This window comes from Melopsittacus undulatus, chromosome 11 (assembly GCF_012275295.1).
Source record: "Melopsittacus undulatus isolate bMelUnd1 chromosome 11, bMelUnd1.mat.Z, whole genome shotgun sequence".
Taxonomy (NCBI): Eukaryota; Metazoa; Chordata; class Aves; order Psittaciformes; family Psittaculidae; genus Melopsittacus; species Melopsittacus undulatus.
In genome coordinates, this window is record NC_047537.1 from 16,509,978 (window position 1) to 16,581,379 (window position 71,402).

Genomic DNA, 71,402 nt, shown 5'->3' on the forward strand with positions numbered 1-71,402 from the left:
CTTACCATCCTGAGGCAGGACAGCCACCTGCATAGTCGCAGTGGGCTCTACCCAATAACTGCCACCTGGAATAATCTTCATCTTGAGCATGAATCCAGCCTTGAAGCCTTTCAGATGCACGAGGATCCCAGCAGAGCTGAAAGCACCAAGACATCCAACATCGCCAATGCAAAGTCTGAGCTGCCCTTGCTGGGGCTGTACAGAGCTGCTTGGAAGTCAGAACCACAGCCTTTAACCCAAAGGGCTCTGCAGACCCCAATGCTTTAAAAACTTCTTTACACATTGATTTTCCTGGGAGAACCCCAGGGCTTGGAGAGTTAATAAGAGCTGAATGTGGAGGGAGATGGATGGTGTGGAAGGGCTTCAGTTATACACTTCCCTCCTGGAATTTCCAAGGCGTTTTTGCCAGCTTACATCGACAGCTTAAGTCTTTCATCCACTGCTGCGTCAGTCAAGCAGCAGCTCGGAATGCCCAGCCTGTCTGGAAAGAGAACAGACAGCTTCCAAAAATCACAGCCCTGAGTCTCCACACCAGCTCTAGGGCTGGAGGGAGCTGAGCAGGCCTGGAGAAGAGGAGGGGATGAAGGGAAAGAGCTGACAGGGAGGAGGATAACTTTGGACAAACAGAAAAGAGAAGATTAGTGGAGATTTTGGTACCTTTTTAAATGGGAGCTCCCTGTGAAGCATTTTTCAAGGACCTCTCCCAGTGGTGCCATATCACTGGAAACGATCTACCATTAAAATTACCATTACTGGTGGATGAAACCCCCCTTAAGCCTGGCTGATGCACCACCTTCCCTTGGTGACAGTGATGGAAAACCAGAATGCTGCCACCAAACCCTTTAAACAGGAGGTTCAGAAGGGTTGACCCAAGGGTGAGGATCAGCTCCACAGCACCATCCAGAAACAAAAATCATCCAATGTATCTCCAGAGCAATTAGATCCCAAAGAGGGTGATTTGTTAAGGCCATGGGTCCGTCCCTTCTGTGTGGAGCCCAGACATCTGGCAGAAGCACGAGGGGCCGGTGGTGGCTGTCTCCATCCCCATTGCTGCGCTCATTGAAACACTGACCGTGATTCTCATGCAAATGGCTGGACGGTGAGAACAGATGTGAAACATTTGGTTCTGTTCTTGTTGGCTTGTAAAGAAATAATGCGACTGGAAGGGGGAAAAAGAGGGGCCAAGCAGGGTGCAGGGGGAGAAAGTTTATAACAATGGTTCTCCCTTGGTGGCCCGAAGCGATGGAGTTTATGTCAGGCTGTGCCAAATCCATATCTCTGAGTGAATGGGACCAGCACTGTCAAGCTTTGAGGTAGGGGCAATGCAGAGATATTATAAATAGAGGGAAGTGTAGGAGCTGTGTCATGTCCAGTGTGGAGCCATCAATCATCTCCTTCCCGTCCTGAGTTTATAAAGTGGTTTCTGACGGTACTTAGACGGTTTATGCCGGCTGCATGGACCGGCTGGAAAAGCTGACTGCATGCTCCAAGTATGTCGTGTTAGCTCCCGGGGAGCTCCGGTGATGAGGTGCCCTGGCAGGTTCTGTTGATGTTAGCAGACACAAAGTAAGAAATCCACCAAGTCCACAGGCACAAAGAAACAGGGAAGTTGAAAACACAGCCTGGAAGGAGCATGGGATGTCCCTCACCTCCCTCTGCATGCACTTGTTCAGCACATGGGATGGGGAAACAGGGTTGGTAGGAGAAGAAATCTGACAGTGATACAGATGTATGATGATGCTCTGTCCTCTCTGCTGGTTTGGCTCTGTGACCACAGAGTTAGTGTGTCTGTCAGCATGGGATATCCATCTACACATAGATGTGTCTTCAATAATACGTATGAAGCCCTTCTGTGAATATCCATGCAGAGAAACCTGTGAAGAAACACACCCTGAGTGACAAATATGCATGACATGCAGATGCATAGAGCTTGCACATTGCACATATGCAGATGCCCCCCACAACCACAAGCATGCTCACACCTCCAGCCACTATCCTGTGCATGCATTCAAGGCAAATGCTTGTAGACAGACAAGAGCACTCCTTTGCATGCCCACACACTGGGTCCTGAGCTTGATTTTTCCTTCTTTATCTATCTGGATATCTTAAGCTGGGAAAAAAAAAGAAGGGGAATCTCAAGGCTGAGCTTTTCCCACCTTCAGTAGTGACTGAGCCCTCCCACCATCTTGCTGCAGATGACAGGCCCCAGGAGGGAGGGAAGGGCTCATGGGTGGACATGGAGGCCAGGAAGGGAGTAGAGAAAGTGGGAAGGAGGATCCTGAGATCTGGGGTCTGAGAAATTACATCTTTGGTTAGTGCATGGCAGATATGGAAGCCACGAAGAGCCTTTGCTGGCTATCAACATATGCAGACTAACCTGACCTTGCCTCAGCCTTCTTCCCTATGTAGAAGAGGTGACCATGTTTCCTTGGGCATGGCCAGGTGGGGCTGGTTGGGTGGACCTGACTCCATCCAACCCCTCCACTTCTCTTAGCTGAGCCTCACACGCAGCTGCATTAGGGAAAGGTCTGTGCTTATGTTTTGTGAAGCACTAGAGACCATGTTTTGAAACAGCCGAGCTGACGACTGCCTGCGCAGCTCAGTAATTACACACTCGGCACCGTGCTCTACATGCAAATTAGGCCTAAAATGACACTGGGATGCTGTGCTCCCAACTTGTCAAAAGCTCAGTCCTGGGATTGCTTCCAAACCCCTCCAGTGCCTGGGATGCACTTGCCGGCTGGGGGAAAGCTATCAGGTCATGAGTTACATCCCGCTCCAGTTGTATCCAGACCTTATCCCAGTGGGGCAATGGGCTTATCCATGAGTGGGTGTGAATCCCAGTAAACACCGCAGCAGGTGGGTGTAGATATGCTGCCAAGCACATAACAGGACAGATTTCCCCCATCCCCGGATTTTCCTGGTGGGTTTAGCGCAGCCGCTGCTGCTGCTCAGCCATCATCCAGCCCCATCCCAAAGCCTCAGCCAGTTATCCAGGCGTGACTTCATCCACTGCTGAAGCACAACAGCCTCGGAGCTGGCAGCGGGTCTTAGCATTGCCTAGCAGGAGCGCGGGCTGTCTGAGGATGGGATGCTAAGAACACAGTATTCAGCCCAAACTCCTGGGGTGATGCAAGCAGGCCAAATTTCCCATACAAGGCAGGAATGCTCATCTCCAGATCCCTGTTCCAGCAGGAACCAATGCTGTGTTACTGCTTTGCTTCCTTTTAAAGTGCTCTCTTCAGCCTAGCAAAACCAATCAGCGGAGCTGTCACCAGCTTGGCTCAGCCAGGATGGAGCGGCAGCAGCAGTGCAGGGTATCCTGGGAAGGGGGGCAGAGCCTGTGCCCTTCCCCTTGGCAGCCCCTCAGGATCTGCTGGCTTGCAAGGGTGCATCATTGCCCTTCTCTGTCTGTTGGTTACACCACAAGGCTCAGTGTTCGGCACCATGGGGCTCTGAGCTCAGGTGCTGTCACTGGACCAGTTGTTTCCAGCTGTGATTTCATCCTTCCTGAGTGGAGGTGGGATGTTCCAAAGGGATCTTATGGAAAGAGCAAGCCATGAGGCTCAGACTGGTGCCTCCACTTTCAACACCCACGGGTACCGTTGCTGTACAAAGGACAAGTTATCCCTCGCTATGAAGGGAGGAACTCATGAACTTTACACCCAGCCCTTTGTCAGTGGGTCTCTGGCTCTTCTGTCCAGCACTATTGACCTGTCCCAGCCCTTTGGGAGCCCAGTTCAGTCCATGATGCTCTCCAAGCATTGCTTGATATCCAGTGAAGTCTATTAAAGGACTGTCCTTAACTTCAGAGCTTCTTGGTTAAGCCTTTGCAGAGAGCCAAGGCTTTGTGCACTCTCTCATGAGGAACAAAGTGAACCAGGATGTGAGCATGGGTAGCTCCCATCTCCACTTAGGGCGCACCTTGTGCCCCAGTCTGGTCCTTGGGGTTGTTTTCTCTGGCCGATATGACCATCCTGGACTGAGAAAACCTCACCCAGGATAGATACACTATAGATATATAGATGTAGATAGACAGACAGATCAAAGCGAAACCTTTCTCCACAAAACACACCTATTTCCCCAAAAGCACATTTTTAACAGAAAGAATTTCTATACAGTTCAAACCAGCCTGCCCCGGGTATTTAATATAGAACCATAAATGCAGATTTAGGGTTTAATTTTCCCTGTATTGTTTTCATTGTCTGGCTTGGCACTTCTTTAAAAGTGGAGAATAATATTAACAAGCAGAAAAGGCCCGGAAGGTATTTACTGTTGTTCCACCCTGTAGCCAGTCACAACTGTATCAAACCCAGCACAATGAAGCACACAGCACACAAATAAAACGAGACACAAACAAAGGTAATAAAAGAGACAAGTATCTGTTTCAAAAGCACTGGGAGAGCAGCAGGAGTGTAACTACTTCATGTTCCAGCTAATATAGCTGTCTGGAGTGATCCTCAGAAAGCTATAGCAGGGAGCAGTTTATGGCTTTCCCTTGGAGAGCTCTTGTAAATATTTGCCTGCAGTGGCTGAGGACCATTGGGAATGCTGGGGAGGTGTTCATCATTCCTGTTTGCCAGCCCAGCTAATGAACCTGCTGTTTGGGGTGCCCACACAGCGCACCCAGCACTGTAGGCATGGATGTATAGAGAGGGCATCACGTTATTCTCAGGATGTGCCTGATGCTGGGTTACTCCGAGAGTGATTTTTCCATGGGTGACGATGCACAAACGCTCTTTGAGTGGAACAGCTCATTCCAGGTGTGCCTCTTTCCTGTGTATGGATTTGGGCTGAGCATGATGCATCCCCATCTGTACCACCTGTCCTCTCCAGATGGAAATCCATTGCTTTCCACAGCCTCTTGCTACCTGGGAAGGGGTGGATGTGATTCCAGCCAGTGCAGAATGACCTGATTCCTTTCTCCATCTGATAAAAGCCAAGATGGGAGCTGGCCTCATCATTCAGTTCCCTCAGTGTACCACCCCACAGGGTAGCTCTCAGACCACTCCATGCATTTGCTCTTCAGGCTCTCAGCCCTTCGCAGCCAAGTGACTCTCATTATGCCACCCTGGTACCAGCCTGCCTGGTGTAAATGGGTTCTTTGTCCGCTCTTGGGGTGCACCAGGGGGGCTGCAGCCACTACCATGGTGCAAGCAGCTTCCTTTCTGCACAGGATGGGTTGCTGCTTGCCCCTCGGGTACACAGCTCATGACTGCAACATATCCCATGTGCCTTGTGTGGTTTACATGACCGAGGAGTCCAGCAGATGTGGTGTCAGTGCAGATGCCAAGCTGAGCATCCCAGTGAAGCACCAATGCAGCTGCATTCACCCTGCCTGACTACACTGCCTCCCAGCCTGTCCCACCAGCACAGCACCCTGAAGCAGTGGTAGGTCACCAGAACCACAGCTGGGAGCTGTGAACAGTGTTATCGGTCCCGCTGGCCCTGAAGAGTCCTTAGCCCATTCCAGTCTTTGGGATACACTGATGCAGCTGCATTTATGGGAGGCTGAGCATTAACAAGCTTCAGAGGCCCTCCAGATAAATCATCAGCCCATATATCTCGGGGAAGGACAAACAGGGATCATTGAAAATCAGCCCTTTTGCCCCCAGACGATATTGTGCATGACAAAGCGCTGTGCTCCAGGCTGTGCTCTCCCGTCCTTTATGGTAGAGGCACCATCCTGGATGTGTTGGCCACGCTGGGCAGGGCAGATCCAGAAATCAGGCCCCTGCTTGCAGCAGCCATGGCTGGCAGCTCCATCGGGGCTTTGGATCCCATTCAGTCTCCTCCTCTTACCGCTTCTTATTAATTCATGCTCCCGATCTGAGGCTTCCCAGATGTCCTCACATCTTGTGCCAGCTCTCTAATCAAGTTGGCCCATTCTCCATCCCCGCTGGGCAGGAGGTATCAGGTACAAGGTGGACAGAATGCCATGGCCTGACATCAGGCAGAGGGATACATTGCCTCCTGCCTCAGCCAAAGCAGGACTAAGATTTCATCCTCTTCCTGCTCACAGGTCTGTTTGCATTTGGGGAGCGGGCATTGCGTATTCTGCTGCAGGCCAAGTGATTTTGTGAGGTTGAGTGAGTGCAGGCTGAATATACTGCCGCAAAACTTTTTCTATAGGCTCTATATGACATTTCCTGTGGATATTCTCATTCTTCAAATATCTCTCTATATATTAAAACCAAAAGAAATATCCAGTCCCTGCATTTCTAACGTCTATGGCTCAGTATTTCAGGAGAGCTTTTAACCAAACTTCCAGTACTGGAGATGCTGCTCAGCTCTCCAGCACACCTCCAGCACTCACCTCTATCTGCTCAGCCCCCAGGATGGTGCTCCATGGGGATGCAGCTCCCATTCCCAGAGCTCATATGGCTCCACCACTGCCCCGTGCATCCTCAGCACATGCTGCATCTCATGAGGGCTTTGCAGATCCCATCAGGAAAAGATCACAATCCCTTTATTAATAATATGGGAGTATCTGACTCTGTGCATCCATGTACTCTGCCCCATAAGTGGAGTCAGAACCCATCTGGGAGCCAGAGAGCACCAGGACAAGGGCACCATCCACCCCAGGGCTGCCCAGGTGACAGCAGTGGCTCATCCTTGGCTCCACACTGGAGCACTCCACATCATCCTGCCCCACACCACACCTCACTGTCTGCCCATCCCAATGGCTCTCCAGGACAATGCATGTCCCTACAATCTGAAGGCATAAAGTCCTTGAACTTCCTGTGTGATTTCAAGGGGGGGAAAGCCCAGGAGATTACCAAGATCAATAGAGGATTTGGGAAAAACAGGACCCGTCATTGACTCCTCCTTCTCCTCTGGGCTCTCAGATCCTGGCTGCTGCTGGCCTGTCCCCATTAGCTATTGTTCCTATTCATTTTAGATGAAGGGGCTTTTGTTGTGGGAGCCCATGCGGGGTCACATCGCCCCTCGGTTATCAATCTGTTTCCCTCTCCTCTGTCCCATACTCCATCTCCCCGGTACAATGGGATGTTTTCTTCGGCAGCAGCTTCCTGACAGGCAGCGGTTCCCTTTGCCTTCAGACCTTATAATCACTTGTTAAGCTGTGCTAGCCTCGGGCTCCCTGGTCCCTTTTCCACTATACTCCCAGTTTAACCCCTGATCCCATCTGTGCTACGGGTCACTGGGAAAAGGGAAAAACTACAGCAATCCCAGTGGGACTGGCACAGGCTGAGCATGCAGGAGGCATCTGAACTGGAAGCCTTCCCTTTTCCTAGTTGTACAGGAGCACCTGGGAATATCAGATGGTGGAAGCCAAGTCTTCAGCTCTTGCTTACCAACGGGACAGCATCTGGGTTGCTGATTTTAAGCCTTTGCTCACTTGTGGAAGGGCTCTCCTGCTGTTCAGGTCTGTCTCCTTGGTGTCCTATGCAGGGATCCCAAAATAAGGGAATCCCACAGTAGCCCATTTGGAATAGAAAATCTTGCTTGGCTTCAAACTTAACAAGTGGCTATTTGAGTTAGGTATAAGGAAGAAGTTCTTCACTATGAGGGTGGTGAGGCACTGGTACAGGCTACCCCACCCCTGGCACTGTTCAAGGCCAGGTTGGACAGGGCTTGGAGCAACCTGGTCTAGTGGAAGATGTTCCTGCCTGTGGCAGGGATGATCTTCAAGTCCTTTCCAACCCAAACCATTCTATGATTCTATTCTATGATTCAAATGGGCTGCTGGTGGTGGTGGAAAGGAATTTTGGCACTACTGTGCTAGGAGAAGAGCCCCACTTGCTATTGAAAGTAGCACCAGGAATGACTTGTGCAGTAGAACATTCCTCAGGGGAGGCAGGAGGGGAGCAAGAACTGGAACAATAAATAGATAAAAGGAGAAAGGAACAGCCAAGCAAGGTAAGGAACAAGTGCAAACAGGACCACGGCAGAGAGCCTGCCAGGACCATCCCCATGAGCCCATGCCAGCACTGGGGCTGGTGCCAGGGAACTGGGAGTCATGGGCACAACCAACAGCCCTGAATGTTGGGATGGATGCACTCACCATTGCCCACCAGCCCACTGGCAGGGTCATTGCAAGCCCACAGTGGAGCATCCCTGGAGCCTCAGGATCCCACCACCCCACTGCTGCCAGGGGATGTTGGTGTCTGTGATGGGATGTAGGAAAAGCTTTGGGATAGGTAGATCAACCAACACAGCGGGGAAAGGAAGAGGCTGCACTCAAAATGTGAAGTCAGATGTGTAAGAGGCTGAGTAAAATGGAAAGCATCTTTTGCTCCAAGCCTTTAAGTCATTATACCCTCCCCCCCCCCCATGCTATCCCTGAGAAAAGGCTATTTTTTGCTAAAACAGGTAAAAGGTGTAAATTCCCAGAACTGGATGTCATGACGTCAGCCACACATTTTTTCTGGCTTTATAGTACAGTGCTCACCAAACACTCTTTGTACTGAAACTCACCTAAAAATAAGGACAAAACCAGTCTGCTCATGGAATCTCATGCTCGCAGCTGTACTGACAGAGCCTACAGCAATACGGGGCATAGAGGGCTGAAACTATTCACTGTTTTATTGCCCTTTCTCCCAGGTAAGACACCTTCCTTCTGAAGAGCTGCTCCTGGCTGCTGGAGCCACCGGTGCCTTCAGCCCCAGCAGGCAGAAACGATGAGTCAGGTTCTGAAACAAATCACAGCATTGCCTTAAATATCATGGGGCTGTTTTAAATACAGCTATATTTAGCTTTACTGCTTTCTAGACACCAAAACTTTTTAAATAGACTCTGGTCATATTTTCCCTAGGCAACAAGTGACTTTTTAAAGGAAAACTGTGATTCTCACCAGGATTTCCAGGAAAAGAAGGCAGCAAACGTGAGTGCCGCGATGCGATCGCAGCAGTTCCACACACATCATCCCCCTGCACCCTTTCACACTGATTTCACTTCTCTTTTCTTGTTTTCTCTGCTTGAAATGACCATTTATTCAAACGGAAAATGCAGCATTGTTCTAAGTGTCTAGGAAAAAAAGTATCATAATAAGCAGCATAAAGAAGTCAAAGCACTTTGCATTGATCGTGCTCCTTCTACAGGGCCCACTCCAAAGCCCATTGATGTCAGCAAAGTCTTTTCATTGCCTTCAATGAGCTGCGGATCAGAGCACAGATTTATAAAGGCATTTAGGCTCCTAATGATGTAAGTAGTTGCCTAGAGGTGTTAGGGGCCTAACCTGCTTATAGCCTTTTGTAAACCACACCAGGCATCTACTTACATGTTGAAGCATTGAAATACCTGCAATGCTACAGTATCTTGAAGTCACCAAACACACCGAGCTGGAATTACACTCATCAATGTGAGATAAAGTGATCTGGCAGCATTGCAGCTGGGGTGGGTATGGATTTGGAAATCCATCTATTCCAGATAAGTTGCTATGCTTAGAGAAGAAAAATGTCATAAAGTTGGGAGAAGATCTAATAGAATAATTCACTGCACATAACATTTGTTATTAATTTTGGCCTGTTTACTATTTGGAAACACATTTTTATTAGCCAGCCAGCTCTGCAGATGGCTGATTATTATTCATCGCAATCCCCCCCCCCCTTGCATTGAATAATTTGTGGCTACATCAGCTCTATTCCCAAGTAGTGGAAGTTTAATTCCTCAGCTTGGTCCACACCAAACAGCAGGGAGAAAAAAGAGACCGAAGTCAAGTGTTTCATGTGCAAGTTTGTTTAAAGATTCTATGTTCTATGACAAACATTCCAAATTAAAAGGACATTCCCACAGGCAATGAAATAATGAAGCCCTGAGAATGGGGCAGCCGAGGCATGAAGCTGATAGTGATTTCCACATTTTATGTACTCTCAAAGGAGGAGAGAAAACTGTGAGAGCAATATCCTGTTGTGTTTGTAGATATTTCCTACCAACTGTGGGCCGGATTCTGCAGCCAGCCGTGGGGTAATGTGTTCAAGTGAGTGGGGAAAAGTCGTTTCAGGGCTTTCTGTGCTGTATTCAGTACTGTGCTTGGTGCGACTGTTGGCTGTAACACTGCAAGTGTATTTAACACCCTTGTCAGAGGTTGTGCTGGGTTTTAGGGGGACTGTTCTGTGTGAAGGTGTGGATTTATCATCAGGCAAATCAGGAACTGGTGTTCAGGCACCAGAGGGATGGGGGGTGGGGTGGTTCAAAACTGTGTGGATGGACAGAGGGTGCTCGGATGGACACTGCAGTCTCATCACCCTGCACAGGCTTCATAGAGAAGTCCAGTGAGCCTGGAAAGTCAGGCAGCGTCTAGAGAGAAGATGTAGAGAGCTGAGATCTCCCCTTTGCCCCACGGGACAGCCCCGCACCACTCTAACCCCTGGAACAGTCTCCGGGGCACCCTTCGGACATCCCCACATCCTACCCCCCGGGACAGCCTCAGGGTACCCCTGTGCCCTGCAGGACGGCCTCTGGGACATCCCCTCCTACAGCCCTGCATCCCTCTGATCCCCGGAACAGCCTCAGGGTACCTCCGCACACCCTAGGACAGCTCCGCACCCCTCTCCGCCCCAAAACAGCCCCAGGACATCTCTCTATCCCCACGGACAGCCTATGGGTACCCCTTGATCTCCGGTGCACCCCCCGGTACACACCTACATCCCTCTATCCCCCGGGCACCCCTCAGTTCCCAGGCACAGCCCCCGCATCCCCCTCAACCCCTCGGGGCACCCTCCGCTACATCCTCCACCCCCGGCACAGCCTCCGGGACATCCCCGCTCCCACCGCAGCAGTCGGGCACCGGCTCCCCACGGGGCCGCCTCCCCCGTTCCCCCCCGCCCCCGGCTCTGCCCCCGCCCCGGTCCCGCCCCGCGCCCGGCGATGTCTCCGCCGAAGTTTGCCGCGGACGCCGGCACGTGGGAGCCCCGCACCGAGCCCCGAGCGGCGGCAGCGGCTCCGTCCCGGTCCCGTTCCCCCATCCCTCCAAGGGGGATGCCCCCCTGAAGCGCCGCCGCTTGTCCCCCGCGCTGGGGATGCGGCAGCGCGCAGCCCCCCGCCACCGCGGAGCGCTGCGCGGAGGGGCCGCGCCGGGGGGCGGCCGCGGAGCATGGCCAGGGCGCCCGGCCGCCGCCTCGGGGTAGCATGGCCGTGAGCGCGGCGGCTGCCCCCGGCGCAGAGCCGCTGCCCCGCAGCATCTTCAAGAAGTTCCTGGTGATGCTCTGCTCCCTCCTCATGTCCCTCTACGTCTTCTACTGCTTGGCCGACCGCTGCCAGACCCTGCCCGGACCCATCATCGCCGCCGGTGCCGCCTCGGAGGAAGAGGAGGGCGGCGGCGGAGGGTACCTGGGGGGCTCTGCCGAGCTGCCCCCCTGGCAGGCGGCGGCGGCGCGGCGGAAGCGGCTCCTGCAGCGGCTCAAGCAGCGGCGGCGGCGGCAGGAGGCGGCGCCGGGCGAGGAGGTGCCGGCCGGGGGCGGTGGGAGCCGGGCGGGCGGCTCGGGCGGCGGCGGGGGCAGCGCGGCGGGCACGGCCGGCTCCCTGACGCTGCTGCTGGGCGAGGGCTGCAAGCGGCTGCCGCAGGCCATCATCATCGGCGTGAAGAAGGGGGGGACGCGGGCGCTGCTGGAGTTCCTGCGGGTGCACCCCGACGTCCGCGCCGTCGGAGCCGAGCCCCACTTCTTCGACCGCAACTACGAGCGGGGACTCGCCTGGTACAGGTACGGGACGGGCTGGGGCGGGCGGCGGCTCCGCGGCGGGGCCGGGCTGGGGCTATGGCCGAGCCGGCAGTGCCCCCCGCTGGCCGCGGGTACCCTCCGCTGCCGGACCGCGGCTCCCTGACCCACAGCCTCGCTACTCCAAACCCTCCTCCCCACCCCCGTCCCATCGCTGCTCCCCGAAGCCTCGTCCCTGCTCCCCAGACCCCCCCGACCATCCTTTCCTCACCCCCAGGCTCCCCAGCCTCGCTTATCCCAGTTCCCCTCTCTGCTTCCCAGATCCCCGTTTCCCAAGTGCTCTTCCCTCAGCACCTCTCTCCACTACTTCTCCGGTCCCTGACCTCAAATCCTCCAGCCCCCCTTTCCACCCCACACACCCTGCTCCCCGCCGCCCCATCCTCTAATCCCTCCCCAACCCCGTTCCCCCACAGCCCTCCTGCTTCTGGGGTGCCCCCATCTGCAGCCCTGGGTGCTCCCTGCATGGGGAGGAAACCAGGCAAGGGGAAGAGCAGTGGGTGCCCCATCACCCTGGGGGCTGCATGGAGATGCTGAGGCACAGCTAAACCACCCCGGAGGAGCACAGAACCCCACAAGCATCTTGCTGCTCCCCAGCCTTTCTCAGGGATGGGGCTTTGCAAAGCCTGTGGCTTATCCTGACCCCCCTTGCAGAGCATCTTCTCTTTGCCGCTTGCAGCCCCCAGCCCAGAGGCACAGCCGGTAGCGGCAGCTTTCCCATATTCAATGTGGAGAAAAGCCCTGTTCCCCGTGCAAATGTTCCAGCAGCCCCAGTAATGAGTAACCAAAAACAGTTCCAGGAGCCCAGCCTTGCCTAAGCAATGAGCGAAGAGGTAGATGGGGTGGTTCTTTCAATTAATTAGTGTTTCATTAACCCAAATGAAAGGTATCCCCTTTAATACAAGATGGTAAACGTTAAAGCCGAGGGGCAGGATTCTCATTCGTATTGTTTAGACGTTTTTCTTGTGTGCATTAAAGTTAATAGAGGAGCAGATTCCGATGGAAAGGATTGGTTAGGGTGGGAGCAAAACTGCCTTTTCCAGAGTGTCTGTTTGTGGCTTTCTTGAATGAACAAGCAAAAAAGGAAGAGGATTTAGGTACTCCTGGAGCTTGTTTTACTCTTGTGTTAAGCCCAGCTCTTAGGGATGATTTTGGCTCAGTATTAGAATGTGGAGTAGGATAGTACTGACGGTCCGAGTGTTTGTGTAAAAGGCTTAACACGTGGAAGCGATGAGCTTCCTTGTGTATCCGGCAGTGTCAGGAACACGCCGGGATTCTGCAGGCATCAGTGTGGGCTCTTTGAGAGGGAAAGATTTCCTTTCGTGTGGGCTGGAGCTGTCTACAGAGCGGTATTTTTAGTGCGCGCCTCTCCCGTTTCCACGCGCTGACCCTGCATCGGGGAGGAAACGTTTCCAACCGGAGCTGAGAAACCTCAGGGACTTTAATCAAGCCTTGGCTTTGGAAAATAAACGCGCGGCTTTGGGGTGGCATCGGCTGAGATGGATGGTGGGGATGAGGGAGAGCTCATTTATCAAAGATGCTCTGCAAGCCTTGAGCAGATGGCAGCGGGATAGAGCCGCTTCTGGGAACTGCCTGAGCAAGGAGCGCAGACCCAGACAGAGGAGGAGCCACAGGCGTTTAGGGCATAGTACATGGGGTAGGGGATTCAGGTTTTCCAGGGGTTTGGTCTGGATCATGCTGTTCTTACTCCTTCGAGGTGCTGCCCTGCACACTGTGTAATCATTATGCCTTGGCGTGCGGTACATGAGCTCTCCCATTAATTGCCGCAGTTTGTTTGCTCTGGTATTTGATGTACTGAATTTCATCGCTTTATTTTAGCTTTATTAGCCCTGTGGAGCCTGAGGTACAGTGAATTCTTTGTATGGGCTTATTCCTTTGAGACCTCATCTTGCTGGCTTTGCTTGTGTGAGTAATCTTTACTAACACACAGAGTCCCAGTGCGATGGCAGCGCTGTGGTGTCAGCCTGCTGGTAACCAGTTACCAGCCTGTTAGAAATACTCATTTCTGTGTCTCTCCATGGGTTTACTGCAATCTCTGCTGAGGGTTCAGTGGCAGGGAAATGGCCAGATGTTTACCAGGGGTCCTGATTTCTTATCTTTGACATCAGAGGGTTAGGTTTCATGTGCAGTTCTGTTTCCCAGCAGTCAGACTAAACAGCATCATTACCAGGTATAAACACTTGGGTTTGCTTTCAGCGCCCGCAGGAAGCCGGTGCAGGCGGTGAGTGCCCTGTCCCAGGGAACAAAAAGCTCCTGGCTGTTTGCAGTGATGTGGGATGCAGATGGAGAAGAGCCAGTCAGCCTTCACAGGCAATGGTCAATGCCATCGTCACCATGGGCTGTCAGAGGGATGCCACATCAGGACTATAGCAGGGTGGCATGAGGGTTACCCCAATTCCTCATGGAAACAAAGAGCAGCTCTAGTAACAACTATTTGTCATATGGTGTGAGGGTGGATAAATGGGGCTGAGCTGTAGCTGCAGCAGCAGGATGATGCTACTGGAGCAGCTGGTTTGATGTGGTACCTATAGGGCAGTGGCTCAAGGGCACCCATGTGGAGGTCCTGTCACCTACTGCTGTGCCACACAAGGCACGAAACCACTCTGTTAAATCAAGTAGCCTAAGTGCTCAGCCCTTACAGCCTGAGCTATGCCTGGGTGAGGAGGCAGCTGTCCTGCACAGCCTGAGTGTATGAAAACCCGGGCTGAGTGATTGAATTCGGTAAGTGCGACACCTCCGGGCATGGGTTTGAGTATCAAGGGAAGTTGTGTGCCAAAAGCTGCTTTCCCAGTCTCAGGCTTGCAAGTCCTCTCTTCATACAGGGATGAAAAGAGGGAGGGAGCAGCCCACAATGCTAGCATTGACTTCCCAGCACAGAAACCTCCGCTCCAGCCCTGAACAAGGCTATTGAGCTAGCAGGGTTCAATAGCAGGTGAGCATGGGTTTTAATGGAGTTCAACTGCCATCCCCCACCCCAATACGGCTATATACAGCCTGAGGAAAACTCCCAAGAATAGGGGCTAAGCCAATCAAGTAGAAGAAATGTCTGGATTAAAACCAGAATCTGTATTTGCAAGCAATATTGCGAGCCTGGCTGGTTCCCTCTGATCCTTTGTTAGTCTCGCACTGATTGAGCTGCCTGTTGGAATGTCATTATCCTGTCAGTCACCCCAGGAACATTTATTTCATATGGTTTAATCTCCCTGGCTCTGTAGCACCGATGCCAATTTCACTAGAGCGAAGCCAAGCTAATGTCATTAGATTACACCCCATCCAGAGGAAGATGAAAGATGAGTCAAAGTTACTCTGTCAGGTTGGGAGTTTAAGTATCGCTTCTCCCTGATGCTTCCAGAGCTGGGGAGTTCTGTCTCCTAATTACTGTCCTCCTGGGATTTTACTCCAAGGCTTTTTCTTTCTAATCCAGGCAGCCACTGATGTTTCTGAGTCAAAGGGAACAGAGAACACCTCGGTTGCTGAAGGGACGGGATGGAAGAGAAGGGGGTTTGTTTAGGGGTGTGCTTACAGCAGCTGTTACCAGCTGTATCCCATCCTCCGTGCCTCAAATCATGGTGAAACCAGAGCCCTGGGGATGGAGGAGTTGGGCTGCTCCAGTCCCAGGGTTTTGTGGTCACTAATTCAGCAGCACAGTCTGCGAGTGCTTTGTAAGCATAGAAGTGAGGATGGGAGCATAGATGTATGGATGATGCCAAAATAGACTTCAGGAGAGCGAGTACCATTCCTGAAAGGTGGAGCAGGACTGGATGGCCAGATGACTGAAAGACCTTGTTGCAAACCCCTCTATGTGAGGGAGATGCTGTAGCAGTAGTTGCCTTGAGTTGATCTTCTCCTCTACCTTTCTTCAGCCATCCTTGCAGCCACTGCAAGAAACACCAGGGCTTTGGTTGCATGTGCCCAACCCAGAACATGGATTGTGCCGTTGGACATGGAGTTGAGCTGGTCTGGGTTTTCTGCTCCCTGCTGTGTGCACATCTGCTTGTAGGAAGGTCTGGTTTAGCAGCGCCTGCTCCTCATCTCCTAAACACATCTGAATTACAAACAGCATCAAGCATAACCTGCAATAGTTTCTTGGGAAATTGCAGCCTTGGACAACCACATGCTGAAGAGGATCAAGGTCCTTGCTTATTTATTAGCTGTGTAATCAGATACCTCCCATAGTGAGCTCATGGTGCCAGGTGCTGTATAAAAAGGGAACAAAAGATGGTCTTGGCCCCAAAGCACGGGTAATTCACTGTAAACAGGAGGTGGAGATAGGCACAAAGACAGGGGAGTGTGTGTCAATTGGCTGGGGAGCATGGGTCTTCTGGCCAAGGAGTTACTGGGGATGGAGGATGAGGTGCGTTTATGGGTGGTTGAATGGATCTTTCCTTGCTGAGGAAGAGCAAGGGTGAGGAGGAGGTAACTGAAAATGCTGATGCAATCAGAGCTGGGGTCATCGAGTCTGTTATAAAAAGAGTGACAGATTCTGGTGCTCATGTGCTTTGCTGCTGCCTTTGTGTGTGATCTGGACTCTGATACTCCAAGATGTTATGACAAAGATGTCTTAGTGTGCCTGTTCACCCATCAGTGAAGTGGGAGAGGAGTCACTGCCCCGTGCTGCAGGGATGTAACAGCAGGGATGTGACTGGCACCTCTCTCCAACCCAAGCATGAGGAGCTGTATGGAGTCTGAGCTTGCCAGGCTATGCTGTGGGTTAAATAACACCCATAGCAGGTGAACCCCATCAGAGCTGCTGGCAGAGGTCCTGCAGCCTTGGCATAGGCTTGGCACAGCCTTGGCTTGCTGTCCCCTTGTGGAGTGCCATCCAGTGTGCACATCTAATGGATGGCACTGTCCAGGCATGTCCAGCAATATCTAACTGCAAAGAGCTTGGTCTAGGCTCTTTCCTCTCCTTAAATAAACCCCAAAAGGTTATTACTTTTGGTGGTTCTTTTAAGCATTTTACATCTATATCTATCACTTCTGTTTTCTGTTAATGCAGGAGTTCATATCCAGAGTTCATGTTCATTCCTTATGATGGGGTAAGATCCTGAGCTGGTGTATAAGCAGATGTCAACCCCACTTCTAATAGAAAGCATCAAAACTTAGATGTCTATTGGACTCTTAACAGATCCTCTGGTCTGCACAGGGATATACCAGGGTGGTTCAGAAATCAACAGGCCACATCCTCCTCTTCAATACTGCCTCATGCCCTGGTCCTTGCGGCCCAGGAGGCTGGAGAGGATCAGCACCTTCCTCATCCACCCCATGGCTCTGCCTGGCTCTGGGGTGCTGGGAAACGGGGCTCTGCCTGCTGGTGCTGAGCAATGTTGAAAATATGGCCTCGACTGTCCAAGATTTTGTCAGTTGGATTCAGAGCCAGGTCCCATGAAAAGCAGCACAAAGCTCCAGCTGCTGAGAGCCCATTTATGGCAAAGATTATGATACTCTTTAGAGCAGCAGCAGATTCACCCTGCTTAAAACACTGGTCTCTCTTTGAGGTTGGACCTTGCAGATCCCCACCTATGCATGCAGCCTGTCCTGCCATCGGCCCTGCTGCCTTCAGGGAGCAATTCCATCGGGTCTGGGGGCTGAGGCCATGCTCTGCCCACACCATCACCACCACTGTGTCTGTTCACTGCAGCCGAGCTAGGGTTTCACCCGACCTTTTGAAGTCTATAATAAGAGCAGTTAGGTCTGGGGAGGGGGAAGGGAGCTGGTGCCTTTCCAAAGGGTTCAGAGCAAGTAACAAGTGATCAGACAACCTGAGAACAGCCCCCTGTGAGCCCCCTCCCTGATGCAGGCATGAAAGCTCCTGAGCTGCTAATTATGCTTTTCCCCTGGAGAATATGGAGGTAACCCAAACTGCTTTCACAGGCAAACAGCAGAGACGGGCAAGGGGGAGCAGGGAGGTTGTTGTGGCCATAAATCCTGGCAAATTCTCATTACTTGGGGGTATTATGGAAGGGAAGTGGATTAGGTTGCAGTTAAAGTTGTGCTGCTGGAGCTGGGTACCAGGGTCTTACTCCATTAGAAAGCCCTGTGTGGTCAGTGGGGCTGTGCATGCAAAGTCTGTAGGACTGGGACCATCCTGTGGATAGTGACAGTGTTCCAGTTTCTCTGCCTGTCTCCTGTGTAACCAATCTCCTAGAAGATCCAGTTTTCCATGGTTTGGAATTCAATATGTTTACCTCCAGCCTGTGCTCTCCTGAGCCCTTATGACTCCCTGGGTGGGGTGGGGGTATGTGAGTAGAACAGTGCCTTCAGTGGGAATATAAATAGAGTTGCGCAAGGAAGTGAATTATTCCTGGTGTTTCTTTCATCGAATGATGTGACTCTGCAGAAGGGAATCTCTGAGCAGAAGGAATCACTAGTTCCCTTCGTGCATGGCAAGAGCATCCCTCTTGCTTCCTGGAAGTGAGGAGGCTCTTTCTGCTGCAGCACCATCTGTTGCAGAGATGGGAAGAACCCTGCTCAAACTCCCCCAAGCTCCAGCCTGCTGCTGGGTGCATCTCCATTGGGAGACAGAGAAGCTTCCCATCACTGCCCCAGGGGAGCATTGGAAACCTCGTGGGGTTGTTTTCCCCACTGTTGAGCAGCTGTGTTCAACCACCATGTATGAAAATCCCACTCCAAGCTTCCGGACACCTTTCTTGCACAAACCCGTGCAGATTGTGGATGCCAACACAGCAGCTTCAGCAGGATCCTGCTGTGATCTTCAGGCTTTAAGCAGAGCATCCCAATGGGAAGCTGGCTATTTATTTATTTATATCTCTCTGGAGGTTTCCTTTTGTGCTGGAAGTTTCAAGGAGCCAGGCTGATCCATTCTGGCATCGCCCCTTGGAAAAGGGCTCCCTTCTGCAGCCCATGCTCTCCGGGGAAACCTTTTATGGGAAAATATCAAATCCAATTGTTTTGACTTGTGTGTTTATGTGATGGTTTGTGTGTGTGTGCTCACATGTGCACCTCTGGGCTCTTGAGTGTTGTGCTTTGTTGTTAGCATTGCAATTCTGCTTTCATGGTGTTGTATTGCAAGGTTGAGTACCACATCCCAGCATCTTTTGATGTTATTTAAACACTTTGCACTGTCTGAAGTGGTCTGTTTGGGAAGCCTCTTTTGGGGAGAAATTCCTAAGTGTTGGCATGTTCCAGCTCAAAGTAAAACAAGTGAGGAAACATGGATTTCCTACCTGGGGAAAGCTTTGTGTCTTGATCCCATTGGCACAGGGCTAGGAAGTGGAAGGCAAGGAGATGCAATGGCCCAGAATTGGTGTGTGGAGAGCCTGAGGAGGTGGCCTGGCTCAGCTGATACCCCCCAAAAGCACAGTCCAGGATCAGTGATCCCACAGTGTTGGTGTGCTCTGAGTCCCTGTAATGTGCCAGCTGGAGATGGTGCTTTCTCCATTTTGCATTTGGACTTCGTTGGCTCTGGAGTCATTCTTCCATCTGGAAATTTGCTTCTTAAATCCCTTTGGTCTCAAACATTGCTGGACCCCAGGTTGTGCCTTGCCAAGTTTTGCTTTAAGCCTCAATATAAAGGTGTTTGGGAGGACCCTGGCTCTCCCAGTGCAGCTAGGTATGGCTTTTCCCTGCTCCTGCTTGGCCTGTGCCCATGGCAGGGATCCCAACCCTGGATTGGGGGAGCACAGGGTTACTCTGGTTGCAATTAGTATTGAGCCATTAATACTCTATGATTTACACAGGTAAAAGTGGTGATGGCAGGAGGAGGCTGTCTGATGTGCCAAAGCCAAAAGTGGAGGACATCCCTCTCCTTTGGGGCACAAACACTGTGTCAGTGGCCTCAGCTGTGGTGTTTCTCACTTTCCAAAATGATGCTATTAAGAGGTGTTCCAGCCATGGCAGGGGGTTGTAAATGGGTGATGTTAAGGTCCTTTCCAACCCAAACCATTCTATGTATTTATAGCTGTCTGTTTGGGTCTGACAGATGGTCCCTGAGTTAGGGCAGGGCTATTGGTAGAATGGAGGATGCTCCGCCAGCAATAGGGAAACAGGCAGAAAAGCACCTAGAGCCTCTGGCAGAGCAAGGCTTAACACATGGGACCTCTTGGCATCTAGTTCCACACTGTTGTTGATCCTCTCTAACAGTGGTAGGAAGGAGGCTGTCTGCTACAAGCATCAACAGTGGGTGTCTGGTGTGTGCTGAGCTTCCCTTGCCATCAGCTGCATCCCACCTGCTGCTGCTCTGCTCCTCTGAAGGTCATAGAAAGTTCCCCTGACTCCTCTCACAAGGATGGAGGTGCTAATCCCAGTGCCTGGGCTGGCTTCCAGCTCAGGTAATTCTAGTCTCTGCCCCTAAAAATTCACTGCAGTTTCAACTGGCTCCAGTTGCCTTTGTTCCCCATCCATGGACCTGCTGGGCACCGTGCTGCTGGCAGAGACCCACCACATGGCTTGGGGCAGTTGGTTTTAATGCCTGGGAAGTGGTGTTTCTTCTGGTCTGCAATGGTTTGGGCTTTTCTCTGTGCAAAAGCTGCATGTCACAGCCGGGGGTAAAGCTCATGTGCCATCATCCTGCCCTCTTGCACTGCTGAGCTGTGCTGTGTCTGCAAGTCCACTTGGTTGCATCTCTTATCTCTCCTTGGGTGCTCACTGTCCATGTTATCTTTCCTCCTCCCCTGCACTCATGTGCTGTATTATCCAGTGGCCATGCACTGTAAAAGGAACTCATGGGCTCTCTTAAAGATTTCATGGGGTGGTTGAGAAGGCAGCAGCCATCCCTCTCATGTCTCCATCTGTACTATCAGCAACAGGTTGGAAAGCAGCAGAAATAGGGACTCTTTCAAACAGTGTGAGATTCAGTTGTGAAACTGGCTGCCATGGGAAGCTTTTGGCTAAAGGGCTCTAAAGGGCTCTAGAAGTGCTTAGCAAAGAAGGATGCACCCAGAGCTGTTGAGCATGAGGGACCCACTGAGGGAGTCCCCAAGCCTTAGCTTGTGGGGACCAGGGGTTTGTGCCTGCTGCTGGCACAGGAATGAGCTCATGGGTCAGGGGGCTGACGGGTTATCTTCAATGACTGTTATTGGGATAATATCATTGGTGTTATTTGGTTAGAAATGAACTTCCTGGAAGGGGATGGATTTTCTCGTTGGCACTTGAATGGCCAGTGGTGCCTGGTGAAGAAGGGAGCACTGCAGTTTGCACTCATGCACTCATACTGTGTAATTTCAGTACAAGTGACCATCAAACACTTCCACCCCATCAGCTCTTGTGCTGAAGAGGCTGGATGTGTGTGTGTAGCTGTGTTAGTCCATACCAGATGCAAAGGAATAAAGAAAGACACCTCTTACCACTTCCAGACTACTGAGAGCTGGGTAAGCACAGCTGGGCTTCCTAGAGCATCCCTTCAGGTTTATGTGCTTCTGTGGTACCTGAGGCTGCTCCCTGTGTGCAGTGGCAGGAGGCAGGGGCTGCCAGTGGCCCGGCCCCATGGGCTGATGTGTGCTTTGCAAACATGTGGAGCAGTTTAAGGTCAGGATTCAGCCCTGGCTTCTCATTTCTGCTCATCTGCTGGAGGGTTTTGCTGCCTGGATGGAGAGTGTGAGTCCTGCTCCTCTGCCCAGTGTGAATCTGCCTGGGTTTAAAGGGCTGCTGGAGGTTTCTGAGCAAGCACATACAATTACAGCCCATCCATGGGTGTGAGTGGCTGGAGGGTGAGATGTGCCCCGGAGAGATGCAGGGAGGATGGCTGCACTGTCTGGTCCTGCCTTCTGGGGCAGGAGGTCATTGCAAAGTGGGAAGTGGTCTTGGGGAGCTGGAGTGGGGCAGGCTGGAGGTGGGAGCACAGAGCTGGGGCTGCTGGTTGGAAAACTTGCTGCCAACACTTGCCTTTCCAAGGAGACAGCAATGCCAGATTGCCAGGAGCAACCTCTCCATTTCAAAGAGGAGAAGGTACAAATGTCTGGACATCAAATGCCTTGCACCGAACACCAAGTTGTTTCTTGTCCAGATGCTCCTCGTTTGAAGTGGCCAGTTCTCACCTTGCTGTTCCCAGGTGTAGCAGGGTCTGGCTGGGGCTGGACCCTCCTTAGGGCAGGAGATGGGATTTTGTTGTACTCCTGGGGTGAGAGCTGAGCTCCCAGGGACTCAGCCTGGCTGAGTGGTGGTGAGCAAGGGCCTGTTCTGTCCTGTGCCTCAGTTTCCCCATCTGTGAAATGGGGTCATGCGGATGAGCTCACTTGCAAAATATTAAGGTCATTGCTAAAGGTGCATCTGGGGGTGCTGGGACTTGGCTTTCCTGCAGTTGGGGATGACCAGGATCCCTCCAGCATCACCCTCCCTGGGTTGCGTTTGCTCTGACCGCAGGCAGATGCAGAGGACAGGCAGAGGGTTGGGCACAGAATCACACCAGGATTCAGTGTTTCCCTATGCATGGGGGTGTGATCCCCACTCAGCCCCAGAGCTGCTTTCATAGTGAGTTGTGATGCTGCTCCTCCTGCTCCTGCCACCCTCCCTCCCAGCAGCAGTAAATCCTTTGGAAGAGCCTCAGAAAGAAAGAAAGACTTCAGCAGGACACGCAAGTGGTTATCCCGGGAGCCTCCGAAGGGGCCGGGGCAGGGGAAGGCCCCCACAGCCTGACCCAGATGCTGTGCACAGCCTTTAATTGAGTTTGACCGGCTCCAGTGCCTCGGGTCAGGGTCAGCCCCGGCAGTGAAGCCCGATGCGGTGCTGGAGCTGCTTCTTCTGGCACTTGGACAGGTTGAGCTCTGCCCTGCCTGCGTGGGGGTTTGGGTCCTCTGTCACATCCTGGGGACCTGCTGCCTCCCTGGCACGATGGAGCGGGGTCAGTGAGCTGTGGGATTCAGGGGGGCTGTGCACTGGGGGTTTACAGATTTATCTGCTCCTTGCTTCCTAATTGCAGCTGAGTTGTTTGGCCTAGTGACAACAAACTGCTGGCTCGCAGCTGATGCCTGGATGTGTCCCTGTTTCTGGTGCTCCCATCCCTGCAGTGGGGCTATTCAGGGGGTTTAGGACAGTGGAATCCAGCATTCATTGCCCTCCCATCCAGCCTGCCCCAAAACAGAGGTGGGAGGAAGAAATCAGCGCTTCTCTGTCACTGCTTGCCTCTGCCAGGCTGTGCTTTCTCCCCTCACCCCAGAGCAATGCCCCACCAGTCAATTTGGTCATTATGGAGCTCTCACTTGGAAGCTGCCTGGGCTCTGTCTCATGATGGCCCTGGGGAGGTGGATGGGAAAGGCATCAGGGTGGTGACTGCAGAGGTGAGGAAGGAATTTGGGTGTGTTTCCTCTGGAGTAAATCTGGCTTAAAATTATGAGCAACTCTGGGTTTTATTGAAGCCCTGAAAGCAGTGCTTGGGTTTATTGGCCAAGTGAAGCAGCACTGTAAAAGCTGGTTTAAACCCACACCTAGATGAAGGAGCTGAAGCCTGGGTGACCTGCACAACCAAACTCAACACTGGCTGCTCCCAGGGGCTCTCTTGGCCATCATCCCCATGGGGACATCCCAAGGTGAGGGGGCAGGAGGAGACTAGACCCAGATTGGAGCCTGTTGGGTGCTTCAGGATGGAGAATGAATCCTCCTCTTCTCTATTCCTGGGAGCTCTGCTCATGGTCAGCCCAGTGTGGGTACCCTGGTGTGGTCTGGCCTCTGCTCATGGTCACCTTGGATGCTGGGAGCCAGCTCTTCCTGGAGCCTCCCCTTTTCCTTATACATCCCCAGTATAAAGCCAGATTTATCAGACCGGTGAGTTTTTACCAGCAGCTGATGATGCTCATGTGGGAGTTTGTCTGATTAGGCTGTACTCTTGGCTGCTGGGGTTGTCCAGCATCCCTGGAAACATGCATGGCTCTGCCGAGTGTGGGGAATGCATTTAGGAGTTGCTGGCTTCCCAAAGATGCATCAGCAAAGGGGTCCAAAGGAGCTGTGTCTTGGCTGCTCTCTGAAGCCAGGCATTAAATACACAGCATACCCTAGGAAAGGGCTTGGAATGAAAATGCATCACACTGAAAGCCATCCTATCCCTACACTGTCCTTAGGGAGGGGGCTCTTACCATACCCATGTTCTTAGGAGTGGGGCCCTGAGATGCTCCTGCCCTGACCAGCCTTTCCCAGCTCACTCCATGCCCTCAGGTCCCCTGATCCATAAATGAATTCCAACAGGATTCTGGGTGTGAGGAGAAGGGAGAGACCCAAGTGCTCTTCTTCCCTCCTGCCCTGTAGGCACCCATGGCAGATCATCAGTGGGCTGAGCTGCAGCCAGGAGGCACATCCCTTCCTGGGGGCTGGGGGCCATGGGGCTCCAGGAGGAAAGAGTCAGGAGGGAGCTTTAAGGAATGATTAACAGCCTCAGCCACAGCAGGGCCATGGGTCAAAGGGGTCCAATTATTCCTGGGGATATTCCTACTGGAGGGGGAGATAATCCAAGAGGGCCAATACAGGTCCATCTGGACATCCGGTTTTGGAGCAAAGCAAGGACAGCGGCTGTTGGGACAACTCTTGAGCTGTGTTCATGCTCTCTCTCTGCAGGACTTTCGGACACAAGCCTGTGGGTCACCCTGACATTGCTGACTCAGGCATGGTCTCCCCCCTCAGCACAGATTTCCAGGAATGCCATCCTTAATGTCTCCCGCTAGGCAAATCAGAGCCATCATATGTTTAGGGAAAAATTGGATTTGCCTTGTAATCTAATCAATGTTAAATAACAGTAATTCTAACTCCAAGGCTCTGTGTTTAAAGTGCTGTTAGTCTCCGGGGATCATTGGAGTTATTTAATCTAATGAAATCACCATTACTGTCTCACGAGGGTGCACCACGGGGATGGCTTTGCAGGGAAGGAAAGCAATGGTTAAATAATTGGGAATCGGGGCCAAATAGTGGTGGTAGATGAGCAGAGTGCAGTTGAAGGTTTCACTTAGTGAGAACCCAGAACTCTGGCTGCATCTTTCTAACAGTGACTGTTATTGCTTAGTGGTGATGTGCATGTGCCCAGGTTCCTTCTGTCACCTCCCTGCGCAGGCTGGACCACACTGGTACCACCTTTTCTCAGCCCAAGTAGGAGCTGTGTTGTTAAACCCATCTCATTACTCCATCCTGCATCACATCTTACTGTGTTATTCCCTATGAGGGTCCAGGCTGTGTTGTTTGCTGGTTTTAAGCTGTTTTCCCCAAAACCTGCTGTACTTTCTTCATTTTTATTAAGCATTCTTTTCCCTTATCTCCTTTTTAGAGGGAGACAGGACCGGCTCCAGTGCACATTTCCCTTGCTGGCTTCACATTAATCTCTGAACCACAGTCAATTCACTCATTACAGAGCAAGCTGAGCCCTATTGAGCCAGTTGCTTTCCTATGCGCTGAACTGATTGTATTCAAACACATCGGAGTTCTATGAGCAGCAGGCAGGGAGGGACTGTGCTGCTGTCAAACACCAGCACGGCTGTATCCTGTGTAACGGGGGAGTGTTCCTTCCCTGGAGCGTGTGCTCTAGTTTCCCATTATTATTTCTTTAATAAGACTGATACTTACTGTACATCGCTCATTTGCTGCTAAAATTGGAGCCATTAGAGCAATAAGTGGCAATTACCTTCTGAGCGGTGTGGTGTGTGAAGGCAGCACGGAGGAGGCTGGAGCCTGCCTTTTGGGAGCAAACACCCTGGAGCAGCAGCATAATGCTGGAGTGGCTTTGTAGGGACAGTTGGGATGGTGCCCAGCATCCTCCAGAGGCAGGATTGCACCCATGGGTGCTGGGAGAGGATGCATCTGGCTTGACGTCAGTGCATGATGGGGATGAGGAGGGGTTGTGGCTCTGCTGTTATCTTGGGACATGTTATCCATGCTTTGAGCAGCCTGTCCCCAAGGAGTGGCTTCTTCCCTGAAAAACAATCCCCATGTTGAAAGCAGATAAAAAAGGAACATGTCTGGTGATTTAATCATATTGAGTGATTCTAAAATCACCTTTGGGCTGCACAGCAGCGTGCCACAGGCCTCTGGAGGAGCACATGCGATAGGACCAGGGAGGGTTTGGGTTAGATCTCGGGAGGAGGGAAGGTGAGATGTGACAGCAGGGCTGAGAGCTGCATCCTCAGTGACCACAGCCTGGCCAGCTGTGCAGGGACCCTTGTCCCCATAGTGACAGCACTGTGTCCTTAACACCAGTGTGGATGAGCCACAGCACAGGTCCCAGGCCATGTGTGGGAGCACAGGCAATGCCCTGTGTGCTAACGAGGGGGTCTGGGAGATGCTGTTGGCGAGGCCGGTCCCTGTGGGCAGCTCCTCAGCGACAGCCGGGATGTCTGTGTTCATTATGCACATCCCTTTCATGCTGCCTTCATTATTCGCGTGCTATCTACTGTCATTAAGATATCAAGTTCATTTAGGTACATCCACATTGGCAGTTTAATTATGTCTGGGTACTACTCTGTATTTTATTCATGGACTATCTGGGGGCGGTTGTCAAACACAAGACCAGGAGATAAAGGTTTGGTGGCTGCAGAATGCTAATGTCCTGCTGGTTCCCTTTTGACAAATACACATGCCAGTTATTACCAAACTGATTATTTCATTCATTAACACCACATACATCAGCTCCCTTCACCCAGTATTATTGTATACATTCATCTCTTCATAAACAATTACCTGACAAGGTTGGGAAAGGCAAGTACTGGGGAATTAATGCTCTGATGGGAAGTTCCTGGCGTGGCTTAGCAGCAAGGTGCTGGGATGGGGGGTTGGTGAGTGGAATGCCCCGTTAGCGCGATGGCTTCATTAATCAAATTAGGGACAATAGCACGTCACATGTGTGCCATGTTTCCCAACAATACCAAACCCGTTCACATTGTGCGGGGGGCTCAGCGGATGGGGCTCCCTGTTCGGTTTGTGGTGATGGAGGGGATGAAATGAAAGCCAGGCAACCCTGCAGGAAGGCTTGGGAAGCATTCGCTGTGGCCAGACCATGGTGTGCATTTCTCATCTGCCCTTCTTTTTTAACTATTATTATTATCCTTATTGTCGTGAGGAACATTTGCATGAGAACAGGTTCTTTGTTTATTGTTTGTGCCTTTTTTCTGGCTTCCTCATGTTGCTTTGCTGAAGCTGTAACCCCTCCACTACAGCATTAGCCGCGGTGGTGGGAATGATTAAGACACTACGAACGTTCAACCATCTGGGGAACAAAACCCCCTGGGTCTTCTTGTCTAACTGTAAAAGGCTGGTGATGGAGGAAATAAAACATACAGGGAGACACAACAGTGAGGAATAACCAAACTCGTGATTCCTGCAGTTCTCTTGGAGACCGTGGTGAATCCCATTGGAGAGGATTCATGATGCTGCTCGCCCAGCTGGAGGTCACTCTCACAGTCTGGACCTGCCATAAGTAGCATCTTCCAGCACATTATGACCAGCATTAACCCCTGTGGAAGCAATCAGAGCTGGAGCTGCTCTCAGCAATTCTCCTGGAACCCATGTGGTTTCCGTGTGTTGGTGGTGCCTTATTTATTTCTTTAAGTACATTGTACCCTCAACTGTTTCCACCATGGAGCAGGAGCAGCTGCAGGAGGCCACCAACACAGCCAGAATCAATTCAGCTTTTCCCTCAAGCAGACACGCTCGGAAAGTACTGCTTCAGGGGTCACACTTCTGCACTACTCCAGCGCAGGATTTGCAAGCTAAATAAAGGATCCAAGTGAGGTTTAAGTGCCTAACTCCCTTAGGCCCCTTTGCAAAAAGCCCCACTGGAATAACTAAGAAGCTTTCGCTGTGCATTTGCAGCAGCATTAATTCTTGCTATCTCTATGAGTCTCTTTGATCACACTTCAAAATCTTCATCTCCAGGGGTCCTGTCTGGGCTTTCCAGCGTGGTTTAAGAGCAGACATCTCAGTGGTTTTTGGGGAGACCTGGTCCCCCAGGACCCGGAATCACTTTTCAAAGCCTTGCCTGTGGTCTCTGTGTCGGAATGGAAAGATCACCCCATGCTGAGGGCCCTGCAAAGTCAGACCCCCTGTCCCAGTCAGGGGTGGTGCCTGATTGTTGCGGTGGGCCTTGGTGCCAGTGTGGATTTGAAATCCCTGCTGCTGTTGGAGTATCAGTGTGGGCTTAACTAGCTTTGCTGCATTTTCTTCAGTGGAAGAGGGAGCACACTCTGGGTTTTCTTCTCTTTGTGGATGCTGAGAAATGAAGAGGGGAGGAGAGCAGGTTTTACTAAACGGAGCATCCCTGCATAATGAGAAGCTGGGGGTCACAGAGTCATAGAATGGTTTGAGTTGGAAAGGACCTTGAGATCATCCTTTTCCAACCCCCCTGCCATGGGCAGGGACACCTCACACTAAACCATGGCACCCAAGGCTTTGTCCAGCCTGGCCTCTTTAGGAGATGACCTGAAATCCCCATCCTACGCGAGTTTGGTGCTGAGTGAGAAAGATGAGGGTTTATTAGCCTGGACCCAAATGTCTCAGGTTGACGTAGGAAGCTGAGGTCACTAATAGTTTAGGTTTTTTCCATCCATTCTTATTCTGGAGAGCACTTTTCTCTCTTTTCTTTCTTACATTAATGAGCTGGGTTCACTCTTAGAGACCTTGATGTCACTCTAATGCCCAAGGAGCAGCCTCTGCAGTGCAGTGACGTGAAGCTGAGCATGGTACAAAGCAATGGAAGAGCCGGACCTGAGCTAGATATGCACAATTTACCGGTGAAATTTAGATCTGCTATCAACTAAAACGTCCTGAAATACATCAGATGACTCTGACACCAGGTTAGACAGTGATTCATTCCCTGGGAGGAGGTGGAATAGCTGAGCACAGAAAAGAGCTCTTGATGCGCCAACACTGTGAGCTGTGGCTAAAAGCCCTTCTTAGCCTGCGGGGCTGGAGGAGGCTGGGGTGTGATTGCTCAGCGAGGTTCCTTCTGCACTAGCCCCTGCCTTGCCCAGAACTTGCAAATTAGGTTAGGAAGGATCTTTTAAAGCTTTCCATTTTCTGGAGACTTTTGCCCTCTTTGCACTTGGCTGCTTTGCTCCAGGAATGGAAGCAGGGAGCCCTTCCCTGCCATTAAAGTTTCATTTAGCAAAAGGACAAAGAATTGGCACAGGAAGGATGAAGAACAACTGCAAGGGTAAACTCGTGTGATTCCATATATTTCAGATCATAGCCAGAGGTCAGGCTCCCTTTTTGTAATACAGATAGAGGCTTTTTTGGCCTGGCAGCAGGAGGAAATGAGTAGTGATATATAAAGAAGTCACTTGTCAGCATAATTTAAGAAACAACCTCTGTTCTCAAAAGCGGGGTCCTTTGAGGTAGCTGGGTCTTTCATAAAGCTCTCACGCACACATACACACAGATACACATGCAGCATCCCCAGCAGTGTAGGGCATGACACAGTATTTCCCAGAACTTAATAATCCCTGTTGAATTGTTTAGGACTCCACAACAATATCTTGGATCCTTTTATCTCTGCAGAGAAGGGAGAAAGCCCACCTCCCCACTCCCAACAAACCCCGCAGGCAGGCGGTCCATTAACCTGCAGGGATACCGGAGTGTCCCTGTGCCCTGGGTGCATCTCATTCTGCTGCACCCACTTACCATTTCCAATATCATTTCCCTGTTTCCATCTTCAGCTGCTCTAATTTAGCTACTTTACTTCCTGCACTGACTGCATCCTGATTTTTGGTCTCTGAGATGTAGTGGGATTTCTCCCCAGGAGGAAAGGAGGGATGGAAGAACACAATTTTTTTTTCTCCTGAATTACCTTTATTCAGAGGTTTTCTGTGTCCTTCCCATTTCCAGACAACATTTTGTTCCCCTTCTCTCTAGCTTCATTTCTAAACCTTGCTCCTCTCCCATCCTTTTCCCCTTCTTCCATGGGAAGAATGCATGCACTGCGGTGAGGGCGTGTGGCTGACGGTGCACCTGTGTTTGTGCCTAAGAAAAATGAGGCAGACACAGAAAACAAGCAAATCACATTATATATTGCAGGCAATAATGGAGCTCCCAGGGGACAGAGATAATATAGTGAGAGACAAAGGAACAATAGACTTTGCTGGCCTGAGCGCTCACTTGATTGTGGCTCTTCTGGAATTATCCTGGACTTTCTCTGCATGAGTGGAGCATTGGACCTGATAAGAGATCAGGGTGTGATCCAGGGGCTGTGGTTGGGATGAGCATCATTTTGAACAGGAGCCCTTGCTGTACGTGTTGTTTTTAGAGGGAGTCTCTTGCTCTTCACAGGAGACGCACAGCACAAGGGATGGGGAATATGTTAAAGCTGGCTCTGATTTCTGTGCTTTGGGAAAACACACTCTTGTCTGAGGGACTTTGTGTGGAGAGCTGTGGCAATTTGTGTTCCCATTCAGTGGTGGGTGCTGTGGGGCAGGTGTGCCATTAGCAGTAGGGGAGGGAGCAGTGGAAATTCCCTGAGTTTTGGATGCAGAAAGAGGCAGCAGGATAAAACCTCTGGCACTAACCATGGGGAGGACTTCCCCCATGTTATATTTGGGGTGCTTGAAGGACATAACGGGGCTGGTTGTCCTCAGGCCTCAAGGTGGCTGAGCGGGGGGCAGAAGGCCAGGTTAAGGCAGAGCTGTTGGGGTGCATGAGGGGGATGGCTTTGCTCATAAGCCTGGGTGGTGAGGAGCCTTCCAAACCAAAGCACTGCTAGCTATTGGGAAAATCCTGCCTGGGATGCTCTCCTAGGGCTTCCCAAAGTTCTCTTTGTGGAGGCAGACAATGCTTTGAAATGCACATCAGTCTTTCCTTCTTCTTTTCTGCTCATTTCCTTCTTTTCTTCCTTTCTCCCTTCTTTTTCCTTCTTTCCTTCTCCTTCCTTCTCTCTTTTATTTCTCTTCTCTTTTCCACCCTTTTTTTTCCTGTTCATCTTTTTCTTCTTTCTCTTCCTTTCTCTCTGTCTTCTATTTCTCTCTTCTGCTTTTTCCATCCGTCTGTCTGCCTTTCCACCTTTCTTAGACCTCAGCAAATTCCAGGAAGGCATCAGTTGTCTTTAACACCCAAAGGAAAAATCGAAGGGAAGGGTTCAATTACTTGCATGAAAAATGAGTCTCCTAACCAAGGTCTATCCATTTGCTAGTTGTGCTTGTTTTAAAACTGAATTATAGAGACGGCACATTTTTCTGGAGACAAATGCATTAATTTCTCTCAAAACAGACAAGAGGGAAAATAAGATAATAAGAGTTTCCGCAGTGATTTATATGCCTTTGTGAAAAATGATGGGGGCAGACGGCAGCGCGCACCAGCAGCCCATGGGGGAAGGGGCAGGGGGTGGCAGGGATGACTGTAAGGAAAACTGCCAGAAGTCCAACTATGATTGTTGGTTTTAGATGATATAGGATCACTTTATGTCTCTGACTGGCTTGAAAAATCTCTGTCTCTCTCTCTCTCTCTATACACACATAAAATATATACCATATGATGCACTTAAAATCAGCGCGGGCTATGCTGTTTATACAGGAAAGGATTGTGTTTCTCTCCGACCTCTCCCCAGCCCTCCTTCTTCTGCCGAAGGATAAACTGGGACCTTTAGAAAACAAAGTGGTGGCTACAATTTTTAACAGATTTGCTCTTGCATATATTTATACAGGGCAGGAGAGCCCTTCCCTAGGGCTTGCCTGTGCTCTTGGGCAAAAACCAAAGGGGGGTGGTGAGTTTATTTTTCTTTATCTGTTCACTTTGCCTTGATTTATATGCTAAAAGAGATATTTTTATTATAGTGCACAGTAAATTGGGTTTTTTTATGGCTCATGAGAGCTGTTTTCCAAAATTGGACTATTTCTATAGTACACTGATTGCGATGTATTTCCGATCTTAATGTCTAAATCAAATCAAATACACCCAATCATATTTGGTTTTAAGCTCTTTTGAAATAGGATGAAATGGGCAACTTTTTCTCGAGAAGAGGTTGTGTCACTCAGGAAATCATTTCAGTTTAGCAAATAAAGGCTTTTGGTGGGAGCTCGAGATTCTGGAAAGTTTTGAAGCCTTTCTGTGGTGGTGCAATCCATGGGAAGCACGTCCGGGAGGCCAAAGGCCATAGGGGCTTTAGTACCTACACTGAGGTTTCTCTCCAGTTACTTATAGGAATGATTCAGTGAAGTTATTCCCTGTTGGTTTCCGAGTAGAAAATCCTGTGGCGTTCAGATGGATCCGAGAGCAGAGGGAAGCTGGAAATGATGCTTTAAAGCAAAACCTAAATCTGTTCCAGGGCAGATGGTTAATTGTGTGGTTCCATTTATTTGTTTAATGCAAATCACGTCCAGTTTGCCCATGGTGCTGGGGGAGCTGGGTTCCTGTTTGTTTTGCTAGAAACTGGCCTGAGATCTCATTGCATCTTCTGCAGCTCCCCCCTGCAGCTTTGTGGTCCTCAGTGGAGGACCTTTGTATCTCCAGGGCTGGTGGAGAGGAGAAGCATCAGCTCCCACAGAGAATGGGATGGGGATAAGCTGCCAACACTGTCGGTTACAGCATTCAACTTCCCATCTTCATGGCTCCAGGGCAGTGAAGATGCTTCAGTGAATGGCAGCAGCCCCTTCTCCCATCCCAAAACCACACACTGGTCAGTGTCTGTGGGTTTGGGCACCCTCCATCCTCTCCAGCCTTAGACCAGGAGGGTGTTTCAGGGGGTTTCCAACTTCCCAAATGGGCCTAATTGAAGCCTTAAAGAGATTTTTCACAGATTCATGGCTTTTCAAAGGAGAAATTTGCATATTAATAAGAAGCTGTTCAGACTGATTGGCTTAATGTGTTTGGGGTAAGTATAATTAAATGTCAAGGGAAATATATCATGAAGTAATGAAGCTGAAGCTAATTTATCAAAAAATGAATCCTAAAGAGGGAGACATTTCCAATAACAAACAATTCTTTAACCTTCCTCTTTAAGATGATTTGCTTAGTCAGGGCTGAAATGTGCAGTCTTGAAGATCCTCACGTGAGAGAGACATGAGATGGTTATTGGTTATGGGGCCCCAAGGCTGAGCCCATCAAGAGGGTTCACTTGGGCCCAGGTCAGGGAAGTGCAGCTCTGGTCCCTCCGAGGCAGCATTTGGGATGCTGTTTGGGGGGATGTACATGTGTAACACTTCAGGGGTGCCCTTAGGGAAGAAGAGCTGGGTTGAGGTTTAATTATATCAGATGCTGGGTCCCTTCTGACCATTTTATCCCCATCCCTCAGTCTTTTCTCTTTACTCTGTAAGCTTTCAGAGCATGTGCCATGTCTTGTTCTGTCACATACAAGCTAGGGATAAAGATCAGCCCCATACAGACTGTTTAATAAGAACAAAAAATGCACTGCACATTCAGAACTATGATGCAGGTCCTCAAGCTGGGTATTCTAATGTAGGACTAAGGAGGATGAGGTCCAGGTTGAAGTTTATGCTAGTTGCTATGAAGGCTGTGACTTACCCTTCTGTGTGATGGAAGGGGGTTTTGTGACTCCCTGTGCAGAGGGCAAACAGGGCATGGACTTCTCAGCAAACCCCTGCCTTGGGTTCATGGGATTCATTCCCAGCCATGCACTGACTGTCCTCCGCCAGCAGTCCATCAGTGACTTGCTCCCATGCATGGTGAGAGTGGGATTGGGAGCTCTTGATCTGTAACTTTATGCACTTGCAAAGGAGAAAAGGAGGGTACAGAGCTGTGAAAGGATCTTGCCCATTGTCTCAGCTGGAAATCCTCTTTGGCATAATATGGGGGATAGAGGGGAATCAGCAGGTTGCAGAAGAATAGAGGCATCTGTAGAAGAGAGCAGAAGTCGTGTCTATTTTCATTAAGAGGCATCGCAGTTACAATAAAAACAGCGCCAAAGAACCAACAGAACCAGCCGGAGAAGTCTGAATTTACCCAAGCAAATCCATCTGGGAAATGAGGAATCACTTTTCATTTGGGAGTTGCATTGGAAATATGATGAACTCGCTGTGGGCCTGATTTGTTGCCTCACAAGAATTAGCTGGTGCTGCAGGAATCTGGCAAACAGCTCATGCCTTATGCTTGGAGGCCTAACTAAGCTGGGGTTAAGCTCTCACTGGGGAAGGTGCCTGGTGCTGGAGAGGCCACTGATATGTAAAAACAGGGGCATCAAAAATGCATGTGGCCACTGCTGGAGGTGGTGAGCACAGGGTTCAGGTCTGATGGGGTAATAGAGGGTTTTTGGTCCCCAGTGCATGGCACACCCCAAAGGTGTGCTCATTAAGGCTGCTGGGGTGCCTTGAGGATAAAGAGCTCTAGGGCTGGGATAAAGAGCAGGCTCATGGCCAGGCTGGAGTGGGGGGGAAGCACTGCAAGACTCCTCAGCAGGAGAGGTGGCTGATGAACCCACCTCAGCCCCAGCAGAGAAAGTAGATGGTGCCTGCTGGTGTCTCAAAGGATGGTGATGTGGTAAAAGGGGTCTATGGCCAAGGGCTCTGGAGCAGTTTGTCTGCTGATAGTCAGACAGCAGGGGTTTACCAGCAATGCAGGACCCAGCATCCTCCCAGATGGATGCAGAAATGCTCCAGGATGACTTGGCATTTTAGCCATTGGAAAGAAAACAAACAGCTACAAACCTCCCCTTCCCAAAGGCCCAGCTGGTCAGCCTGGAGGAAGCAGCAGTGCCACCCGTGATTGCCACAGCCCCAGTGAGTTTCTTGTTCCAGCAAAGAAAATCAATGGCTTGCATGGCTAATGGCATCAGAGAGTTTCTACCTGTCGATAGCACTTAGACACTGGTGGTCTCCAGGAGATGCCCAGCTGTGCTTCCCAGCAGGGTTCCTTCTCCCATACCAGTTGCAGGATGCTGGGGCAGCAGCATCACCTCTTGTCATTAGCATCACCTTCCATAGGAACCAGGAGACTCAGGGCTCCCCACTTACCTGCTGCCCTCAGAACAGCAGCTCTGCTTGGTGACAATTAATCAGAGCAATTAGGGTGAGGGCTGTAATTAGCTCTGGTTCGTGCAATGTCCCTTCCTAGGGCAGCTGGTGAGCAAAGATCCCTTTGCAGCCCCTCTGCCCCTTCATATCACCCCAAGCCCCATCACTCCAGTGCTGGGGAAGCCAGTGTGAAGTTACACATGTGCCTACTCATAGGGGTGTCTCTTGGGGGCAGAATGAGCCCCTTATCTTGGGGACACTGCCTCTTCCTGCCGGGTCTCATCAGTGTGTGCCCTTGGCCAGGATTGTTCCTGTGCTTCCGGAACAGGTCACGTTCCCGAGATGCAGGAAGAAAGCATCCACCTGCAGTTATCAGCAGCAGCCCGTGCAAACAGGCCACTTTCTCCGCAGCATTCCTTTGATGGGTTTTCCAGCCCTTGGGAAGGAGGTGGCTTCCTGCCTGCAGCCTCAGGGTGGGGTGACAGCGGTCATTGCCCCCATGAACTGGAGTTTAGTGTCCAAGTGCCTGTTTTAGAAGCAGGTTAAACCCACAAAGGAGCAGAGCTGCAGCAGGGGTGCAGTTTGGGAGGGGGGGTCTGCTAGGGACCCCCCCCGGAGCCTGGTATAGCCCTTGGGTGGACTCACAGGTGCTTGTGACAGGATGGGCACAGCATGGATGCCCAGATGTGCCCAGCTGCCTGCCTCATCCTTGTGTCTCACCCTGCCCTGGACAGAGCCTGCTTTGGGGCTTTGGTTGCTGCAGGGGGTTTGGATGGGGACAGGGCAACCTGGGGGTCCCTGCGGGCTGCAGTTTAGGTGGAGGTTTGCACCACGGATGCTGGTGTCAGCCCGTCAGCTATCTCCTAAACTTGAGAGGGAGCTGAACTGGAAGGAGAGGAGGGAGGGACGGGAAGGCAGCTCCACTGATAAGATGCTGCTTGACAGATACAGCGTGGAAACAGATGCTACCGGCTGCAGATGTAATGAGATACATAAATACCAGACTTGCTCAAATAAACGCCAGCATCCGCTGTAAGGATGAGCTCGGGAGCTCCCGGTGCTGCTGACTGGGTGCCAGCAGTGAGCACAGCACAGTTGGATTTGGAGGGATGAGGAGAGATGCTCTGTGACAGGAGAAGGTGGGAAGATGTGGGGGGGTTCACACGTTATCACTGTGCCACGTTTATCCTGAGTGATGCCTGTGGCCAGGGCTGTGCTGCAGCACCCAGCAGGGACCATCCCTGCAGCCCATGCTTTAGGCTGTGCCCACCACCAGGGCTGGGCTTTGGGGTGTTTGCTGTGTGCCTAAAAGTAACGACGCAGCCCATGTGCTTTGAGAGCTGCCCGCTCATGCCAGCACTGTTCTCATGTATGCTTTGATTTCTTAACCCCTCCTGGAGTGCTGGGATAGTAAAAACCCTGTGTCCTGGGAGGGATCCTGCTGAACTGGGCACAGGGAGTGCACCAAGGTGTCAGGAGGCTCCTCAGCACATCTGGGAGCAAATAACCCAGGGACCACTGCGGCACAATGGTAGGAATGGGAGAGACCCATGGGTTGTCCTCTCCCAGAGCTATCCCTGACTCTTACGTCACTCCAGCCTCAGCCCAATCCATCCTCTATAAACCCAGTGGCAACACTGTCCTTTAGCATCAGCTGGATTTGATTTTACATCCAGTGAAACAATGAGCGTTTTTCCTTTCTCCTTCCAGACCTCTCTGATCTTTTGCCACTCTCCCTGCAGCTCCCTCAGTCCCACAGTTTTGCTTGGGTTTTTTTTCTGGACACTTTTTACCCGTTTCCTGATGGGCATCTTCCCATTTAATGCTTTTGCCCGACATCTAAAGCAAGGCAAAGCAGCAGGTTCAACTAACTCCAACGTGCCCTCACAGCTCATCAAAGCAAGTGTGCAGCACAGCCCCTGGGCTGAGACACCGGCCTCACAGGACAGACGCACTCATCTCTTTAGGCAGCGTATTTTAATCCATATATGCGAACACACCACTGGTTGCATCAAGTTATCCCTTTTGCCAGAGCATCTTTCATTTCAAGTATCTCCCGTACATGGTGTAATGGCAGTTCTGGGAGGGTGGGCTCAAGGGTGGGGGACAGACGAGTGTTGTGACTGCAGGTTGGGTTTTTACTACATTTTTACACTGCTTTAAGTGATTTGGAAGAGAAAGAGAAACACGGGGAGAGGAGAAGCCAACTTGCTGGTGGCTGCAGGGAGCAATGCACACTGCCCTGAGGGCACGAGGCTGCATCATCACAGTGCTTGCTGTGCCTCAGTTTCACCATAGCTTTGTGTTTCTCCCCATGCCTGTCACTGTCTGGCCCCTTCCTGGAGACAAAAACTCTGTCAGCATTGCCATAGGGAAGAGAGAGGTGAAATAAGCCCCTTCAGTTCATTTTCCCTCTGTGCTCTGCTCTCCCAGCCCTGCCATAGCATCCACCATCATGCCAGTCACTTAATACTTGACACACAGAAGGCAGCACATGAGCAAGAGGCAGAACATACTAAGTGGTTCTGAAGGGCAGTGCCCAGCTCGGTGCTGCTTGGTTTGTTGGGGGGTTGATGGAGGGGGTTTCACTGCAGCCTTGGATACTTCTGGCTCCCAGAGATATATTTCTTCTCTTCTTCTCCCTCCCATACACAAAGCCCAGGTAATTGTTAACCTTTAACCACGCCATCACTTCATGGTGCAAAAGCAGGATGAGGGATGGGTGTTTGCTGGTGTGAGAGTGTCCAATCCTCCTCTGATCCATGTTACATTTCTGGGAGCAGATTTGACCTTTCCCTATCGGAAAGGCTCTTCCGTGGGATCCAGGGTCCCGCAGCTGATTGCAGAGCTCGGCTGTTGGGCTCTCTCAGAAGGAGCAGTGTTGTCTTTGATAGAGCTTTTCCTGCAATGACCTCTTCAGTGGCACTTCCTTCAAAACAGCACCTGCCACCACAAGAGACTTCCTTTCCCAGATCCCAGCCATTGGATGTGGAGCAAAACCAAACTGCAGTTAGGTTAAACTGCACAGGGCAGAAAGTAACAGAGGGCAGGTTTTTGGTCTCTGAAGCTTGCTCTAAGGTGCTTGTTACCACATTCATTAATGTGATGTTAATGGATATCACATTAATCAAAGGAGTGTTTCCATCTTGGATGCTCCCAATATCTGCCTGGGGGTTTTTCTTCTCCACCATTTCTTTGTGTATATCCCATTGCTTGACACTGCTCAGGTTAGTGGCAAAGATGGAAGAAGCAGCTGGAGGCTGCAACAATGGCCCCCCAGCCCCGGCTGTGCAGGGAATGGGTTTTGGGATGCATGGAAGGAAGCAGTGCCCTTCTGCTTCCGCCATGTGCCATCATCCCACTGCAACACGCAGGCTGTGTAATGGAACAACCCTGATAGCTGAAGTCAGCAGCACCTTCGGGAAAGCCCAGCTCTGTGTAAACAGACTGCGAAACCCTGGCTTCGCATTCCTGCTTCATTCCCATCCTTTATCCAGCAGATAGCTCCCAGCCTGCCTGCCCCTTTGGGGCTGTGGCCAGGTCAGTGGGAACATGGCCAAAGACAAGGGTAAACATCAGTGTGCTGGGGAAGGGAGCAGAGGCAGCTCCTCCTTCACCGCCTCTGCTGCTGCTGCAGGGGAATGGGAGAGCATCAAGCTGAATCAGCAGCGTGTGAGAGGGGTCCAGAGACACAAACAGCATCCCCAGGTTACCACTGCCATGCACATGCCCCAGATGTGGGTTTTCCTCCATCTCAGGACTTGGTTGATGGTGTTTTGCAATTTCAGGCTGTTTGCTGGGATCTTTCTTTGTCCTTCACTGTTCATTCACCCTGGGTTGTGTTGCTGCAAACCCCAGTGCTGGTCCAAACCCATTCTCTGCATCCTCCTCAGTTGTATGTCAACTGCCACTTCAGGCAGTGCACAAACTCACTACTGCTGCCAGTGAGCTCAAGGTAAACCTGGCCACGTACTTGGATGGAGAAGGGTGAGCAAGACCCCACAACTGAGATGCTTCTTCAGTACAGTACAGTGCTCACCCTGGACTGACACTTCTCCGTGGCACCAACCTTGGCACCCCTTGTTCTGGATGATCATTTCAATCCATCCAGCCTGGATACCTGGGCTCTGGTGGGGAAGTCATACTAGGACTGGTGGGGAGAAGGAACTCATATCCTGGGGTTAAGAGGAGACAAATCCTGCCCTTAGCACACAATAGGGGAAGGTTTAACCAGAGGCCAGAGAGCACGTGAGGCTGATCACTGTAATCACAGCAGCTTTATTTATCGCTCTGGGTTGCAATGGCACGAGGTCTGTTAAAGAGCTGCCCTTATCTGCCGACGTCAGCCTCCCTTCCAGAGAGATCTGGACTAGATTTATGTGGGAAAGGTCCATCCACAGCTGCTTTTAATGCCTCACATGCTGCCAAGGAGCCCAGGAGGTCGTGGGCAGGACATGGTTGGGTCCAGCTGGGAGCAAAGCAGCAGATGGACTTCAAACAGCAAACTTACCTCCAGTGTTCTGGATCCAATGACCTCTATGGGAAACAGCAGCACGGGGCTGCTCCTCCTGCATGAAGCAGGCTGTCCCCTCCCCAAAATCTCATTTGTGGAACAACCGGTGCTTGTTTTCTCGCCAAGCACCAGCTTTCCTTGCTGCTTTGAGTTGGTGGGACAGCAGCACAGGTCAGCTGAGGCCAACCAGCTGGTTTAGCCCATTTCCTGGCTCTGATGAAGCTGAGGTGGGTACGCAGCATGGGCTGCTGGCAGATACCAGCATCACACAGCACTGCATCTGTTCCTCCAAGCTGTATTTCCAGAAGCACAGGGTGCTCAGGCTTGTAGGGGGGGAAACCTGCTTTGGTACTCTGGTTTTGTGACAGAAAGTGATGCTTCTTCCCCAGTATTGTTAACAAGGGACTCGAGATCAGGTGCCGTCACTTGGACTCTGATCTCCAGGGCATGGCTCCAACTCACACCCTGCTTGCCCTGGGAAACTCAAAGTCAAGCTTTTTAAAGGCATCATTACAGCCCATAGAGAGATCCAAAAGCCATAATAAAGGTCAGTTCCCACACCAGGAGTGTCTGAGTATTGGGAGCCGATGTCAAGGACGGGCATCGGTGCAGCTCCACGTGAATCACTGGTCCTGTATCCCAGTGCCCAGCCCTAGCACAGCATCACCCCCAGCCCCTTCCTGCAGCCCCGCAGCTGCACCTCTCCCACCAGTGCTGGAGGATTTGTGCAGCAGCTCCAAGGGAACACAAATCCAACTGTTCCATTACCAAAGTGAAGGCCTGTGAAGCCCAGTGGGGTGGGGAAGGGACTGCAACCCCTCAGTGAGCAGCAGCCCCATGAACTACCTCCAGGGGCTTTGGCCAGACACGGGAATGACCATTTCAGACACCGCTGCTGGGAAGTATGGACGTGGAAAAGGCCAACTATGCATATGCACACGTAGCCGAAACGCTCCCTTTGAGGAAAGTCTTCCTCCCCTATTAAGTAATTAAATAAAGCTCCGAGCTCTACTAAAATTAAAATAACAGAATGCATTTATTCTGGCAGGGCTCGCTGGTGGCTGCTCTTGCCAAAAACATTTTTGTGGTTCTTGTCTTTTCAAGTGGCTTTTTTGCAATAAAACCCAGATGCCATCGGTCCGAGGAGGCCTCCAGGCAACTGTTTGTGCCCATGAAAGATGCCCTTTGTAATTAATTAATCTCCCAAAAGCTGTGGTAGCACATTCCCCGTGGCTCCTGGCATGTCCCTGCCCGCCAGCCCTGGCAGAGGAGCTGCGTGCTCATTCCTGGGCGCTGAAGAAAGCTTTTGTGTTGCAGCTTTGCCACGAAAGGGGTTAATCTCCTCCATGGGAAGACACAGCGGAGATTTCAACACTTATCACAGCACAAACAGCAGTCAGCTGGAGGGGCTCAGGGACTCTCACATTTCATTGACTTCAGTTTATTTCATCCATCATGGAGTTTGTTTCTGAACCATTTCTACTTTTGGAAGCATCAGGTGATGGCAAATTCCACCATAGAATAGTGTGTCTGCTCAGCAAAGGCCTCCCGTAGTGTCAGCAGTGATTGCCTTTATATCTTTGCATCCTCTAGGATGCACGAGCGCTGTCTCATATCCCTGAGTTCATTCCTTCTCCAGCCTGCATGTCCCAATTCATGGAGTTTCCCCAGAAAGCCTCATCAAAGATCCATGTCTTTGCTCTGCCTCTCCATAATGTGGTTGCAAATAGAATTGCTTTAGGACGGGTCAATCCTCACTGCCTCATTTGTAATGTAACGACTCAGCCTGGGGTTTGGTTGTTATTGGTGTTTTTTAGCCATTGTTGGCTTTTCATTGTTGCTTTTTTTGATAGATGAGTTTAATTTTGCTGGCATATTGCACAGGTTTGCAAACCAGATGTTGCTGCTGCAGGACTGTAACAATGAGGCAGGCAAGGAGCCGTTCATCACGCACACGGTGCTGCAACCACAGCGGGGTCAAAGACATGGGGTCAGGGCATGGGGGGGATGCAGGTCCCTGCTCCTTAGGACTCAGTTGCCATGAGAACTGCTGGTGGCACTGCAGTGAACCTGCAGCCACCTCCCATCCATCTCCCATTCCCTGCCGTTGGAAGGAGGCTGAGCTGCAGCAACTGCTGAGAGCATGGAAGGAGGGATGGAGGGTTTGTGTATAAATGATGATCGTGGGGATCAGTGTAGGTGCTGGCTCCTGTCTGGGAGTGCGATACATGGGGTAGTGGGAATGCGAGGGGATGGGATGTGGAGGGGCAGGCAAGGATTGGAACTGGGAGCACCCAGGAGGAGCAGCAAATGGCTGCTCCTGTGGGTCCTATACCTTCGTGGTTTGCCTTGTTTAACATCGAGGAGCTCAGGTTATCCCGTGTCCAAATCCTATGGTCCTTTAGCAAACCATATCCAACGCCTGGCCCAGGAGGGCTCTGAACTATCAAGGAGACCATGGAGCAGGATGGAACCTGACTTGAGCCTCAAGCCCCTTCCCACTCCCAGCTCGAGAGCTTCCCAAAGTGTAAGATTACTTTGGGTGGAAGAAGGAAATCGCTGAGGTCAGGGGGCTGATACTGCACATTTTTATGTGACATCAGCTTGCTGCCACCTTGAAAATACCAAAAGATAGAGTCTTGCATCCTGGCCCATGAAAATCCCTTGTGCCCTGCAGGAAGGGAGTGTTGTTACTCCACAAATTCACTGTTATTCCAGGGAATTTAAGCCAATGTGCAGGAAACCCCAATGTGGGCAGGGAGGAATTTAAAGGGATAGGGCATTAGGATTGCAGACATGTGCTGTGCTCTTACAGTGCCACTGCAAGAAGGGAGGTGGGATCACCCTCAAAAAGCCCCTTAGAGGCCTTGAATAGGCAAAAGGGATTTAGATCTAATTTGACAGGCAGTTAAAGAAGTGGGGAGTCAGGAGTGTGTTTAGATGCTTTCCTGAATGAGAGCACTATGGGTCTCTGGACAATGCACATAAGGAAGGAAAGCTGGGCTCTGGGCTGGAGGTGTCAGGCTTGGGAGCATCCTGCCCTTGGTACCCAGGACATCCCAGAGCACTGCATGCAGCAGCACCCCCCAGGGGCATTCAGCACTAACGTGTCCTTCTCTATCCCTCTCTCAGGGACCTCATGCCCAGGACCCTGGAGGGGCAGATCACCATGGAGAAGACCCCCAGCTACTTCGTCACCAAGGAGGCCCCGGCACGCATCTCCTCCATGTCCAAGGGCACGAAGCTCATCGTGGTGGTGCGGGACCCCGTGACCAGAGCCATCTCGGACTACACGCAGACGCTCTCCAAGAAGCCCGACATCCCCACCTTTGAGAGCCTGACCTTCAAAAACAGGACTACAGGCCTGATCGACACCTCGTGGAGCGCCATCCAGATTGGCATCTACGCCAAGCACCTGGAGAACTGGCTCCTCTACTTCCCCATCGGGCAGATCCTCTTTGTGAGCGGGGAGAGGCTCATCAGCGACCCCGCGGGGGAGCTGGGCCGGGTCCAGGACTTTCTGGGCCTCAAGAGGATCATCACCGACAAACACTTCTACTTCAACAAAACCAAGGGCTTCCCGTGCCTAAAGAAGGCGGAAGGCAGCAGCAAACCCCACTGCCTGGGCAAGACGAAAGGCAGGACCCACCCCGACATAGACCAGGAGGTGGTGCAGAGATTGCGGGACTTCTACCGGCCCTTCAACATGAAGTTCTACCAGATGACGGGGCAGGACTTCGGCTGGGACTGAGGCTGAAAATAATAATTTAAGAAAAGGAAAATATAATATAATATATATTTTTTTTACATATCAGTAGAGGGGGGAAAAATACAAAAAAAAATACTAGTTGTGCTGAAACATGATTTGTTCTATTTTTTTCTTTTGGCATTGCTTTGTTTTCTTTCTTCTCTCAGCAATGGGGTGATGTGTCCATCCCAAAAGGAGGCTGTGAGCAGCAGCCTGGTCCTGTTGATGTCTCCTGCTCCCTTCAATGGGCCCCAGGTTCAGCCCTGTTTCTGCAAGGCAAAAAGCAGGTGTAAAGCTTTCAGATGTCCTCAGGAAGTGACAGGGGGGCTTGGGGAGCTCGGAGCCTTACTGGAAGGGCAGCCACATTTTGGCTTGCAAATGCCATTTGAGACCAGACCTCATCACTTTTGACAGTGAAACAAAGGAGGCTTAATACCTAATTTGGCTTTCAAAACCTTACCTTAGGGGGTTTTCTTTATTGCATGAAACCTTTGGTGAATTTCTGTTTCATTTATCCCAATTTTTGTTTGACTTTTGCCCCCCACTAAATCAAGCTCTTTTCATCAACCAAACTTATTTTTCACCTTCACAGAAGCCAAAACCAATAATCCTTTGTTTTGTTTTGAGACAAAACAATTTTGGTAGCCAAAAGTGAAAGAAAACAAATGATTCTTTTGACTCTATGATGAAAATTACCAGGTAGTCAAAAGCCTCATTCATAGGCACTGGCTCTAAACCAGTGTTCCCCATTGCCAGCAATGTGCACCCCTTTTACACTGATGGCAGAGCACAGGGGGGCCCAGCTGAAGGGATCTGGGTGATGGGCAAGGAAGGTCCATACTGAGCTGATACTTGTGGTATGCCTGTTTCGAAGGTGATGGGGAACCCGCTACTCCCCAACTCATACGCAGGAAACAAGCTCACAGTGTGTGGTGGATGCTATTTAAGCCATAATGAAGAATGTTTTAAGTTGGGGCAGTCCTAAAAGAAAAACATTGGAAAAAGGGTTGTTTGGGAAAGAATGAACAAAAATCATGTCCAGGAAGGGGAGAGAATCAGGGGAAGATGATGGAAGTTTCCTTGTCCTTTCCTAAAGGAGAACCAAGGGGGAAGCAGGACAAGAGTATCGGCTGTGCAGGACTTTAAAAATCATCAGGCAAATCAATCCACCTTTATCCCCTTTTTGGCTGGTAAAAATGTCTCAGCATCTGAAATCTTAGTGAAGCACAATCTTGTATTAGCTCATTTAGCTGCTGCCTCCTTAACTTCAGCATTTTCTGGACTGTGGGAGCACCTACTTATTGCTTGGTGCTGTACAAACACAAGATGATGCTCCCTCTCCTGAGTCTAATGTCAAAAATCCCCTTATGGAATAAAACAAATCTGGGGATCACCTGGATATCTGGTTAGGAAGGAGCCTGGGGACCTCACTGCACAAGGGCTGAATAAAGTCACAGCAGAGCACAGATTTCAGGAGTCCAAAGAGAATTGTATCTGAACTTATCATTTAACCCAAGAGGGAGTTATCTCCACCTTGGGTTGTCCTGTTTGACAGTTAGGAAGACAGCTTGGGTCCTGCTAAAGTTTATGGCTCCAAGTTCCACTGCTGCTGTGAAGCCACATCCCCTCCAATGCAATCCTACTCTCCTTCTTCCTACCCACCCCTGCGCACTCCCTCCATTCTCGAGGATGCTGTTCCCTGAAGACACAAACCCACATGGGTTTGAATGCAAGGACCATTTCCCAAGGTAATTAAAATAACTTCATTAGTGTTGTGAGGCCCCAGGACCTTCTCCCCTTGCTGTTGTTATCATCTCTGCAGCTCAATGCTGGAGCTCAAAGCTACCAATTCAGAGAAGTTGGAAGAGTGTTGGGTTCTTAGTAATGGTCTTTCCAACGTGTCACTGGAGACAAGGGGACAAATCTACTCTCTTCCATGTCAGCCACACCAAGGGGGAAGGGGCTTAAGACGCTGCCAAAAGGATGGGGGTTGACGATTGCGAAAACCTTTCTAACACCAAGGCTTGTTGGGGCAGGAGTGGGAGATGGCACCATCTCTCCCACTCCATCCACATGCAAAAGCCAAGCTGGCAGCAAGAGCAAGGCCAGCACAACCAAGCAATGCCAGCACTATAGAGGCACCAAATCTGAGGTTTGAGCTGAAAAGAAGATTTAAGAATGTTGTTTCTTTGGTATTTCAAGGAGACTTAAGGTTGGGCTAATGTGTAGATGCCTGTGACAAGTTGCCATGGTTCAGCCCCAGCCGGTAACTAAACCCCATGGAGCCACTCACTTACTGCTTCCCCAGTGGGGTGAGGGAGAGAATGGGAGGAGGATGAGAAAATTCATGGGTTGAGGTAAATACAGTTTAATAGGTGAAGCAAAAGCTACACACAGCAGCAAAACAAGGAACTCATTCACCACTCCCCATGATCAGCCATCTCCAAGAAAGCTGGGCTCCATCACATGCAATGATGACTTAGGAAGACAAAACAAACAAACATCATCACTCCCAAAGTCCCCTTTTCCTTCTTCCCCCAGCTTTATATGCTGAGGATAATGTCACATGGCCTGGAATACCCCTTGGGTCAGTTGTCCCAGCTGTGTCCCCTTCCAACTCCTTGTGCACCCCCAGACTAGTCACTGGTGGGTGAATACCAGAAGACTTGACTGTGTAAGCACTGCTCCACAGTAATGGAAACATCCCTGTGCTACCAACACTGTTCCCAGCACAAATCCAAACACTGCCTCGTAACACTTACTATGAAGACAATTAATTCTACCTCAGCCCAAATCAAGTACCCAAGTATAAATGTTATAAATCATTCTATGACTATGAAACTTCGCTTAAGCATATGATTTTAAAAGTCAATCTAAGTGTATTGCTATTGTCTCTCACATGGTCACATTTAGACTAGTATAAAGCAGCTTTATAGTGCTACAGATTGTTCTTCCCATACTAAACTAGCTGTAGCAACACCAACCACCTTCATACAAAGAGTTGCCACAACTGCCACCAAATCACTGTCATCAACTAGAGCTTTGGTGTGTACACAAGCCTATCATATGTGCCTCTAAAACTCTCCCCAGCACACTGAACTCAGCTACATGATCATACTTTCCCCTAAATGCTTGACTATTCCACTTCCTCGACTTCCTGAGGGTTTGAATCCCTTGCTGCACACCCAGTAAAACTATTTTGGGATCTGAGACTGGAATTGATTTTTTTTAGCTGGGCCATAAGTATCTTTGAAAATCCCTCCATGTATGAACGACGGCTTTTAACAGAGGTCATGCAATCAAAGTGCTTTGAACTCTAATAACAGTTAAGCCTCTCAACTCTTTAGGCTTATTTGAAAATCCAACCATGAAGTTTAGATTATTTTAACCTAAGAAGAATTGGAAGTAAACTATTGAAAACCACACCCCTCCTAGGCCTGCTGTATTGAGTGCAGATATTAATAGGAGAGGAAAGCAAAAGGAGCTATAAATAAAGAAGTGACCTATAAGGTTTGATTACTTTTTTATTAAGTAGAAAAATCTATACATTAACGATGAGAAACTAATCAGGTGTATTAAAATTCCTCTGGTTCCAATAATCAAATATGCCATTAGGCACTGATGAAGCTTAGGCTTATATACCACACGACATTTAGATTTTAGAACATTTGTTTAAAGAGGAAAAAAAGCACTTTCTAAAGCATCCTGTCAAGAGCCAAATTCATCATAAGGAATAAATCTTTTACAATGAGGGATGTGAAGCGCTGGCACAGGGTGCCCAGAGAAGCTGTGGCTGCCCCATCCCTGGCAGTGTTCAAGGCCAGGTTGGACACAGGGGCTTGGAGCAGCTGCTCCAGTGGAAGGGGTCCCTGTCTGTGGCAGGGGTTGGAGCTGGATGAGCTTTAAGGTCCCTCCAACCCAAATCAGTCTGGTATTCAATGCTGTTTGAGCAGACAGACACCTTTCCTCTAGCCCTGCTAAGCCAGCAGCAGGTCTCTGGGTTTGCAGAGCATCCAGTGTAGCCCCACAAATGGGGTACCACAGCTCTTGTGCATAGAAACCAGCTGGAGCTTTAGGGTACGGGTGCTGTTTCCTCCAAAGACTTCAAAAACCTGGGTTTTTCTCCACTGATGGTGACATGCTTTGGCACAGGCTCGTAGAGCCCAATTCAGAAAGGAAGCTGAACACTAGACCTCCCTTTAGCCCACTGCAGCAGCAGCTTCCAGCCAAACTTGAACTGAAGGAAGGCTCTTTGCACTGTGTTTCTACTGGCCACACCTGGAATGTTGCAGAGAAATGGGCTTTTCTTTACCAGAGCAGTTTTGGCAGGACAAAACCTGGCCCCTCCGCTGCTGGGATTTGCATCACTGCCACTTCTGGAAGGGCAAGGGCCAGGATGCTGCGTCCACGCTGTAGTTGGCACTGATTTCATGCAATAAGGAACTGAATCAACTCTCATGGAAATGCTGCCACCCAATAATTTACACAGTTAAAAGGAATATAAACACCAGCGTGCCATGGAAAGCAGTGCATGAGGCTCCTCTGTGTGGCATTCAGGGTGCTCTTTGGGGTGCTGCACTAAGAACTCACATTTCCAAGCAGTGATGCCTACCCTGTGCTGAGTGATCTTGACTAACACTGGTCCTTAGCCTCCTCGGTTCTCCCACAGCCACACTGGAATACACAAGGCTAGGTCTCCAAAATGAAGGGAAAAACCCCTAAAATTGCCCATTTCCTTAACCATTAAAAAGAATTCTTGTTCCCATATTATGGTTTCTGGGTTTTCTCTCCTCCCTCCTCTTTGCTTGGAGATACTGTCATCCTTCTCCCTTTGGTGCTATTTCCTTATGAAACAGACTGATTTTAATTTAATTGAAGAACGAAAAAGCACACATTTAATAAAGTTTACGGGTACTGAGAGGCTGTGCTCTCTTTTTGCTGGCGGCAGCAACCTGGAAAGAGGGGGCAGGTTTATGAATAAAGGGGAAAACACAAAATTACCCCCTTGTGTCTGATTTTAGGCTCCTAAACCTAAAGGCATTCCATGGAGGGGGGGCTCTGCCTGCTGTGAACAGCTCCGTGGCATCACTGGTGTCGTTTCTATGACCTCTTCCACTCCATGTTTCTCCAGCAAGGAATACTGTCATATCCCTTTCTTTACGTTGCAAAAAGCCTTGTAAAGTCAGGTCTTCCCAGCTCCCCCTCACCAGCCACCCCTCAGCCCTGCCACGTCCACAGCATTTTGCCATGGTGTTTGACGAATTCCTGCTTTCCCTTGACCTGGTGGGAGAGGAACGGACCCACTGCATGAAACCTGAGGTGGAAGCAATTCACCAAGATATATATACAGCGGAGCAGCACCCCCCGTATCGGGTTTTCTGTGTGGTCAAGTAAAGTGATATTCTATTTACTTTTTTAGATGTATAAACAGATTAAGTCCCAGGGAAAATATACTCCCAAACTTCATCTATTTTATTAAACCACCGAAGTTTAATATAATCTTTTGGCTTCCAGGGAAAAAATTTTCCATTCCTTTTCTGAGCACCTTTGATTTTATTTTCTTTTAATTACCGCTATCCGGAGTTAACAGTGTGGGTTTTGCACTCCACCCAGCCAGGACTATCCAGATTAGGAGCAGGGAATTTTGCTGAAATACAGGAATATCGATGTGGTGGTGAGAAGTCAGCGACGCCTGGGCGGAAAACTCTGGAGAAGCCAATGTGCAGAATGAATTCCCCTCCGCCAGGCAGTAACGAGGCTGCATTCCTCAATTCATTGCATTTATTACCTAAGACATTGGCCAGCCATGGCTTTGGAATGATACCTCCTCCATCTTACGCCTGTCCACACCGCTGCACGGAGGTAGCACAGCTCATTGCTCCATAGGGAAAGCTCTCATTAGCTCAGGTCCAATGCTGCCCTCGGGCTCAGGACTGTGTGAACGCAGCTTTGGATGCATTGTCTATGTGGGTGTGAAGTTCCTAGTGAAGGCCAATGCTGTGCTGAGCCTTGAGCGCACCACTTGGCCTGGGATCTTCTAAATGTGATGACCAAGAAATGCCCTATGGACAGCCCTGCTCATGGTGAAAGCTGCTGGGAGCCAGCAGAGCTCTTGAAGACTCAGGACCTGCATTTCAGCATGGTAATCAGCATCTCATGATTCTTAAGATGACTGTAACTTCTGGAGACCAAATTCACTGGTGTGTTACCTGAGGTCATCAACACAGCAGAGAGACTTCAAATGCAGCTTATCAGTCACAAGTACATCTCCCTTGCCAAACCTCTTTGCTGCTTCCTCTCCTGCAGCTCAGAACAGTCCTGGTAACGGAGGATCCTGCTTCCCAGATGAACCAGCATCGCGCCTCTGTGAGTTCCTCCATTAACACTGGGGCAATGGTAACGTTGTAGACAGGATTAGACCTGCTCAGCCACAGTTTCTCCAGTTCATTTCTTTTGTTCTTTCACCAACAGCTGTGATTTAAGGCATGTGAGCAACATCTAAAGGAAATGACTGAGAGGTATTGGCTCGGGAGCACTTACCTTCCCTTGTACGGGGCTTATGGAACAGAATCAATAGCTTTTCTATACTGCTCACTGCTGGAGACCTGGGCACAGAAGAAATGGCAGTGGAGTGAAAAAATTCTCCTGAGAAGGACAAGTTTAAGAGCAGAGAGGAAAGCAGCAAAATGCATCTTATGAATCTATCATGATTCTAATGACCTGCCTCCCTGCACAACGCCTGTCTGCAGCAATCCAGGGCTCTCTCGGTGCCTCAGCAGCTTCCCGGGACCCATGCATTCAGGGTGTGCAGAAGAGTGTGTGCTTTGCCCTCCAAGCACTTCATCAATCCAGCAGCATCACAGGATTTGTTGGACTGCCAGCAGCCATCTCCTCCTGGTGGTTTAAATCACCTCTTCTGAACAAGAGGTGATTTTTTGGCTCTGATTAAGCTCAGACGGGGTCTGCTCTTCCAAGTGAAGCCACAGTCCAAAGATTCAGGGGCATATTAATCCCTACAGACACATCTCTACTGCCTGCCATAGGAATTATAAAGATGTAGACCATGACATCAGTACACCATGATCTAAAACAACCTTTACTGTAGTTCCCTGCAACTCAAACCCAGTACTGACCTGAGCCCAAACTCCTCCATTTTCCACAATGAGAAGATTCAAGGTTAAATGAAGAAACTATATGCATGGCTGCCCACAGGAGTTGCTCAGGGCTCAGAGCATGGCCAGCTCTGCCTGTATAAACTGGATATTGCCCCTGTATGTTTTGGTGAGTGAGAGGTGCCATATGAGCTCTGCCTGGTCCACAGTTACCCCAGCTGCCACAAGCTGTGTCATTTGGAGCAGACACTCATGTAAGAAGCGCCTGGAAGATGCTGCTGGTGTAGGAATGTACGTACACCTCATCACTTCCACCATCAGGATCCCATCTGGGCTTTCACTACCTACTTATTAATGGAAGGGTTGACCAGTCTCCAGTCGGAGCCTAACCCTGGCCACAGCACCAGATCCCAGTGTGGATCCTTCCTCCATCAAACAGAATCCATGGCTTGTTTTCCAGGCAGTGCAGGAATGTCCATCCAAAGCTGGAATCTCACGTTTCAACCACCTAACCCCCTGTTAGAAACAATACACCCCAAAGCTGGGGAGCTCACAGGGAGGTCCTGGTGCATATTGGACCCTTAGCATCGGCATTCCAGAGGGAAATGCTGCAAAGGAGCCTGCCTGGACACAACCACTGCCCAGCCAGCTAAATTGGCCAGGAGAATTCATCCTGGTTTGACACTCCATATTTTACCAGCTTTCCTAAAGAGAAAATCATCATATGCTTCTGCTTTTTGAGGAGCTGAAGCTGTCCTTTAGACAGCAGCTGCCAGCAGAAATATACATGAGAAACAGGTCTGGAGTCCCTGAAAAGTGTCTAAAAGTTGTAAACAATTCCCAACTCATATGGGGATAAACATCAGAGTTTCAATATCATTTAGAGTTGAAAAGAACAACAGCCATTGGAGCTGGGGCAAGCCAAGGGGTTGGGACAGATAGTGTTTAAACATTTGGTTTCAATTCTCTCAAACCTTCGGCAAAGAAGCCCCATTCATGCTACACTTCGCTTACAATTCAAACTGAAAAGTATTATGGCCTAGCAAACCGGATGTTTCTATTTCAAAAGAAGAAATGGTCTCAGATGGGGCCACCTTGGAAGCCCCTTTCAGAAAGCAGAACGAAAACCACTCACTCGAGAAGTTAATCCAGGCTCCCCTTCTGCCTCAAGTGCGAGTTGGGTTGGATCAGTTGTTTGCTTTGCTTAACAAACAAGAATACACTGACAAAACAAAACCCTGACGAGTCCCATTTGTCAGCCTGGGAGCAGGAACGTTCCTCTTTGGCCCAGTCCTCCTCCCATCAGCACAGCACAGGCAGAGTGGAAAACAGAGTTCTTTAATTTCCTCTTCGCATTAGAGTTCATTAGGAACAATCCAGAGGCCCCCTCATTGAGCAAACGTCTGCATTTGCATGTCTTCTGTGGATGTTTAAGTTTGATTTTCCTGTAGGGTTTGTTTGTTTCTTGTGTCTTTCCTGCACCACTGACACTGGCCTCCTCCTCTGCTCGCAATTAACTTCTTAAATCAATTTTGTTCACTTCTGTCCCTGTCTCTCAGCTGGATGGTTCACAGGAACATCATTTTCTAGCTCAGCTGTTAGGAAAACACCTCTTTCAGCTTTTTGTTGGTACTAGTGATTACTCTGTCAAGTTTCAGGGCAGTACTCCCATTCCCAGGCTGGATAAGGCATCTCTCAGGAAGAAAGGAGGATAAAATACTTACTAACAAACCTTACTGGGTGCATTTTGGATGCTTCACTGCTCCTCCTAAGATGTACCAGATCTGATGGTTTCTTGAAGCAGTACTTATTGCTAACAGCTTCCAATCACCAAACTCCACTTTGTGATTGCATTTATTAAATATCTGCAGGTCTGGGCTTTGAAAGTTCAATCAGCTCTTCTATCACTAGACCAAATAAGAGTTAAAACCCTTCTTCAAGCTTGTGGCTCCTATTAAGGTACTTGATTTCCAACACAGAACAAATGGGAACTATATCCTTTTTTGCTGCTATACATTGCCCTAAATGCCCCATTATGGGGACGTGGTTCTATAGGCTCAGGAACCCAATGCCTCTATTCTTGACCATGATGGCTAGCTCTGTTGCCCTAAACATGCTCCTGATCTCCAGCCTGCCTTGGCTTTTTCCTTCCTCACCCAAAGGTTCTGCTTTCCCATTTGCTTCCCAGTAGCAGCCTGCTCCCCTGCCCGAGATCTGGCTATCAGGAAGGTTTTGGCTTGCCCCCATCCCTACAAGGCCCTCAGTAGCTTCTACACACACCAGGGAAAACCAGCTCAAACAAGCTGTTAGACTGCACAGACCTTTAGTGATGCTCCTTGTTCCAGCCCTGAGCTGTGCTGCTCATGGGGAGAGCAGCACTGCAGATTCCCACCCCTTGCAAAGCTGTCCACTGCCTGAGACCATCCGGGATGCAGATGGGATAGCAAATTAACCACAGTCTGTGGGGCATCACTGATGAACAGCAAGGGAGGCCAATTCCCTCTTGCCTGGATGTGTTTCCTTCTCACGGGAGTATTTTGGCTCATCTTCCTCTATCTGCTAGCTGAGTTTTAAACTCCTAGGGGAGGATGCAAGAGAAGCAGAAGAAGGGAGAAGGACAAGATCTCCAAATCACTCATCCCCAGCCTGTTCTGCCCAAGGGCACCAGCACTAAAGCTGAACAATGAGCCAAACAGAGCAGCCTACTACTTGTTCTCCTACAAAGGACCTCAGGGCCTCACAGGCAACATATTGCTTCAGAATATAGTTGCCCTCTGATCCAGATTTCCTAGACAGACACGGACCTGCTTTTGGGTGTTTGTGTGCGAGACTGGAGCGTTCTGAGCTTTGGCAAGCTCTCCATGCACACCAGGGAGTTACTGCTCTGAAATACAGGGGAGGCAACAGAAAAAAAGACTCCCAGATGTTGCACTTGACTTTCTATCAGGCTCTTTGCTACCTGTGTGGCCCTGGCAGAGCACTGGGGCTTCTTGGATGTGAGCTCCTGTGCTCCTGTTGGATCCATCCTGAGATAGGGAGCTGGCTGGTGGTCAGAGAGGAGAAGCCAAGCTGCAGCTATTCCCTCCCAACCCGTGGGCTGTGCTCCAGTATCTCTGTGGAGAGAAGGAAAGATGTTTTTTATTAATCAAATGAAATACACATTGAAGAGATGAAAGGAAAGGTTCAAGGGAGCTGCAGGTGGGAGACACTGAGTTCTGTAAGGCTCGTTCCTGAAGGAGTGCTATTTGTCCTTCACATTCCTCTGCTCCATCCCCAGCTTGGCCTTGGAGCAATGTGGCTTTTCCACCCCATCCTTCCTTCCCCCAAGCACACCCACAGTGTCTCTGGGCACCAGCAAGCACCAACCATCATGCCCCATACACTGCCTGCTCAGAGCTGCCTGCACACAATGCTCAGTACAGAAAAAGGAGTAATTCTATCAGATAGGGGTGTTGGGGATTTCCTTGCTCAGCCCTTGGCCACCGTCCTTTCCTGTACCAACCTCCCAAACCCAGAGCGAAGCAAATGAATGAGCTTCAGAGCATGAGAATTACTCTCTGCCTTTGTAATCCCAGTTCAAATTTATCAACATAAAACCTATTGGTTTCCTTTGGCTAATCCTTGCTGGAAACTCCTTTTCCAAGCTCTCTTTCCTCTCCAGCACCACCACACCCGTCTCCAACCAGAAATGACACCAAGAAGTCCTGCAGCCATCCATACACCCAGGGTGTAGCTCCATCCTCAGGCTTCAATTTAAGCACTTTGCACCATGGTCAATTGGAAGCAGAGATATTCAATCATCCTCCTTTTCTTTTTAGACTCCAACCCACAAGCACTGAAATGCAGCCAAGTTTGGAAGGTGTTGGTAGTTTGGTGGACAGCTGATCTCTGTGAAAGGATATGCAAGCCAGCTCAGGAGGATATTGCATTCCCAGGCAACTGAAGCATATTTCTGCTTTTACATCAAATTCTCTGCTACCTTTTGGCAGAGGGCTCTCTATGCATCAGGTCTTGTTTGAAGATTCATGTGCTTGGCACCCCCATGCTCAGTTTAGGTGCCTCAGAACACCAAGTCTGCAAGGGTTTTTATTTGTGCACTACCTACATCAACTCATATTAAGCACAGCGACATTCTGATCACTTCTGACCCTCTCCATGCCACCAAGCAAGAGCTGACCTAATGTCCTGCAGCTGCTGGGTCCAGCCAGCCCTTTAGCAGTGACTGTAGCAGGTTCAAACTGCAAGGTTCAGTCTCCAAGGAGCCAGAGGATGTGGATGGAGGTGGCTGGGACTCGGAAGGCAGGGAAACCTCTCCTGCTTCAGTGCAGTCCTGCGCTGTGTTTCCATGTTGGGTCAGTTGTAATGGGAAATGACAGCTGATGAAAGCTGCTATTCATGGCCCTCTAAGCAGTTCATTACCCCCCTCTTCATCCCAGACCCTCAGTGAGATTCCCTCTGGCTTCAATCCAAGGCCAGGAGATCCTACTCCAAGTACATTGCCAGTGCTGCTGATAGTGTGCTTCAAGTGAGACACCGACACAAACCAAAGCCCCATTTGTTCATCTCTGTAGGTTTCTTTGGTATTTACGTATCTCCCAAAATCCCTCCAGATGTGTACACATCTGGGGACACACAGAGAGCAGGCACATTTACCGCTCTGCTGTTTATTCAGCCCCTTTTTGTCCCTCCAGGACACACACTGATGACTTGCTATAGGAGTGCCATACCACTTCAAATCTGAAATGCCTCTCCAAACCATGGGGCTCCAACACATCCTCCTTCTCCTCTACTTTGCCAGTTCTCAAAGACTTTTCCTCACTAGCCAGTAGTGCTTTTCTAACCATTAACCACTGGGGTGGCTTCCTGCACAAGGTATCCAGAACTTAGGGTGGATCCTGGAAGGTGCTAGGCAGCTCCACAGCATGAGGGGTAGGATGAAAAGCTGTAGGAGGATGCAGAGAAGACCCATGAGAATGGCTGAAGTCCTGGAAAGCCCTGGAAATCCTGCTATGAGTGATGGAGCCAACCAAAATCTACCTGGCTTAACAGCAACCCTTCCTCAGTCTGTAGGAGAAGCGATCCAAGACCTACAATGATCTGAGCTTGGACCAGAGCCTTTGGTCACTCATTTAGGTGCCTAAGTTTGATCATCTAAGTCTGGATTTAATCAGCCTCTGCTGGCCAGCTGTGTTATGGAATATGAATGAATTCTTCTACCTCGTAGTTCTGAGACATAATGGATGCAAATGATTTGAACACAAGGTGGGGGTACCAGGAGAATAACTCCTACCCGTGGCTCTAAGATTGCAAGAGAGGCAGCCATCAAAGGGTAAATACAGCTTTTTGAAAAGAAAGCTCAAAAAACCCCAGCTCTTGCCTCTAAAACTGACTGTGGATCATTTTACAAGGAAGGGATTCCTATATGGGATTCTTAAATGCAAACATTTCAGCAAGGACAACTTGATGGATAGTGGGATAGCAGCAGTGGCCAGGGACAGCTACTGGTGCTTTTCCTTCTGGAGCCCTCTGATGGTGCCACAACTGCAACCAGTGGGGAAGGACAGAATTGCTTCAGCATAATCTATTCCTTCTGGGCTCGTCCATCTGCTGGAACAATCCCTCTTCTCCTTGCCTTTGCATGCATTGAAAATACTGTCCAGGAATATACTCACCAAAGCTTTGGAGTTGAGGTCCATGCCATGGATCACTAATGGGGTGCTCTCTGTGGGAACACTTTATCTCCATCAATTGCCAAAGCAAGAGGATGACCTGAGAAGGATGTATTGAATCAGTGTCATAAGCCTCCTAAAGCCAAGTGCCAAAACTTTGTCAGCCCCCAACCTGAGAAGAACCAGAAGCATTTAAAGGCTCCTGGGGATAACAGTCCCAAAGCAGCACCTATTCACTGCCCAAGTCTCTAGGAACCCAGCAAAGCATCTTTTTGTGACTGGTTGTGAAAGATGCCAAATCCAACACTTCTGGTACACAGTAACAGTCTGTCCCCACTATGGGATAAGGGGAAAAGGAAGGGAGTTCCAAGCAACCATCACTAGTATATTAAGCCAAACACTTCTCGTTGTTCTCACATCCACCTCCCACCCATCCTCCATTTAGCTTTTGGAGGATAAGGACCTACAGAAACTGGAACTTAGCCATCACTCTTCATACTTCACAGCAGAAGCCTTCATGCCCAGAGGAGCTCAGTGTTCAACAGCTCCATAGGAGCGGGATATGGGGCAGCTGGGATTTTCAACGGGGCTGGTAGGGCCGTGAGCTGCTGCTATTGACTGTGAAGAGGAAGGACCAGGGGATCTGTGCCTCCCCGGAAGGATTTCCATTTCCACAGCAGGCTTTCAAAACATTAGCAGCCACCGCCTAAGCAGCAAAATGTCTATTTGTGGGTAATAAACCCAGACAGATGCCTCCTGCACGCAGCCAGTGCCTCCGAGACAAGAGGCTCTAAATAAATAATCAACAAATCCTAGAGCTGAATGCACAGTTGCTATTTGCATCATAAATAAATAAGGAGGCTTTTATTTACTCATTCTGGGGGCAGAGCACGTAACAGAGGAGCTCCTCAGAGCTCCTACACCACAGATTGTCACTGCTCCAGCACAACCACTCGGTTCCCACCAGCTGTTTGCTCCTGTGCTGCTCCTCAGGAGATGCACAGCTCCCAGGGAGAAGGGAGAACACGAGGTCTCCATCACCAAGGAGTGCTCAGCTCCCTGCTGACCTCTCTTAGGGTAGCACTGGCAAGATGGGAAGGACAGGGACACAGCTGAGCAAGGGAGGTGGAGGTTGGAGGCTCCATCACATCAGGAAGGTTTCTAGATCCACCAATAGACATTTATCAACGTTAGATCTCACCTGATGGTAAACCATCCTCCTCCCGCAGCTCCATGGGAGCACTTGGACAAGAAACTTGTATGTCCTTCTCTCTGCTGAAGCTGGAGGACATCACAGAATCATAGAATTGTTTGGGCTTGAAAGGACTTTTAGATAATCCAGTTCCAACCTCTTGCCTTGGGCAGGGATGCTTCCTAGTGAATGCTTTCCATTTCCAAGGAGGAAAGCCACCTTTTCACCCACAAAACATATCCCTGGAGATCCAGTGAGCTGGGGTCTGGATGATTTTATTTAGTTACATATCAAGTGTTATTAATCCATTTGCTCCAAGCAAACCAGTGAGCAGTGAAACCTTTTCTCTCTGTCCTTAATACTGTGGGTTCTCCTCTTTGGGCTTGGGGATGACAAACAGAGCTCACAGAGGCTCAGACCATGCACACCCACCCTGTCTCCATCCATTCACTGCAAGAGCATCCTGAGCCTGCAGCCCTCTTTTGGCTTGTTAACAAGACAGGGAGGGTGCAGGGAGGTCTGACCCTGGCCACCATGGTGGCTCCAAGAACACCAGCACATGGGCATGAGAAACTGTAGCCTAGAGCAGGGAACTGAATTCAAGCCTTGCATCTGAAGCACAAGGTCACCTTTCCCCATAATCCCTGTCCTGCTCCTCCACACACATCCTTGGTGACAGGAGGTGGCCAGTTTTGAGCAGATCCAACACAACACCATGTAGAAGCCCAAAACCGACCATTTAGGAGCAATTTAGCTCCAAATTAGATTGTTTTTTAATCCCATCACTAACCCAGCTGCCTATTCACACTTCTATCAGCCATCTGATAGCCAATGTACAGTCCTGTGCTTGAATGATTTACTGCAGGATTTGTATTCCTAATGCAGCTGTGAGAAGACCACAGCTTTGTGCACTGATCCCACTGAGATGGTCTCTTTTCCTGCCTCCACACAGGGAGGACCTTGGTCCACAGGGTCCCAAGCAAGGAAGGCCCATTGCCAGCCTCAGACTCGGGGCTAGGATTTATACCTCTTTCCTACAGGAATGTGGGCTGCTCCAGCACTCACGGGGCTGGCACCGAATTTGGGCTGGTAGAAAAAAAATGTGTCATAGAATTTATTTTGCACAGGAAAAGTAATTTTTAGTTTAGTTTTTTTTTTCTTCTAAAGCGAGTTATTTCCTCTTTTCTGGCTCCATCCTCCCGCACCCCACTGAAATCATGTCTCATCTTGCAGAGGGGAAAAAAAAGCAGCCAAACAACCCTCAGTGAATTATCTTGGCATGAAACCAATAGGTTCCAACTCCAACATATTGCCACAACACCTCCAACACTGAGTATCCCAACCAGCTGCCATGGGGATGGGTGGCAGCACAGCCAAAGCAAACTGGTTTGGTTTTCCAGTAAAACATGCCACTTTCCAGCTCAATAAAAGCTTGGTTTACCTTCTTGTACATGCACGTTAGTTTATAGCCTCTTGCTACAGAAGCAGGGGAGGTATCCTATAGGACTTGGTGCGTTGCTTATCGTCCAGGGTGAGCAAATAATTCCATATAGATTGGTTAAGAGAAGATGCTTCTGGCTCTATGGGATGAGGCCCTGCCCCTCCCATGGCATCTTAGATCTGCCTTCACCCTTGTATATCTCAGTGCAACTCCTGCTGACTGACAGGGTGGAGGGGTCCCATAGGGAAAGCAGCATGCAATCAGGTATTAAACCCCATACCTACATGTGCAGCATGGCCCAAGAGAGGGCTGCTCAGGCAGGAGGAATGCTGGCTTGAACTCCTCCAGGGTGTAAGACTTTGCAGGCTTATTGAGATCTATTTTTAACAGAGCTGGGGGTTCTGCAGCTTCCTGGATCATAACAAATCCAAGGAAAAGCAGACTTCCACCCGCTGGCACTACCTGTGTAGTGGATAGCACGTGGGTGACGCATTTCAACCTCAAAGATTAAAGATTTGCAGCCCCATGAAAAACTGTAGAGAAGCTCTGATAATGGGAAATGTCAGGAAACTTAATAACAAGAGAGATTAGCACCCTGCCTATAGCACATCACTGCTGCATTCAGCCAGCCTTTTATATATGATGTCAACAGCTACATACAAGCTGTGAATAGTTTCCTATCTCCTCCAGCCTTGAGTCTCCGGGAACTTGACTGACTTCCCTAGAACTGTTTTGGATTTACACTGGCTCTGCTCAAATCAGAACTGAAGAGCCAAAGCAGACAGAGGCAAGCCAGCCCCACTGCTCCCAAACCAGAGGAGCGGGAGGATGGAGGAAATGCACTCTGGAACTCTCTCTTTCTTTGGCAGGAATATGCATCTCTCTTCCAGCTCAAGCAGAGCTGTGATTTACAGTGGTGGGGCATCAGGTCCTCTGCTTGCAGCTACATGAGACAACAGAGATAATGCAGATAGCAGAGACCTACCCCATTTCTAACCTCAGCGAGGATCAACTGCCCAGTTTAGCAGGAGCAATGGGCAGGTTTTTCCTAACTGGATGGAAGGTGAGCACACCACAGGGAAGTAGCATCCTCTTGGATGCGGCAGACACCCCACCAGGCCCCCCAGTCCCTACTAACGCACTCCTAATGCTGGTGTGTGAAAGCACATCACAAGCAGCATTGCTGACTCTTCCATTCACCTTCCCACTGCCGTACCACATCCCTGCCTTTGGCTCCAGAGCCCAGCTTTCCCCATAATTCCTGAGGCACCTCAGCACATTCCTTAAACTTCTGCTAATGAATGGGATTTTGAGAGGGACGACCCCTTAAAGTCTTCCCTGCTCTCCAAATAATCTTCCGTGGTGTTTAGGATTGCTCCTTTGCATACAATATCTGTAAAAATACACAAAGGAACAAAATAAATCCACTCCCCAAACTTTTTGACCCCCAAAAATAAATGATGTGATTAATTATTCTGAAAAAGGCTGTTTATAGTTTGGACTCCATAAAATCCAGAATGCCTGATTTTATACACTATCTGAGAATGTGCTGGTTTTCATTTCAGCACAATCAAGACCTAAATCTGTGTCTCCCTCTCCCTCATCTGAGCTGGAAATGGTTTTATATTCCATCTTGCTTTAAATTATACACATCAAGTTTCTAATGGGACACGGTCTATTTTGTTGCCAAAACCTGCTCTGTAAGATCATCTATTAAACTGTATTTATTTTTTATGACAAACAAGAAAAATGACAAAACAGCTACCGAGCGCCTGCTAATGAGGACCAAATGCCTCCCCAGGCACCATTCCCATTCCAGGCATCCACACAGGAGCTGTGTTAACGTCCTCCCACCCCCACTGATGGCCAAAGGAAGACACGGGGCTTTATAAACCCCACTATCGGTCCCTGGGGGATTATGGCTCTTGCTGTCTGCACTTGGGTATGAGATCTGGGGTCAGGAGTTTCATCTCTGTGTCTCCAATGGAGCCAGGCTGAGAACTGGGGTTGTTCAGCCTCTACAAGAGAAAGCTCCTTAAGGAGAGACCTGAGAGCAGCTCCAGTGCATAAAGGGGCTGCAGGAAAGCTGGAGAGGGGCTTGGGACAAGGGCCTGTAGGGACAGGCCAAGGGGAATGGCTTTAACCTGCCCGAGGGGAGACTAAGATGAGCTCTTAGGCAGAAGCTCTTCCCTGTGAGGGTGCTGAGGCGCTGGCACAGGGTGCCCAGAGAAGCTGTGGCTGCCCCATCCCTGGCAGTGTTCAAGGCCAGGTTGGACACAGGGGCTTGGCGCAAGCTGCTCTAGTGGAAGGTGTCCCTGCCCATGGCAGAGGTTGGAACTGGATGAGCTTTAAGGTCTCATCCTGCAGCCCTGGGACACGGCACCATTGGAAGCCCATCTGAGTGAGGAGAGTGGTGCAGAGGGCTCTGAGACATTCTAAACCAGCAGGATTTGGGGCTTTGTCAACATTCCAAAGCTTTTCCTGGAGGCTACCAGAGCAATGCAGGACCAAAGAACCATCTCAGGGCTCACCATTTCCTCCAACTCACAGTATTATACCTTCTCTTCACTCACCAGAGCAGATGTAAAGTGGTCCCTCTTCATCTTCTTGCTCCTCCTCCATGCCAGCTCCTCACTGCTTCAGCCCCATAGCAGCTTTGCATGCATCCATCCTTCCTCTCCCTCAGCTTTTGCATGGCAAATGAGGGACACACAGGTGAATGCAAAGCCAGTGCTCCATCACCATTCTCCTTTGCATGTCACCAGCACCAAGGATGCTGCTCTGATATAACCACCCTTGACCCTGGGTTTGAAACCAGCCTGAGCATCAGGGCAGACTCAAGCACATCCACTTCTAATGCCCATGCTTTATTCCTAGAGATGATGGCAATGAGACCCCCTCCAGCCACTGGTGCAAACAGGCCTCCAGTAGTGCATTATGTATGCGCCAAGCTTTGCAGCTTTGAATGGGAAAAGCAAACACTGTATGGAGAGTGGAAGACCTCGTGGAGTAATCCCTTCAGCCTGGTGTTTCATCTGCTCTGCCAGACACCAAAACAGCTCTGGGATTTTCCTTGTGAGTGTTGGCTGTGGAGGCTTCCCTTAGCTCAATGATTGCTTATTATGGCACTAAGCAACTATCCTACATGGCTCTTCACCAGAACCACGGTGGTGGCCACATACTGCAATGCTTTGGGTTCTCCCATTAGAGGAGAGCAAGCCTGCCCATGTTTCCTTGGCAGGAAAGCAGGCTATGACATGAGATCTGTGGCTAAAATTCACCATAAACCTAATGCTATTTCATTTCAAATTACAGCTCCATTTATACTATAGTGGTAATATAGAAAGTCCTTTCCCTTACCACCCTATTTGTTGACTTTTGCCATGCTGGTTGCTAGTGAGCACAACAGCAAGTTAATACTGGGCATGGCAACCCATCCCATTCCAGTAAATTCCTTCTGTATTGTACAAACAGCTGGGCACATGATAGTTTATAACAGTTTCATCAAGACCAACTATGTCATCTTTCCCTAATGGAATTACAGGCCAAGGTTCTGGTTTCACTACACAGAACACACATGTCCTCAGTGATGGTTTGAACAAATTAATCATGCATTACTCCATGGCACCAGTGAGGTGAAGGCTGGAGCATGTCAGATATCCCTTTTCCTGCTCCACCCAAAAGGCTTTTTACATCCTTTCTGCTGGAACCACAGAGCACGTTGGATGCGATGGAAAAGAGGCCATGGAAGCAAATTTCCCGTGCCAGGTTTGCACACGTGTGCTGAATTCCATGTGTGGACTGGGAACATCATCCAGCTGCAGCAGGCAGAGCAAGAGAAGAACCAAGGCAGAAGCTTGGTGTAACTATGCTGCAAAGATGGAAATGCCATGGAAAAGGCAAGGAAAAGGGACAGAGTAACTCAGCCAGCAGGTGAACAGGGCATAACCACTTGGGCAAAGCAGAGAGCACCGGCATGAGAGACCACATGCAGGAGGCAGGAAAATCACACCCTGGTGCAATCCCCCAGGCAGTGGGAGAGACCTGATGAGCCAAATGCAGAACGGATCATCCATGAACAAACCATAGCAAGGATCATCCATGAACATCTGCTGGCCTCCAGAATGGACCAGAGAACCAGAGTCCTCTTGTTCTCTGTAGGAGCCCTCAGAGACCAGCAGGGACTGGACCCAGTGGTTTCAGGGTCAGGTCAGGAGATGCCCATCGGAAGCGCTGCTGGGATGGGCCACAGGAAGGATTGTTTGGGTGCTCAGTCTGCACTCCCCAGCCACATTGTCTGGATGCAGAAGGGCCCTTTCATGAAGAGAGGCCAGTGGTGCTCACCAGGGAACACCTGACCTGGGATAGCACCCATGAAAAGCTGCAATATCCCAGGTCTCCACTTACAGGGAACAAAAACTCACCACAGAAAACACAGATGAAAGCAACATCTTTTACATCCATTGTGGAACACGCGTGTCCCAACACCTCACACTGCCAACAACGAGGGAAAGCAGCTCCTGACATCCAGCTCCCCCAGCAAGCATCAGCCTCTTCAGCAGTTGCAGTTCTCAAGAGATGATGAGATTTTTGAAGGAAGGGGAAAAAATCACGAGTTTCAAGCTGAAATTCAATGACAGCCAATTGAATCCTCCCTCTCTGGACCTTTGAAGCACTTCCTCAAGCCCCTGTGAAGCCTACACCTCACCCTGCCCATGTCCTCTGATTTATTAACTGTTATAGGAGTAGATGGCTGTGACTGCAGTCGGAGCTCACTGGGAACTCTCAGCCCGCACTGCTGGCTCGGAGCTGTACATCTGTTCCTCTCCAAACTTCACAGCCTCACTGATTTGATTCCAAGCAGCCAGGGCATCCTACAGTCCAAAGGGTTCATTATCTCTGGCTTGCTTTAAAAGGTCAAGAAATGCTCTCCGTTTGGCAGATGGACCAGTGCAGGAGCCGCGAAGTCTCAGGGTTTTAACATACCCAGGTTATTAAACAGTGACCTCTATCCTGAGCACACCAGAAGTTGGTCTGAAGGTTTTAAACAAAGGAAAAAGGGGATATTTTGAGAGTATGATTTTTCACCCCCCATTTTCTTACCAAAACCAAACAAAAAAAAAAAAACAGAGAGAAAATTAAGAAGTTGGATCTCAAAGCAAATAACTGCTCCCCAAGTAACTCCCTTTCTCATTCTTCCTGTATTTGTTTTCTAACTTGTTGCCTTCAGGCTCTTCCTCCCTGTTCTTAAACTCCTTTTTTAACACTGCAGCTACTGGAGGAAAGAAGGAAAAGACAAGAGGAGGAACATCCTCCCCAAATAAAGCACCAATTCAAAAGCTCTTTAGTTTCCATTGCCTTTATGTTATATTGCAATTCAAAGCTCACAAGCATCACACCACGAACACAGGCAGCAGCTCCCTGTGCACCAAGTGAGCACCTTTGGGGCCATGGCTATTTTGTGCTGGGTGGGTGCATGTCAGCACCCCCACCCTGTGCTCACATCCCACTTGGGCACTGGGAATGGGATAAGGGCTGACAGCGTGGCATTGAAAATCCATAACACCCTCTTCATCTCCAGAGTGCTTTGCTGCCAAATCTTACTGACCTTTTAAGCTCAAATGAAGACAAATGCACCCAGCACCTCATAATAAAAATGAGTCCCCAAAATAGAAAACCTCTGTGAGTTTGCAGTGCTTTTGCAAAACATGGATCAGATCGTTGTGGAGTCCTGTGCCAGCAATCAAACTCCTTGGCTGGCACCAGGAATGGTTGTGCCTGTTTGGCTCTGATTTTCATGTGAACTGGGATGCTCCTAGTTACCCTTTGCATCCCACAGCTCTCCACAGTGTATCGGATAGGAATTGCGAATGCCAGCCCCAAGTTCCCAGCCTGGCAACACTCTATAGAACCTGGACTTCAAGCTCTACAGACCTTTAAGGAGCCCAGGCTGAGTTTTACTTATTCCAATAGCTGCCTAGACAAAGCATCCTTTATAAACCCCATTAAACTCCTGCTTTTAGCAAACACTTTTTCTCTCCACACTATAATTATCTGCCAATGAAGCAGAAACCAGCAGATTGACAGGATCCACTCCCAGGATTTATAACGCCTGCTCCTCTGTCACAGGTACCTGTGTCACAGCAGCACAACCGGCCTATTTCTGGAATCGTAAGAGGTGGTGCAGAGAAGAATGTGGGAGGAGCTGGAGGAAGAGGAGCAGGGAAGGAGATGCTCTCTGGGGTGATGTTCCCCACTCTGCTCTGGGTTTTCTCTGTGCTATACCCAGCTTGCCCAGAGCATCAGCTCTGCCTGTTGCTGGAACAGCTCAAAGGTGAAGACAATGGCTGTAGATGCCAAAATGCTGCTGCCAGGCAGGGGAAGGAATAGGTGGGTTTGCCAGCCTGGGTGGAAACTGCAGTGTGTGGTTGTGAGGGCATCAGCAGCCCTACGCCTGTCTGTAAAGGACACTCATGCCATGGGCCCAGCTGCAATCTCAGCTTGAAAATTCAACCTCAGGCTTCCAGTTCCCAACATGATAACTGGTGAGAAACAGCAACCAGGGTGGTGCACCTGCACACCAGGAACCTGCTGAGCTCCAGGGCACACGGAGCTTCGAGTGGTTCCAGGAAAGGAAGCTCCCTCTTGGACCGACTAGTGATGCTCCTTAGCATGCCCAAAAGCATCCCTGAGCCTGGCTGTTCTGCCTCACATCTGAGCTCTTCACATTCACATGAGGCAAACTTAGACCCGTGGAGGATGGGTCCATCCGAGGCTGCTGTCCTGATGACTCTGTCCTGTTTTGTGTCCCTCCCCAAAAGGTAACTGAACACCCGGTACAGCTCAGCCCAATAAACCAAACCATTGTAGCTTTAAGGCGCCGCTCCAGAAAGAAAAGGCCTTTCAGTGCAGGGAATAGCATCGCTTTTCCTCCACGCACCATCTGTTTGCCAAGATGAAGAGCTCCGGGCTGGCGAGGCTTAGTCATTCGGACAAGAATAGGTCCCACTGTACTTACACTTCCCAGCTCCCAAAATAAAAACCACAGCAAGTCACTGACTTCACTTACCCCATAGCAAACACGGAGCCGGCACGAGGAAACACCCGACTCTGCTATCCACTAATGCAGAACCAAAAGATGCACACAGCCTCAGGACCCCACAGTCAATGGCCCCTTCAAACAGCTTCATCAAGTCCTGTTGTTCTTTCAGAGGGAGAAGGGGAATAGCTGCTTCAAAGCATCCTTACAGCACATAGGGCCATTATCACCCCATTCCACAGGGAAAAAATACAGATTCCAGTAGCCAAGACTCAGCATGTGCTGGAGCACCCAGAGGTGCCAGCAGATCCCTCCAGGCTTCATGTGTCCTTGGGGCCCCAACTCTAATCATGTGCCCAAATTTCAGCATCTGGCTTCCCTTCTCAGCTGGCTCAGGGGATGGTTTTAAACAGTCTGTGGGTCTTTGAGCCAGGATAATTGAGGAGACAGAGGTGGGTTTGTCTTCTAGAACTTGAAACCTCAGATGCCTCTTTTACCCCAAACTCGGTGCTGTCCTTAAGGCTGTAGGGTTGCCCAAGGACACAGTGCTATTCCTATGGGAAGCCCGAACCACCTCCCCAGTGCCACTTCCCCAGCATCAGAGCAAACCAGGCATCTGTGCAGCCCTGAAACCTGCTTCACTACACAAATGTCCACTGTTACTCACCCCTCCAGTCTTGCCAACCACAAGGAAGAGGCAGCAGATGCAGGGATGCAATTCATTTCCCATGTGGAAACTGGTTTTCCCTGAATATCCCCTTGGGCAGCTCCCCACAGCCCTGTTTCTCTTGCTCTGCACCTCCAGCTCTGTGTGGTACATGCTGGAAGTGCTGCCTCATGGAGCAGATGGAGCCATTCGGACAAAACTGGGAGCAGGTATTTAGCATCCTGAGGAGAAGCATTTGGCACTGCTGGGTAAATAAGCCTCCACAGGCCAAAATCAGTTGTCCATCAGTGCTATGGGGAGCAGTGACAGCACAGCTTGTGCCTCAGTGCTGCTCACCAGGAGCCAGACCCATTGGCTGGTGTCACCACCACCACTATCACCACAGGGGCTTCTGCAGAGGTGCCAGAGTCCCCCCAAAGCAGTGGGGTGACTTCCTGCTGCCCTTGTACTGCCTGGGCTGGGCTCAGCATCAGTTAACCCAGCAGCAGCAATTGAAATTCCCCCTCCATTCCTATCACATCCCTTAGGGACATCAGCAGAGCACATCCCCTCCTCAGGCTCAGATGTCCATCCTTCCTCTGCCCAAATCCTGGGCGAAATTTGGTCTCAAGCTCTCCATCACCTCTCAAAACCCACACAGCCCTGTTATTCAGTGCCATGCCCAGGATACACGGCAACGCTGCCTGGATCCTCCCCAATAAATAGTTTATAGGTGTCAGAAATATCTTGTCCCTGAAACCCTGATGTCCCTCTGATAACCCATTTGTCCCTGTGACTCCAGAAGTCCTGCTACTCAGGTCCCCTGGACTTCCCCCCCAGTGCCCAGCAGTCTCCAGCCCTGGCTGTTCCTGTACTGTAAGGCTGGCTCAGATGGGGATGCAGCTATTCACCCCCAACCTGCATTAAATCCACTTGTGCCCTTTGCCATGCATTGCACTGGTTATTCCCCAGGATGGGTGTCTGTGCTCCCCATCAGCTGGGGAAAAAACAATCCAGTGAGGGCTGGATGAAACAGGGAAGCAGCCTAGGGAGCAGCCAATCTTGCTTGGGGTTTCCCAGCTTCTTTTACTTATGGGCCAACCTAAACAGTATTTAAATATAATCTTCTTGCTCCCCCTCCCTTTCTTTTTGTCACCTGCAAATTTAGATTAACAAGGAGGTTTGACAAAGTGCTACTGTATATGATAATAAACCCATTAGCGTCGGCCCCCGTGACATATAACCTGCAGAGCCTCCAGTGTTTACTAATACGATTGTCAAAGCAGAGGAACATTACTTTTTAATGACATTTCATATCACTTCAGTTGAAGTAATATCCTGGGACATGATAATCAGAAAGCCATTTAGCTGCAAAACTATGTGCTGAATAGAGGCTGGTGCATGAAAGATGCTCATTTTGTCAGAATTAAAACATTCGTGTGTGCTTCATAAGTTGTAAGTGCATTTGTGGAGGAGAAACCTGTGATGTATTTACTGGGAGCAGGTCGCTTCAGGTAAATGTGGCTTCAAAATGAAATGCTGGGGAAAGGTATTATTATATTTGCTGTATCTTTCACATGCCATACATCAATGGGCAATCCATACGTATGATACACTTAATAAAGCAATGAGATTTTAGAACTTCTCACTAAAGAATATCTCTGAATTGGCCCTTACCAGCCCAGCTGAATTTATTGCTGCTTTCCAAGTAGAGGAATGGCTGCAAGACAGACTGAGATGGAGTCTGATTTTTGTAGAGCACCTCTCATGTTCCAGGTGATTCCAAAATGCTTTGTAAAGCAATGAGCACAGTACAGAGACAGCAGTGGCACAGTGACTACAGACAGCCCTGCTGCCCTTATTAATAGTTCTCTCCCCAGCTTGGACATCCAGGGCCATCTCAGAGCTTCACACTCCACCTAATCACAGCAGATCAAGGAGCACAGGATGCTCAGCCAGGGGAGAGGGAAGTGGGGAACTCCCTGACATGTTCTCCAATGCCTCAGAGCTGCACTGGGGTCACTGAAGATATCATCCTGGGTCAGATAAAGATGCAGAAATTAAGAATAAATTCGTATTTTCTCTTTTTTTTAACAGGAAGAACCAGGGGGATCCCTCCATCAATCTGTCAGAACAACCTTTCGGATAGAAACTAGCAATTGATTTAGCTGGAGTCTCCTGCCGGATGGTGGATAGAGCTGATTAAAGCTGTGCATGCACTATTAATAGGAGCAGGATGCCTTGCTGTCATTATTATTAATTATGGTGCTGTGATTACTATCTGTTCATCCATCCACCCATCCTCCCTTCTCTAATCCCAGCACTGGCCAAGTATGCACAAACACAAATCCTTCCTGTCTTTTTTTTTGTTCCCAGTTTTCCGGGAAGGGGGTGGGGAAAGACCAAAAAACTTCATTTACAGGATTTCTTATTAGTATGTGTGAGAGTGTGAGCATGCCTTGTGTGTGAGAAAGTGAGTGCTGGGAGATGAGTAGGTGTGAGGCACGTGGGAGCATCGGGCTGTGAGAAATGCACAAAGGGAAAGTTAAAGCCAAAGAAAGAGACTTTGCGTTTCATGTTGAACCCACTGGATTCCTGCTCCATCCTCCCCTTCCATAGGACCAGTCCCACAGATGGGGTCTGACCCTCTCAGAAAGCCCTCTCCCACGCTCACAAGTACATCCCTACCTGGGAGCCAGGTTCTCCTAAAACCTCAGCCACTGTTCCCAAGAAAGTCCGAGATCTTCCTTTACCAAATAATGAGACTGTGATAAGGGGAAACAAATGGGCCCTTGGAGCAGTGAGGGCTGCAATAAGAGATGAATTATTAGTCCAAGATGGAAATCTCTTTTGATAAATGACTGGCCTCAAGCAAGGAAGGATTCAGCAAAGCACAACAACGTCCTTGTTGTGACATGAAGAAGGGGAAGGAACAACCTTATAAGGGGCAACAAAGGCTCCATGCTACCACCTTGACCAATTGGTTAATCAAGTGTATCCCACGACATCAGTGCAGTTCCCTCTTCGCATTAGTTACAGCATCTGAATGTGGTGGACAGCGATGATGTGTTCAGTCCAGGTCCCGTTTTGAAACCACCATTAGGAAAGAGGGTAGAGCAAAGCCTGCTGATACATCCCAGTGTCAAAAGCCCATCAACCCACACAGTGCTTCAAAGCTAACAGAGACCCCAAAAGACAAGGAGAGAGAACCAGGTTTTCCCTTTTCTCCTTTTCTGCGAGGAGCTTGGCTCAGCAGGATGGGGTGATGCTTCTTAGGCCAAGCAAAAGAACTGCCATTTATGAACACTGGCCCAATTCCTGGTATTTTAAAGCCTATTTCAGTGAGGGGAGAATATCCATTGGTGTCACTGGAAATAAACCTGACAATAAGGCACTGGGCAAGGCATTGGACTCAGCAGGCTTTAGCACCACAGCTCCTCCTGGACTTTGATGGGGGGGTTCTGCATGTCTGACTCCAAACAAGGTACAAGGACCGATGTGGGTTAGTACCCAGCCATGAGCAATGACACTATTGGAGTTTCTAAGTCCCTATAGCCTAGAATGCCGTTATCCCTGGGGACTGGTAACTGGGGCCTCTGGCACCACTATTTTTAGTGGGAGATTTAAGCAGAAACAGTGAGCAGAAGCACACATACATATCTCTGTTGTATGCTATGTATACATATATATACACACTGCTAAAAAACACGACTGAAATGGCTTGAGCTGAACTTGCTAAACATATTTCTGCCTTTCTCCTCCCCCAGAAACCTCTACCAAAACATACCTCTCCATTTAATGAGATTAGCAAGGTACCATGCTAGATCTTTATTAGTTAAAGCTGACCATAGTGCAAAACTTGGCCGGAATCGTCAATGAGCTGACTGCCAGAGTGAGGAGTGCAGCCAGCAAGCAGATTTATTCCAAATGGGTCTCTGCTGTTTGCCTTGGGGAATATGTTTCCTTCTATTTAACTCCCTGAAAACTGGTAGCCAAAATCCAGCTCTCTTTATGCTCCTTGAACCCAAAGGTACCACCACTCCCACTGGCCTTACGCAGGCTGAATTCCACTGGCCGCAGTGATTTATATGAAGACAAGGTAAAAGAAAAACAAACCTATTTACTCTGATGGCTCACAGCAGGATTTAGCCCTGAGGACATTTATATATGGCAATCCCTGCCTTCTCTGACTGGCAGCTTGAAGAGACCAAAGTACCAAATATTAACAGCAGAGCCCTGGGTGTTTATATCAGCAGTACTTATTTTTACAGTCATCTTCTACCCTCAGACGAGTTCGTTTGGCTCCCAACGTTCCTCTTTTGTAAAGTATGGGCAGGGAGGAACAAGTGAGAAAGATCATTTCCATTATAAAATGACTGGTTTTGGCCTCCCCTCGCTTGCCCTCACTGATAGGAAATCTTTCACGCGATCTGCACATTCCTTTCGTGGGTCACACCCAGAGCCTCCTTTTAAAGGTCTCAGGAGGACCAGCACATGCCCTGGGGGAAGGAACAGAGGCCAAAGCATGGCCATGTATGAGCGTTGCACTGCAAACAAGTTTCTTGCTTTGGAGTAGAAATGGGAAGCATACGCAGAACAGATCTGGTTTCCATCAGCCCGTTATTTATAGCATTGGTTTCACACCATGGATTATACACACTCATGCTTGTTCTCTCAGGCTCTCAGTGCTCTGCCACGCTTCCTTCTCACCTGAGCAATGAATCTGGGTGTTTTACCCTGCTGTGATCTGTTCATGTCCCATTTAGTTGTGCGTTCACTAAATACGCTCCACGGAGCTTGGCTGCCCATGAAATGAGAGCTTGCAAGCACAGTTCCTCCAAAACATCCTCCCGACCCCTGGGCCAAGGTGGTGAAGGATCAGTTTATCAACAGTGCACAAAGGAGGCATCTCCTGAAGCCCTCAATTCACAGTCCCCAAACAGATCCCTAAGGTTGGATCAACTGAAAACACCTTTGGTACAGAGAAGAATATGGTCCCATGGAACAAGTTATTCCGCTCTGCTGCTGCACTCTAAGGGCTGCATGGTGGCAAAGACTTGATATGAAGCCCCATGGTGGCCAACTCACCAGAAACTACATCAAAGACCTCCTGTATTAAATGGCAGGGGTTTGAAAGAAGCTCCTACACAGCACAGTTCACAAGGAATCCTGTAGCCCATAGCTTGCTGATCACTCATATAGAGCAGAATGGGGATGGTAGGTCCCATCTGGTATGCCTGGAGTCATCAACACTGTTCTAAGTAGTGAGGTTAAACAATGGGTGTTTGGTCCCTGCTGTTGCTTGAATGAGATTTGTTGTCCATAATAAAACTCCTGGCACATGATCAGTCACTGTCTATAAACCCAAATTACACTAAGAAAAGCCAGCATACTGTTAAACAGTTTTAAACCATCATTAAAGCACACCATCTCCAGTCAGCACATTCTGAAGAGCCACGAGGAAAGCATTCTTCAGGTGCCCCTCAGACAGACGTAACAGCGGAGAACATGGCTGATGGCTTTCTTCAA

At 49.7% G+C, this 71,402-nt stretch overlaps 1 protein-coding gene across 1 annotated transcript; it reads left to right on the top strand.

The window, feature by feature from the left end:
* The first annotated feature begins 11,072 nt into the window (after nt 1-11,072).
* Nucleotides 11,073-42,797, top strand: LOC101879580 (heparan sulfate glucosamine 3-O-sulfotransferase 3A1). Its single transcript, XM_034067847.1, has 2 exons — nt 11,073-11,663; nt 42,159-42,797. Exons 1-2 carry the CDS (start codon nt 11,092-11,094, stop codon nt 42,775-42,777), a joined length of 1,191 nt encoding a protein of 396 aa, XP_033923738.1. The 5' UTR covers nt 11,073-11,091; the 3' UTR covers nt 42,778-42,797.
* The last annotated feature ends 28,605 nt before the right edge of the window (nt 42,798-71,402 follow it).

What these genes read in the sequence shown, in the direction of transcription:
- LOC101879580 (XM_034067847.1), top strand. Translation starts at nt 11,092, where the DNA reads ATGGCCGTGAGCGCGGCGGCTGCCCCCGGCGCAGAGCCGCTGCCCCGC. An exon ending in CGGGGACTCGCCTGGTACAG is followed by an intron (nt 11,664 to 42,158) that starts GTACGGGACGGG and finishes TCCCTCTCTCAG; the next exon opens with GGACCTCATGCCCAGGACCC.